The sequence below is a fragment of the Thamnophis elegans genome, chromosome Z, assembly GCF_009769535.1.
Source record: "Thamnophis elegans isolate rThaEle1 chromosome Z, rThaEle1.pri, whole genome shotgun sequence".
Taxonomy (NCBI): domain Eukaryota; kingdom Metazoa; phylum Chordata; class Lepidosauria; order Squamata; family Colubridae; genus Thamnophis; species Thamnophis elegans.
This window is the reverse complement of record NC_045558.1, coordinates 9,553,683-9,625,771: the sequence shown is the minus strand read 5'-3', so window position 1 is coordinate 9,625,771 and position 72,089 is coordinate 9,553,683. Positions and strand designations below refer to the sequence as shown.

General features: G+C 42.3%; 1 protein-coding gene across 3 annotated transcripts; it reads right to left on the bottom strand.

The window, feature by feature from the left end:
- Positions 1-19,393: 19,393 nt before the first annotated feature.
- On the bottom strand, positions 19,394-60,810 carry ACTR3B (actin related protein 3B). Of its 3 annotated transcripts, XM_032238110.1 has the most exons (12): positions 60,572-60,810; positions 49,587-49,642; positions 48,476-48,600; positions 43,849-43,959; positions 42,542-42,637; positions 41,317-41,424; positions 35,296-35,439; positions 33,307-33,480; positions 31,245-31,337; positions 23,948-24,073; positions 22,858-22,941; positions 19,394-19,830 (listed from the first exon to the last, which is right to left on the bottom strand). In XM_032238110.1, the coding sequence occupies exons 1-12, from the start codon at positions 60,613-60,615 to the stop codon at positions 19,735-19,737; spliced, it is 1,257 nt and encodes a 418-aa protein (XP_032094001.1). In that variant the 5' UTR covers positions 60,616-60,810; the 3' UTR covers positions 19,394-19,734. The 3 variants fall into 3 exon arrangements, with proteins under 3 accessions (XP_032094001.1, XP_032094003.1, XP_032094002.1); XM_032238112.1 differs by lacking the exons at positions 48,476-48,600; positions 60,572-60,810; XM_032238111.1 differs by lacking the exons at positions 49,587-49,642; positions 60,572-60,810 and having other exon boundaries at positions 43,849-44,018; positions 48,476-48,557.
- Positions 60,811-72,089: the final 11,279 nt, after the last annotated feature.

The following is a 72,089-nucleotide window of genomic DNA, read 5'->3' as shown; positions in this document are numbered from 1 at the left end:
TGGATCTGCTGCTTGGATAACACTCTATCCTCCATATTAATCTACCTAGGTCTCGTGCTCTCTGAAGAGGACACTCCAGCTTTGCAAACAGCCAGAGCATGATACCCTGTTTCCCCCAAAATAAGACCTCCCCGGATAATAAGCCCAATTGGGCTTTTGAGCGCATGCTCTAAAACAAACCCTCCCCCCAAAATAAGCCCTCCCCGAAAATACTGCAACACAGCAGCAGCCGTGAGATGACCACACTCGCTGGTACCTGCACCTCAAAAATAATAAGACCTCTCCGAAAATAAGGACAAGTGATTATTTGGGGGGGGGGCTCAAAAGAAAATAAGACCCTGTCTTATTTTGGGGGAAACACAGTACCATAGTCTTTTGAGACTGAAGGATGCCAGTGCATGTATGATGTGCTTATTATTGCTGTATATCAATAATTGCATGACCCCTGCAAATGCCATACTCTAAATAAAATAATCACCATGGTGGCTCATTAACTATCACAATTCATTTGACAATCATAGCAAAAAGAGTTTGGAAAATCAGGTGCAGCCACTGACCTAAACAATGATGTCATTGTTTAACAACAAATTTGTCATTCCCTGCTGTGATCATAAGTTGAGAGCTACCTTTCGTTTTATCATCAATAGATTAGGTATAATTTAATTGGAAATGATATTTCTGTTGCAATCAAACCTTGAAATGAACAGACACGGGACTCATACCCAGAGTTTATCCGTGATATTCGGTGAAGCTTTTACACAATGAAAGAGCGCCCTCTAGCTCCCTTTGAGGTATATTCTATTAAATAACCATCCATCCTAAACAGTCGTCAAATAATGTTGCAGAAAGCTAGCAGACCTCAAAGCTTGCTGCAATTTGAGATGTAATTCATTAAGGCTAATGTCTCTGAGCCTATGTAACAGGAAAAGCTTTGAAATTAGTAATCTGATGGCCTTCTTTCTTTTTCTGCTAGACTTCTTTTAGCAGCTTTAATAAATATTAAAAAAATAACTTTAATTTATGAATTTAAAATACACACATGTAAGCTGGAAATGTATATGCGGACAGATTTGGAATTGTACACTTCATCTATTTTTTTCACCTTGCATGGGCAATTGTACTCTCATTCACATCTAATTCTTCTTGCAATTGAATTCTATGACAATGCATAGAACAGTGTTTCTCAACCTTGGCAACTTGAAGACGTCCGGACTTCAACTCCCAGAATTCCCCAGCCAGCATTCGCTGGCTGGGGAATTCTGGGAGTTGAAGTCCAGACATCTTCAAGTTGCCAAGGTTGAGAAACACTGGCATAGAATATAGAATCATAGAGCTGGAAGGGAACTTGGAGGTCTTCCAGTCCTTATACCATCCTGGGCAAATGGCAGCCCAATCTTTTCTTGAAAACTTCCAATGATGGAGCATCCACAACTCCAAGAGGCAAGCATCTCCTATTTATTGATTGATTGTTCTGACTGACACACTTTGTCTTAAAGACTCCATCTGGATATGAGCCCTAGACCATCAACGATTTAATTTCAGCCACAGTATTTTATTTATAAACATTCCATATCCCCACAGCAGTATTTGTATTTGAGGAAAATCTATTTACAGCAGCCGAAGGTTGGATGTGGCTTATAACAGTGTAGCCCTTCCATAGGAACCATGAAAATCATCACTTGAAATGGGTTGCCACTAGCATCAGTTTTATCTGGATATGGCAGGGTTCCAACCGATGCCCTAATGAAAGCAGGAGCCTCAAGCAAAGTTTCAAGAAAAATCCAGTTTATTAGGAGCAGCATGTCGGCATGGACCTAGTGAAGCCAGTTCAGTTCACACCTTGCCTCTTGACCAAAGGTGAGTTCCTACTGGTTCATCTCGGTTCGGCCAAACCGGTAGTGGTATGACGGCGTGGATCATTGGAACTGGCAGAGATTCAGGCTTGCCAAGCCCCACAAACCAGTTTTTCCATCAGCACTATCGGCGACGCCACCTTGTTTTTAAGTTCTGTGCATGCGCAGAACAAGTTTAATTGAACTGCGCATGCATGTGCAGCATGCATGCATGCATGCACAGCACACATCCAGCGCACACACGAGCAAAGCACACACACACACATAAGCAAACTGGCAGTAAAGCCGGCCGGAACCCATCCTTGTACTTGACCTTGTTTCCTCCCCTAGGTGTGCCATCAGTCACATTCCGCGGGTTATAGAAGTCATTCCCTCTGGCCATACTGATTTCTGTGGAGATGGCCTTGACTTTGGCCAGCTAGGATGTGTGTTGTTTTGACTGAGGTGCAAATTCCTCGATGCAGCTGCAAGGGCTTGATTCCCCATCCCCTTGTCTATGGCAACTTGGGAGCAGGTTAGGGGAGCTTTGCAAATTGACACACTAAGTGAATGAAGTAAGGAATGACATTCCCGTTATTTACATGAAGATATCATGAAACACACAAGAGATCTTCCCAAGACACCAGGAGTGGGTTCCTGCCAGTTCTAACCTATTCTATAGAAGAGGTTCCACAAATCTACAGTGCAGTTTAGAACCGGTTCCAGCTCCCTCCCTCCCCCCGCCTGTCCGCATATCATCAAGATGAAGAGCGAAAGGAGGAATTCTGGGAGTTGAAGTCCACAAGTCTTAAAGCTGCCAAGTTTGAACACCCCTGGGGATTTTTTTCTAAAGGGTTAGGGGTGCAAGGGTCTTGTAACTTGACAGCTTTAAGACATGCGCGCTTCAAATGCCAGAGTTCCTGAGCCAACATTTTGGTTGCTAAGCAAGAGCGTTGTTAAGTGAGTTTCACCACATTTTAAAAGTTGGCCACGCCCACCCAGTCACATGACTGGGAAGTCACTCCCACCGGTCACATGGCTGGCAAGCCACTCCCACAAAGCAGGCCACACCTACAGAAGAGGTTATAAAAAATTTGAAACCCACCACTACAAGACACTATACACATTCGTCTATAGTGGTACTTGGAGATTGAAGATTTGCTTTGCCTTTTGAAATTAAGGAAAAACTTTTTAAAAAACTGCTATTTTAATTTGTAATTCAGTTTAGAAAATATTTTTCTGGAGAAGCACAAAAGCCTATCAAAAGGCACAGGATATATTTCTGGGTAGACTACTTTGCTGATGTGAACACAGGCAGGAATCTAATTTCTAACAACTCACTCAGTGCTTTTAACAATGGGCCTACGCCTATGCCTCAAAAGGCCAGCTGAAGTCTTCATTGCTATCAAAAACAGATCTTGAAAAATGTTGTATATCTCATTGCTATGGCAAGGTAGAGATTGATGTCACAGCCATTTCATCCCTCAGTGTTTCAGTTAAACGGCATTCTTATCAGATTTTAAGTGTTGTGCAGGAATAAAAGCATTTTTGAGTGTCTTATCCTTTCTGCTAGAGAAGATAAAAGTTTTACTTTCATATTAGGCTTCCTAATAGTTTCATCAGCTCCAACTAACTGGTTTTCTATGAAGGCCAAAAGGCAGCTATTAATACAAAGAACCTTCCACTATCGTACTTACCCTCCCTAGGAAGTAATGTATGGATCCAATAAGAAAGTTTGGTTTCCCGTGACTTTGGAAGCATCAACGCAACACAGGAAATTTCCCAATTTCTCTCCCTAATTAAAATTTCTGAGCAGGCTTATCATGGAAATGGCTCTCTGGGTTTTTAGGAGTGTTCTCAATCATTCTGCTGAAATACACCAGGATGCTCCATCTCTAATTCCACTACTTGCTGGGGGAGGTGGGGGAGGTTAAGGATCTCATTTCGCACTTCGGCAAACAGCTGACACAAACTCTGGACTAGATAAATGTGAGGATAGTTGGTTTGGGGCATTCCTTAAGAAACAATGGAAAAGGTAGTCCTCCGTAATTAGACATAGAGGGCTTACCGTATTTCTGGGGCTAGCAGGCCTCCCTGAAGCCTCCTGGGACCAAAACCAGCCACAGGGTGGGGGCTGCACCCCCATGCCCAATTTTGGGGCTAGCAGGCTCCCTGAAGTTTCCTGGGACCAAAATCAGGGTGCAGGGTTGCACTCCATACCTCCCACGCCTACGCGTGCATGCAAATCTCCTGCATGAATGGCAGAGACCTGAAAATCAGATGGCTGGTGGGAGCGCATGCACATGCACAGTGGAGCTGAGCTGCGCGATGGCTCACATGCCCCCCAAGAGAGGACTCCGCCTGCCACCTGTGGCATGCATGCCATAGGTTCACCATCACAGTTTTAAGAGCTGCAGTGGTTGCTAGCTGGCTATCAGATATGATTAGAGATGCTGATTGTCTCCCTTAAAACCTTACTTGGCTCTGGACTTTGTTATCTAAGCGACCATCTTTTACCATTTTCATCTGCCTGCCAATCAGATTGAAGAGGCCCAACATCAAATCTTGTCTACACGAGAACACCATCTCTCACTAGAAGAGGGACATGTTTTAGTCTATTCTTACATTCTGGAAACTCCTTCCTGGGAAGAACCCATGGACAAGAAAATTGAAAACTTGAGCCTTGCAAACTCACAAGGCAGTCATTCTGTGATTGAAGATTTGAATCATACAGAGGCATGTTTGGGTCCATTTTGGCTTTCTGTATAATTTTGATACTGCACTTGGTTTATTTTATGGGGCGGTTTATTCCGATATTACCCACAATAGTAAGTTCAACAACTCGCACCTTGAATCACCAATTGCAACAATTTAGTAATGATCAGATGCAAGTAATAAGGAGCATTCATTAGATTCAAAGCACAGAAGAGCTTATTGATATGATCTATACTGTACACAAGAATCTAGTTACCGAGTGCTAAATTGGTGCTAGATAAGGATGAATGGAATTAACAGGGAGTCGGATTTGGGTCTGTTGTGACAAAGCAATGATTCCAAACTTATAACACCTATAACTTCGCCTTCCATCTCTGCTTGCTTTTCTCCTACAGTATACTATCAATGCAGTTCTTGCAGTAGTTACACAGCATATTCCAGCAGCCCAATGGGTATACGGGCCACCACATATTTTTTTGGTAGCAGCTGAAGTTTTCACCCTGGTTTTCAGAGAAACCCTCAGCAAATTCTACAAACCAACAAGAGTGGACAACAAGAATCTGATCCTTAATCCTCCAAGGAAAGATTGAAAGCAAACCATGTTCTCCCGAACTGGATAGAACTGGCTGAATTGCACCACTGGAATATATTTGAGGCTTCAATGCTGGCTTCCTGAAGAAGGTGATCAGTCCGGTCATGTGTCTAACCCACCATAGTCATGTTATATAACAAACGTGGCAAACCCTTTCCACTGACTATTCCTTTCCCCTTTTCAGTATTAAACTGACAACAGGACACACAGTTTATGAATTGTAATTTTAGTATGGTTAGAGTGGATCTTATCATGGATTTTACTTGTTATTTATTTATTTTATACTGGAATTTTTAATTGTATATTTACTGAGTGTTTTGATTTATTCTGATCTGTGGTCTAGGACTTTAATAAATAGCTTACAGACAGGCAGGCAGACAGACAGGCAGACAGACAGACAGACAGACAGACAATCTTATTAGTAATATCCTTTAAGGATCTTTTGTATCAATTACCAACATTCCCAGCCAGCATGCTAAGGAATTTTAGGAATAGAAGTCCCATTATATTGGAAGGGTGCCAGGTTATGGAAGCTGCTTTAAAGTGAGAACCATGGAAAACTTTAATATCATCTTCATTGTCTCATATGTAGTGTAGGTGGACATCTTATTCAGTTGTGATGGCCACCAAGCCAAACAGCTTTGAAAGAGCAATAATTTTCTTGGGTTGTGTATCAAGAAGTAGCTTGGAAGTGCATAGTTCAGGACTAGTGATGTGACCATCACCATTAATCCTGGCTCATCAGGGCAAAAGCAGCATAATTACACAAGAGGAAGAAGAGGAATCACTGAAGAACTTCATTGTGCAGGAATGTAATTATACCTGCCTTTAATCTTTTAATTGCCACCAACATTTGATGTATTGTAGGCAAGACCGTAGCATGGGTTGATGGAGGAGGGTGAGGGAGAGCTTGTTTTCCATAAGAGAATAAAAGGAGAAAAGTCACACTTCCTGGCAAAAACAGCTGAGAGGCCAAGTAGACATGGCGCAAAATAGGTCCATGGCAGTGGTGGGTCCAGCTAGTATGCCCCGGTACGGGTGTACTGGTGGCAGCTGGGAGCAATAGTCACCGTACCAGAACAATGTTTTGGTGGGCCCACCCGCCCGCCCACGTTCCTTATCTGTTTTTAAGCCAATCGGGCCATTTGCGCATGCACACATAGCATAAGGTATGTGCGCGTCCTCCATCAAGAGCTGGAGCATGGCAGGGCATTGGGTGCTCATGCATGCACAGCGCACGTGCCTGAGGTGGACGCCCGGCCCTGTCGCAGCATACCGGTTGCGACGAGATCCGGAACCCACTACTGGTCCATGGGGCATTTTTTAATCAGGTTCCAGAAGTTGCTCTAGAACAGGGGTACCAACTTCGATTTCATTGAGAACTGTATCAGGGTTGTGTTTGATCTTGTAGGGAGTTATGGGCGTGGCCAGGGTGGGTGTGGCCATAGTGGGCGTTTGACACATAGACTCAAGATGCCCTTTTTTCCCCTTCTTTCTTTCCACAGTTCTTAACTATAAGCATTTTTGTATCTCTTCTACCAGATTTTACTGGCAAGCATTTATTATTTATACTTCATACTCCACTAAACTGTTTACTTTTAAATTTATACCCCGTTGTTTAATAGTAAATTGCTTTTCCGGCAGAAAAGCCGTTTATACTATTGAATTTATATTATTCAACTACTAATAAAAATACAATAGCATAAATAACATGATAATACAAGCTAATACAGCAGAGGTAAATTTCCAGGATAGTAAATAGAAATGGCTGTCAATTATAGATTGTTGATTGTATATTAAATGGATCTACTGTATATAAAATCTGGCATTAAACTATAGTATTCACCAGTGGTGGGATTCAGCCAGTTCGCACCTATTCGGGAGAACCGGTTCTTAACTTTCTAAGAGGTTCAGAGAACCAGTTGTTGAAAGAAATCTTCTGGTTTTTTCCCACTTTACAGGGCTAATCCTGTAAGGAACACAGGAAGGAAACATTCTGGTGTTGTTTCTAGCTTAATCTTTATTGCCCTGCTTACAGAAACTGCCCCTCCAGTTAACCCTTATTACATTGTAATAGCTAAGGCAAAGTGCCCATCGACCTGAGTAATGTTGAATTGGCCATGCCCACATGGCCACATGACCACTAAGTCCCGCTTACCCACCTGGTCATTAGGACAGAGAACCGGTTGTTAAATTATTTGAATCCCATCACTGGTATTAACATAGGATGTTGCACAGATCAGGCATTTACTTGAGGCCACATAATTGTAATCCAATTCAATCCAGTACTCCTGCAGCACTCCCAAAGACCCATTAGATCGCACATGGTCGGCCTCCTCCGGGTTCCATCCACCAGCCAATGCCATCTGGCTACGACCCGGGGGAGGGCCTTCTCTGTTGCAGCTCTGGCCCTTTGGAACGAACTCGCCGCGGAGATTCGGACCCTCACCTCTCTCCAGGCCTTCCGGAAAGCCGTTAAGACCTGGCTGTACCGGCAGGCCTGGGGTTGATGAGCTCCCTTCCCCTCTCGACAGGTGTGGTTGTTGGTTATTTTAAATGCCTGTTTTGTATTTGTATGTTCCCTTTCCCGTTTGAGTTGTTCGCCGCCCTGAGTCCCTATAGGGAATAGGGTGGCATATAAATAAAATAAAACTTCAAACTTCAAACTTCAAACTCTGCTGGCTGAAAACGGGCCGTGCACAGCAATGGTAGGTTTCTATTATTTTTATTACTGGTTTGCTCATGAACATACACAGAAGCATCCAGGTGGATAGGTGGAGCCTCCCACCGCTACTACAACCGATTCACCCAAACTGAACTGAAGTGCGAGCAACCCACCTCTGGTGCAGAGGTCTCATGGGGCCCTGGTGTGGCCTGTTTTTGGCAAGCAGAGTGCTTCTAGAGGCCGAGGAGGCTGAAAACTGGCTGGGGGGGCACATGTGGGGGAGGCGTGGTTTGTTTTGGCCAGCAGAGGCACTGCAGGCCAGTCCTTTGATATTTCCAGCCCCGCAGGTCAGATTTAGGTCGGATCCAGTCCACGGGCCTTGGGTTTGACAACCCTGCTCTAGAATCTACAACATCCCCAATGGAGTTACTGCAAGAAACAGTTCAAAGCATCCATGTCTATTGACAAAATGACATGGGAAATTAAAGATGGGAGGAAGGTGCTTTGAAGCACTTTTGTTAAGAGCAAATCCGGAGTGCTACAGAATATATGAAATGTGTGGGCCTTTCCCACAGGAATAATTATAATTGCTGGGGAAAGCAGATAATGGTCAGGACCAAGCAGATCCATTCCCTACGCAGTCCTTCACTTCGACTGCTACAACTTACAAGTGGTTCATTTAGTGACCATTCCAAGTTACAATGCAGCTGTCAGGCCTGCAATTATATTCCTTTTAGAATTTTGGCCTGCCACACTTTCTCTTATTTCATTATGCTGTTTCTTTAGTATAGTCGATAGGAGGGGGGAATAGAAGGAGTAGGATTGTGGAATGTATTGTTTTCATTCTTTACTAGAAGCCAAGGTCATCCTTTGTCTCCACACTTTCACACCTGACCGGAAGCAGCAGGGTAGAGACGCCAGCGTGGAAGAAGAAGATTGGACCATGTGATGGATTGTGGGGATTGTGGGGACAAGATCATTAACTTTTAACTGGGTGGAATTCTGATGTCATTTCCAGTATTGGGATTAACACAGATGTGCCTAAGATGTCTGCCTTATTAAATTGGAACAAAAAGGATCGTTTTGCCTTGGACTCTGATTTAATTCTGCATGATACTTGGAACGCTGATAGCAGCTACCTGGGCTATTTACAATGCACATTCCAAGTCCCAACAGTTGTCCCTCCACCAAAGGTTAAAGGATTAAATTAAAGAGCTTGGAAACCAGGCTGCGTTTATGGCCTTTTGAAGAATCCCGCAATTATGGGATTGTGCTTACAACAGTTTGTGGGAAACTAGCATTTCTTCCAGTATTTGGCAAAACTGCACCCATAGCAAACCATTAGTTTACTTAACAACCGGGATGGTCTCTTAATGAACATGGTGGCCACTTAACAACTGCCACATTCACTTGATGAGTGCCACAAAAAAGGTAATAAACTCAGGTTGGTCATGAGCCTGACCCACTTTATGACTGTCATGACATATACTTGTGAAGGGCAGGTTCCAGTGGTGGGATTCAGCCGGTTCACACCTATTCGGGAGAACCGGTTGTTAACTTTCTAAGAAGTTCGGAGAACCAGTTGTTGGAAGAAATCGCCTTTGGTTTTTCTCCAACTACAGGGCTAATCCTGTAAGGAAGGCAGGAAGGAAACAGTTTGGTGTTGTTTCTAGCCTAATCTTTATTGCCCTGCTTACAGAAACTGCCTCTCTGGTTAACCCTTATTACATTGTAACAGCTAAGACGAGGCACCCATCAATGTCAACGATGTTGAGTTGGTCTCTCCCACCCGGTCACATGACCACTGAGCCCCGCCTACCCAGCTGGTCCTTAGGGCAGAGAACCGGTTGTTAAATTATTTGAACCCCACCACTGGCAGGTTCCATTACAGTCAAAAGTCAAGGACTCCCTATGTATAGATTGAGAACAACAGCAAGGCACCCATTCTGTCTGCTCAGCTTCCACTGGAAGATCTAGAGTTCTCTGAGAAGTACGGGTAGTCCTCAACTTACATCCATTTTAGTAATCCTTTGAAGTTACGACGGAACTTTAAAAAGTGACTTATGGCCATTTTGCACACTTGCAACCATTGCAGCATCTCCCTGGTCACGTCATCAAAATTTGGATGCTTGGCTGAGAGCATGGACTGTATTTAAGCATGTATTTATGACAGTTGTACCTTCCCCAGGGTGATATGATTGCCTTTTGTGACCTTCTGACAAGCAACTATTTTGTTTAGCAACAGAAATATTGGGCTCAATTATGGATGTAAATCGAGGACTGCCTACCTCATGGTTGTAAGGTGAAGACTACTATCGTATCTATAGGACTAGCTATTGTCCCCCCCAAAAAATATTTAGAGTAGAGTAGAGTAGACTGGGGTAGAGTAGAATAGAATAGAATAGAATAGAATAGAATAGAATAGTTGGAAGGAACCTTGGAGGTCTTCTAGTCCGACTCCCTGCCTAGGCAGGACACCCTACACCATTTCAGATATTGGTTGTCCAATATCTTCTTAAAAGATATTTACACTCTCCCGGCCTTCCGTAAAGCCGTTGACCTGGTTGTTCTGGCAGGCCTGGGGCTATTGAGTGATATCCAGCCCCCGCTTAGATGTAATGGATGATGTGAATTTTTTAATATTGTATTTTTCTATTTTTTAAATTTAAACTGTTTCTGTCTTGCTGTGAGCCGCCCAGAGTCCCGATGGGAGTGGGAGGCATATAAATTTTATTAAACCTTAAACCTTAAAAACTTCCAGTGTTGAAGCATTCACAACTTCTGGAGGCAACCTCAAATAGTTGAGATAGTCTGGAGAAATCCTACGGGCAGAGGATCTGGTTATCTATGGGGTTATCTATCTAATGTTACTTCTGCTGATCTTTCCAATTTGGCAGAACAAGTATATTCCAGGTCTCTTCCATTCGATAATGGCATTTGGGAAGCGGGCCTCATCTCTTCTACCTATCAGGGCCCTCATCAGCACCAGAATCTGGGCCTGTTTTCACTGTTGCTTTCTACATGTAGTCATTTTTTAGATTGGATGCTTTGCTTTTACTGGACATTTGTGGTTGTTTTTTTTAATTTGTATTGTTTTTACCACTGATTTTCTTACACACACACCCCAAAATTATTAAGAAGTTGGGTGGACTTACAAATTTGTTTTTAAATTTTTGTTTGGAATTTGGATGCAGGATGCAAACCACCACTCTGCACGTTTTGCTTCTTCTAAACTAAAATCCATTTTTCTCTTCCCCTTCCTTCTGCTTCCTCATCATGTTTTTTTGGAGACTCAGTTACATCGTGCTATATTGCATTATTTTATTTTGCTAAATGCATTATTAGCCTCTTAAAGTCACTGGGTTGAGGTGAATGGCCTTAAAATTGTTTCAATGCATTTCTTTCATTTATCTAAAAACATAAAAACAACACTCATTCCACTAATGGTTTTATTATTAATACCTTTACACTTTGTAATAACTACTAGGGAAGGGAGCAAATGTTCGTCACAAATGCACGTCAGATTGGAGAGCAAACAACTGCAGGAATTTATCATTAATGTCACACAAGTGGCACAAATACTATAATTTACATTCTTTTCTTCATTCTTTTACAGAAATATCTTCTATATATAGCACCAACTGTTCACAAATACAGGCTGTTACTTGCAGGCTGCTACGTCAGGGACCACTAAAAGATTTCACTGTGTGATTAATTATTTCATTGAACTGCAGTCCTGTGACTGCAGAAGGATAGTATCAACGTTACGTGGTGTGAGTACTGCTTTATACTGTTTTGGTAAGATCATACTTGGAATAACGTGTCCAGTTTTGGTTACCACAAGACACAGAAAGATGTTGAGGCTTTAAAAATTGCATAGAAAAGCACAACAAAGATGATTAGGGGACTGGAGGCAAAAACATATGAAGAACAGCGGCAGGAATTGGTTATGTCTAGTTTAATGAAGAGAAGGACTAGCTAGATGAGGCATGGTAAAAGTAAATGTAAAGGTTTTCTTCGGACATATGTGCTAGTCGTTCCTGACTCTAGGGGGCGGTGCTCATCTCCGTTTCAAAGCCAAAGAGCTAGCGCTGTCCAAAGATGTCTCCGTCTCCGTCGGCATGACTAAACAGCGAAGTCACACAGAACACTGTTACCTTCCAACCAAAGGTGCTCCCTATTTTTCTACTTGCATTTTTGTATGATTTCAAGCTGCTAGGTTGGCAGCAGCTGGGACAAGTAACGGGAGCTCACTCCGTTACATGGCACTGGGGATTTCAACTGCCAAACTGCCAACTTTGAGCAAAGCCACTGAGCCACCATGTCCCTAGAGAGATATGATAGTAGTCTTCCAATCTCTGAGGGTTGTCACATCAAAGATGAGGTCAACTTATTCTCCAAAGCAAAAAAAGCACACCAAAAATGGGAGGGGTTGCGCTGGTCGTGCGCGCATGTGTGCTGGGGTCATGCGCATAGCATTATGGGTGTGGCATGCCTACACACAACCCCCCTGCATTCCCCCCACTTTTGGCACGCGAGCCACAAAAAGTCGCCATCACTGATATAGGGTCTCTTGCTTGCAGACTGCTCAACTCAAACTATGCCGGGGTGGACTTAAAAATGTTGTCAGCACTCCTTCATTGGATAATCAGGAAAGAAAACCACAAGACTCCATTGATAGAAATCAAGTGTACTTTTACTAATTATAAATGAACAGAAGCGTAGCAAAACGAAGATTGATTATTTAGACGCGAAAGCAAATGATATATAGAATAATCATAATTCTCCCAAGTGTCAGGTGCGAGATAACTTCGAAAGGCATCACCAAGATGGAATGTCGGTGCCGTTGGCCTTGGCGGGAAACCTCCTCCACATGCGCAGTAAGACAGGCAGCAGAAACTCCAGAATCTTCCTCCAGCACAATTAATAGTCCCCTCCCAAATACCATGCCCCCCCTCCCTGTTTCAATGGCAGCCTAGCAGAGGCTGACAAATGTTTAGCAAGCGGTTCTCGGCCTGGTTGCAGAGTGGGCGTGGCTATGGTGGGAGTGGCCTAGACAGCCACCTGCACCACAGCGGGGGGGGCTTTTGCCCTCTCCGGGCTTCGGGGGCTTTGCTCAAGCCTCCGAGAGGGTGAAAACGGTGTCCCAGAGTCTGGAGGCTCTCTGGAGGCCAGGCAGTTCCTGAACTTCCGGTAGGCCCGTTTTTCTCCCTCCTCAAGCCTCCATGTACACCCTGCATTTACCTGCATCCAAAACGGGCTGCATGGGGACTCCTGGGAGGGGGGTGGAATGGGATGGGCAGGGCCAGCCAGGAGTGGGATTTGGGGGTTCTCCGAATTGCACAGAATATTAGCTACAGGTTCCCACTCCTGGAATGACATGACCTTAAACAAAACAGGCCTTTCACAAGAGTCGGTAGCTTTGTTTCACACTCTCTGGTGTTATGCAACGCTTTCCGGTTGACAATTAAATTGCAGATTATTTATTCCTGTTTCCGCTGCTCTCCAGGGCGATTCTGAGCCAGCTTTTCGCTTTAGTGCCTTCAGACACTCGTTTGGCACCCCTGCGCTCATTTTCCCAGACAAGGGAGAACAGCGTGATCATAAAGAATGAATTATTTACAGTGGGATCAGCACTTCCCATCACGTCAAAGCTTTGCTAATTGAGTCCAATTGAAAATTTGATGGTGAGACATATGCACCACATTTTTCAAATTTATCACAAAGAACCCCAAGAGTCGTTAAACATTTACCAGCGAGGCAGCCTTGGGGGATAGGCTAGTATATGGGAAGCCAACCAGATATTTCTTTAAAATGTCAAATAGGGATGAACAAACAAAAGTTATTACGTGCACAGTTTTGGCTGACTCATCCAGTCCTTCCCCATTGCTGATTATTGCACAAGCTTTAGCCTAGAACTGGATAAGATCAAAATCCCTCCGTTGCTGTTTCTTTGACTCCAAATAATACACAGCTTATCTTCACTGCCCTCAGTTCATTTTCATCCAGCGATGGGATCTCACAGTAATAAATAATTGCAATTGCTTTTCAATGCTATGCTCAGCTTTAATTGTACAATTCAAGCAACCTTATATTTATTAACGTTTCAGAAATTATATGCAACACTGATATAATCTTTTTTTATATATCTCTAAATGTTTAACTTACCTAAACTATTGCAGTGTTAGCAATTTTTAGTTTATAAAGTATTAAAATCCTTAAGTCCGTGACTTTCACTGCGGAGAACAGCACGTCACACAGCAACTGTTTTTGGATCAAGTTTTCTGTAGCAGATGACCAGGATGAGCCAAAACCAGAGGTCAAACGCATCATCAGTCTTGCGTTGTCCACAAGAGGTTTAAGTTAGAGGTGGGTTCCTACCGGTTCGGCCCAGTTCGGCTGAGTAGGTAGTAACTCGGCCAGCCACACCTCCAAACTGATTCTATTGCAGAGGTGAGTTCCTACCAGTTCGCACCTATTCGGTAGAACCGGTTTGTCAAATCTACCGAACCGGTTAGAAGAGGTTCCATCAGTGGACCCGGAAAGCAGGCCACACCTACAGAAGAGGTTCCAAATTTTTTTGAAACCCACCACTGGTCCTTGGATATGATTATTCTACACTATCATGCTCATATTTATAAAATTCAGTGCCTCTGTGAAAGGTAAGGATGACTACTGCGTTTGTGGTGCAATCAGAACATTGCGTGTGTTGAAGTTGTTGTGTTTTTTTTCAAAACAAAGACAACACATAAAATCTTCCTTTTTTACATACTGTAGAAAGTGTATCAGTTGGTTTCAAAAGACTTTCGTGCATCTCTTCCACAGTCATCAAGCATAATTCATATTAACTGAAGTATTTTAACTCAGATATTTATACATATTACCATCATTATACCTCCATTTGACTACAATTGTTTAATTGTTATCCCTCCTTCCTTCCTTCCTTGAAGTTGTTTTAACGCAAACCAAAGATGCCTTTTAAAAAGCAAGCTTACATCATATTCTTATGCATGCCAGTGCTGTGTGTGAGGTAATTTAAGGTGGTTCTGACAAGTGTCGTCGGCAAGCCACTCCCACAAAGGAGGCCACACCCACAGAGTAGGTTCGAATAATTTTTGAAACCCACCACTGGGTTCCATCGGCAGCGCCATCTTGTTGTTTGCTTGTGTGCATGTCCAGGAGCTTTTTTTTCCTACTACGCATGTGCGCGTAGCACGCCCAAAGTGCATCCAGGAACTGGCAGTAGAAGAAGCTGGAACCCACCCCTTGAATTCCTTTGACACTCATCTGCTGCCCCTTTCTGTTGACCATTCGTAGTTCAGATTCTTGTAGAGAGCTGAAGCTTGAAATATATCTTTATACTTATCTGAACTGCCTGGATCTTTCCCTGGTGCATGACCAGGGGTGGGATACGGCAGTCACTACTGCCAGTTTGCTTGTGCGCCGTGTCCGTCCCCGCGCAGTGCAATTAAAATTGTTCTGCGCATGTGCAGAAGCAAAAAACAAGAACCGGCACATATAGCGCCACCCGGAGAACCAGTTAAGGGGCGTGGCAGGCGTGGGTCACTGCCGGTTTCAGTGACCCAGGCCGCCAAACCACTACCGGTTCGGCTGAACCAGGCTGAATCGGAACCCACCACTATGCATGACCTGATCTCAAATGCGCTAATTTACAGAATGCATCCTAAATCCAGGGCCTCTCACTTGTATAGGACTGAAACTTGGAAAAGCTGTGGGTTTCAGCTCAAGGACAGAGTGAGGTGTGCAGGGGTACAGGGTAAACAATAGGCAGGACATGCACGGGGCACTGAATATGGTGGGCAAAATGTGTAAGGGAGCAACAGTGTACACAAGAAGTGGGTGCAGGTATGGGAGTATGTGGGGGTGCCCAAGAGCCACCAAGTAGGTTGGGGAGGATACAAGGGAGGGAGGGAGGGGCACCATGTAATTTGCAGAGATGCATAAGGGTGTGAATGCAGGAGAGGTGCCAAGGGGGTTTGTGGGGGGGGGGAACCACAGAGGTGCAAGGGAGACATGACATGGCATAGGGAAGGCGTACAAGGATGTGAATGTGCAAGAAACACTGACAGCTTAGGGAGGAGTGTTCAAGGGTGCAAATAGAGGCAGCCCTTGACTTACAACAGTTGATTTAGTGACTGTTCAAAGTTAAAACAGAACTGAAAAAAGCAGCATGACCGTTTTTCACGCTTACGGCTGTGGTCATGTGGTTTACATGTAGATGATTGACAATTACTTCGCATTCAGTGTCCCAGTCATGTGAATCCCTCTTGTGACCTCCTGACAGGGTTGTCAATTAGAGAACTCCACTGGTTCACTTAAATATGGCGAGAAAAGTTGTAAAATGGAGCAATACTCAACAAATTTCTTACCTAGCAACATAAATTTTGGCCTCAGTTTGTGGTTGTAAGTTGAGGATTACTTGAATAGTACATGAGAGGCACCGCACAGGTCAATAGGATGTGTAGGAGTGCATGAGAGGTGCTATGTAGATCTGGAAGGATGCCCAACGATGGATAAGAAGCACATCACGGGTCACAAGAAGAGTTGCATAATTTGGCAAGGTTGCATGAATACAGCACATGTTTGGAAAGCAATAGCAATAGCAGTTAGACTTATATACCGCTTCATAGGGCTCTCAGCCCTCTCTAAGCAGTTTACAGAGTCAGCATATTTCCCCCAACAACAATCCGGGTCCTCATTTTACCCACCTCGGAAGGATGGAAGGCTGAGTCAACCCTGAGCCGGTGAGATTTGAACAGCCGAACTGCAGAACTGCAGTCAGCTGAAGTAGCCTGCAGTGCTGCATTTAACCACTGCGCCACCTCGGCTCTAGGTGAGGAGGGTGCACAAAGCTACAAGGGGTTTACATGGGTTCGGGTGATCCTCCAGCTAATATTCTGCCCAGTTCAGCAAACCCCAAATGCCACTCCTGGCTGGCCACACTCACCCACCCCACCCCTCCCAGGAGTCTCCACGCGGCCCGGTCATCATACCAGGTAAGTGCAGGGACCGCACAGAAGCATGCGGGGGGGTGGTGGAAATGGGCCTACCAGAAGTTCCGGAAGTCCAGAAATGGACCTGTTTCCAGCCTCTGAGTCGGCCTCCAGAGCCTGGGGGAAGCGGTTTTTGCCCTCCCAGAGGCTTGAGGAAAGTCTCCAGAGCCCCCCACCCCGCCATGGTGCAGGCCAACTAGGCCACACCATTGCTGCAATTTTTGAAGCCCACCCTGGTCAAGGAGTACAGGGATGCCCAAGTGTAGGTAAGGAAACATCTCTGAAACTATGATCCAATGGGGCTTACATAAATACCACTGTATCCAAATCATATCTGTATTTTATAATGAAATAGTCACATCTTATAATGAAATAATTCTGGGGACAGGGGGAAGTCTAAGAATTGACTAAAAGGGTTGGAAAGTGACTGTAGGCGACGAGTCCGAATATTCAGTGGAGTTTAGTATACCATATTTTTCGGAGTATAAGACGCACCAAGGTTTTGAAGAGGCAATTTTTTTAAAAAAAGTTTTTGCATTCCGCAAACCTCCCCAAAATGGTGCGTTTTTCTTTCAAAAAAAGGGCATGAATAGCCCTAAGGAGGCTTGTAGGGTGTTGGGGGGGGGGGTGAAAACAGGCCCATTTTTTTCAAAAAAAAAAAGGCATTAGGAAGCTTATAGAGTGTGCCTGGGGGTTGGGGGGGCAAAATTGAGCAAAAACAGCCCATTTTTTGCTCATTTCTGCCCTCCCAGCCCCCAGGAGCTCTCTGAAAACCTCCTAAAGACTATGCACGGCCATTTTGGTGAAGGGGGCGGGGTTTCAGGAGGCAAAAAAAAACGCTGTAGTCAGTGTATAAGACGCACCCAGATTTTCAGCCTCTTTTTTGAGGGAAAAGAGTGTGTCTTATACTCTGAAAAATATGGTAATTCAGCATTTTGGTATCCAGGTATTTTGTCCAACCAAATTCAATGAAAGCATGGATGTGTCAAACTACCCCGATTGCAAGAAATTGCAAATATATGTAATGATTGTCCTCTTGCAGCCTGATTTTAAAAAAAATGGATTCCACTACAGAATCCAGGGACAAACGATTCTGTCTGCTTTGAATTGCCCAAGACCAGAAATTGGCATAATGTTTTAGCAGAAATTGCTAAGCAGAGAGAAGGAACTGGGTCACTGAACCTGCTGTTTGTACAAATGTAGTGAACGAATGCTAGCAAATGTTCACTCACAGAAGGTGTGGGCAAAGCACAGTCCCCTTTTGCAACAGCCAGACTATCTCTGTAACACACTGCCAAAATTCATTGGCAAAATGGCTGCTTTCTAGCAATAATTTTAGATGCTAATTTTTTTTAAAAGTTAACATTGGGTTGACTCTTGACTCAACTGCATTAGGTTCTTCCTGAAATGAATCAAAAAAACCACAATGGTTATGGCTGGCATTAAAGCAACTGTATCTTCTACAGGGATATACTGAGAAATTAGCCCCATTCCATAGCAAAATGGGAACTATTTTAAACAGAAAATAAGGCCTCAAACAAGATAAAATATAACAAGTGCAGCTGTCTGTGAACACATTAACAGGTTTTATTTCACCAAGAGGAATCAATTCCCATTTTTAAAACAATAACCCCCCAAAATCAAATAAATAGCAATAATAAATCCAGAAACAAAGCATGTTCATTCCAATATAAACATTGCCATTTTAAAAACACACACGACATCCTCAAAGAATGCCCTTAGGTTGTGTACTACTGGCAAGGAAGACTTGTTTCATTATTTATTATATTTATATGCTGCTCATCTCGATCTCAAATAATGCTGGGTGGCTTGTGACAGGGTATTAAGGGCCTTACCTAGACACTCAGATCACTTCCACAAAATCTGTGGGTGTGATACTTGTACTCTTATGCAGAAAAACCAACCACAAACATAATCGTGAGCATAAAACTTTCAAAACCTTCGTATATTGCAAATGCAGGGTGTTTTCTTTTTTTTTCAATGAAACAAGACCGCAATTTTTCAATGCCTGAGCTTTCCCCTTGCCAAACTCACTATAACAGTGTTTATCCACCTTGGCAACTTTAAGCTGGGTGGACTTCAACAGAATTCTGGGAGTCGAAATCCAATTAGCTTAGGGATGGGAAGGTTGACACACACACTGCTCTGTAAGGTTAAAACCAATGTGAGAGTCGGGAGGAATAACATGATATTTTGGGTACTTATCTGAATCTCTGTTCATATAGGTTGGTGATGGCGAACCTTTTCGGCATTGAGTGCCCAAACTGGAACACCTCCCTCTCCCTCCCTCTCTCTCTCTCCCCCTCCCTCCCTTTCCCTCCCTCTCTCTCTGCGTGTGCGTGTGTGCATGTATGCACACACGTGTGCATGCCAGAGCCCTGGAAGCTGCAAGACCAGCTGGCCAGTGCACATGTGCATGCCAGAAGAGCAGCTGGGGATGGCGCACATGCCCACAGAGAGGGCTTTGCGTGCCACCTTTGGCACGTGTGCTATTGGTTCGCCATCACGGATATAGGTTATTGTTTCTCAACCTTTTAAGATGCCTGGACCACAACTCCCAGAATTCTCCAGCCAACCTGGGGTTGTTGTAGTCCACACATCTTAAAAATGCTAAGGTTGAGAAAAACTGACCTAAACAGTTCCTGCTTTCACCCTTTCTAGCAAAGCGAATGTTGTGTACTAAGAAGCTAACTTGCAGAAAGGAATTAATTTAAAAGTCGAGTCATTGAGCTCCAGACGGTCCATTGTTTTCAACTCCCTGATTCTAATGCACACACTAGGCAAGGGAGCAGCCGCACCACACTGAGGTTTGCTATTTGCACCAAGTCTCTCTCCTCCTTGTCAGCAGAGGTTTTGCCATCAGGCCCCGGAGCAGGCGATGCTGTGCCGTGAATCTTATGACATAATTCCAAAAACTGGATTGTGACGGCAAATTCCAGGACCGTATTCCTCGTAGGCTTTCTTAGTGTGACACACGTCAAAGAACTCTGGCTGAGAGGGGAAAAAATATGAAGGATAGATCAGAAACCGCTGCGTGCGAAAAAGTACGATTAAGAAAATGAGCCAGTCTAGAACAAAAATGGATGCTACATGGTCACCTTGACAATGCATTTATCTCCCTTGGAAATAGCAGGAATTCACTACACGGGGCAAAGATCGATTGGAAGTTTATTTTGAAAGAAAGAGACACATATTCCCAAGATATTTTTTGCCACGAGCCCTTTTGGATTAGAAACAGAAATATAAAGAAAGCAATATAGAAAAGATTTATTCCATTTCTAGCACACATTATGCTACTATGCAAAGCGATCACATGGATGAAAACTTGCTAAAGTCTGCTATTGGACCATGATTTGTCAGAATAGAATAGAATAGGTTCCCCCCCTGTGCTATCACTATGCTAAACAACTAATTCCCACAACACCATCTTATGCCTTGAGTTGTCAAACCACCTGGTAGAGCTGTATTACTATTATCCCTCCTCTTTCCTATTACCTATTTCTTTAGCATCTAATACAGTGTTTCTCAACCTTGGCAACTTGAAGATGTCTGGACTTCAACTCCGTTGGCTGGGGAATTCTGAGAGTTGAAGTCCAGACATCTTCAAGTTGCCAAGGTTGAGAAACACTGATCTAATAACTATGACTTCCTTGTTTCTTATCTTATGTTTTATATTGACTGCTTTTATTAGTATCCTGTTATGATTTATGTTGATTATTTAGTATGCTATGACTATCACTGTGTTGTATCTTATGATTTATGGTGATTGTATTTTTATGATTAGGATCATGATTTATCACTTGTTGCTTATTCGCTGTGTGTACATTGTACCCTGAGAGATTATCCTTGCATGTCCAATCATACTTGGCCAATAAAGAATTCTATTCTATTTGTCAAAAATCCTATCTGACCTTACTGTCTTTCCTTCCTTTCATTATTACCAGAAGGAGCAGTTCTGAACCTGGAGGCCTCTGAATTGGCTTGGGACTGTTCTAAATCAGACACTAAAAAGGCACCTTTTTGACTTTTCGTGAACTGAGCACAGAAAGTGTACCACGAGAGCAATTCAGTGCACTGAGGGGTTGGTCAAGGCTCAAGGCAGGAGAAGGAAGCAGAGATGCTGGTGAAAGAAGATGAATACACGTATCCCAAGATAATGTTGCGGTATCTAGTCTGGGTTGGTCAACGGGACTAGAGATTTACCCTTCCAAGTCTTCAGACTCACGCTGGAGCGCATCATCAGGGACCTTCTCTCTACCAGAATGTACCCTTTGGGCTATTCCTGTGATGGCAAACTTATAGCACACATTTCACAGGTGGCACACAGATCCCCCTCTGCGGGCAAGCAAGCCGTCACCCCACCTCAGCTACGCCGCGCATGCGCGCACGCCTCCCACCAGCCAGTAAATTTTCAGGTTTGGCCATGCATGCGCGGTGGGGCGCATGTGGGAGACGTGTGTGCATACATGGGAGGGGGAGCAACAGGCTATTTGGCACTGGCCCCCCACAGCCCATTATTGATCCCAGGAGGCTGCAGGGAGGCCTACCAAACTCAAAATGGGGCACGGGGGGGTGCAGAGTGGGCCCCTACAGCCTGTTTTCCTCCCAGGAGGCTGCAGGGAGGCAGCCAAAATGGGGTGTGATGGGGTTGCACTCACATGTGTAGGGGGGGCAGGGTACAGGGGGTTGCGCGCAAATTGCATTTTGGGTGCAGGTGCTTGTGTATGCTTTCGCTCACAATAACAAAAATGTTAGCCATCACTGAGCTATTTTGTGCTTCCTATTTATGTGGTGCTGGGCTTTGAAAGAAAAAGTTCCCAACTGCAAACATCTTCAGATGTTTCGGACTACTTCTTATTAAATGCAGATCATCTTAGTTTGTAACCTGCAGAAAGCCCTCCACTTATGACCAAAATTGAACCTGGAATTATGGTCATAAGATTGCGGTTGTTAAGTCAAGGCATCACTTGACTGGATTCAAAGTTATGGCCTTTCTTTTAAGTTAAAGCTGCAGTCATTAAGTAAATGCCATGATTGCTAAGCAAATCTGTTTTCCCAACAGACATTTTTTTGCTGAAAATTGGAAGCAAACACTAGAAACTGGCCAAAGAAAAAAGGCAAAAATCACAGTTATATGACGGTGAGACAATGCAAAAGGCTGTAAAGATGAGCAGGTTGCCAAGTGCCCAAAATGTACTCATGTGATGTGATCATTGCAACTCTGAAAATGAGTCGGAGGTAGCTCTGGGAAGGTCCACTGAATAGTAATTAAGCAACCTGTTATAAGTCGAGGATTACCTGTAGGGTCTTTGGAATTAGACAAATTTAATATTTGTCTAAATCATATGAGGAACGTTTGCAGGAACTAGGTATGTCTAGTTTAATGAAAAGAAGGACTAGGGGAGACATGATAGCAGTGTTCCAATATCTCAGGGGTTGCCACAAAGAAGAGGGAGTCAAACTATTATCCAAGGCACCTGCGGTCAGAACAAGAAGCAATGGGTGGAAACTAATCAAGGAGAGAAGCAACTTAGAACTGAGGAGGAATTTCCTGACAGTTAGAACAATTAATCAGTGGAACAACTTGCCTTTAGAAGTTCTGAATGTTCCAACACTGCAAGTTTTTAAGATGATGTTGGATAGCCATTTGTCTGAAGTGGTGTAGGGTTTCCTGCTTAGGCAGGGGGTTGGACTAGAAGACCTCCAAGGTCCCTGTTATTCTATTCTGTTCTATTCTGTTCCATTCCATTCCAATCAGATATCCTTAGAAGACATTAGCCTCTTTTTTTAACTGAGAAATGTAAAAAAAAAGGGGGGGGGTTGTTGGATTTTGCCTAACAAAATTTGTCCTCTCCACATTGATCTTATTAATGCAAAATGTAAGCCCAACGAGCAATGGGAAAACAATGAGTTCATTTGCTGGTGGGAACAATAAAAGAGAAGCCAGTTTCTGTGCCTAGGAATTGAACAGATGATGTGCGGATTTTCCTGGACCAGCTGATTTAATAAAAGACATACCGTTGACGCAAGCATGGATCCGCCAAACCAGACAGCATAACGCTGCATGTGATGACTGATTACTTGAACTTCCACAGGTTTGGGCTGCAAAACACAAACAAAAGCAGAATATTATCAGAACACAACACAGGCTGAGTTAACCAGGCCTACCAGTTGGAACAGCACGCTGTGTTTAATGAGTTATTATGGGAGAAGAAATTCTGAATAACCATCTGTGCGGAATTAATGAAGCTGGCTCAGACTCCAGCAATGCAAATCTCCATGGCTCACTACCCAAGATTTGAGCTCTCCATTCCTAATGCAAGAAATTGTACCATTCTGCTAGAAAGAATGTAATTATGCTTGCCGGATTCAAGCACCCACCCAAATATTGTGGGTTCCACTATTTTTTTTCACACTATGGCTAGAATCACAGCTTGGACATCTATGGTCCAGTAACAGAGAAAATATTGGTCTGTCTGTCTTTCTTTCTTTCTTTCTTTTTCTTTCTTTCTTTCTTTTCTTTTCTTTCTTTCTTTCTCTTTCATTCTTTCTTTCTTTCCCTTCCTGCCTTGACTCCTGGCAACTAGCTGGATAAAGTCCCTCCAGTTTTCTTGGCAAGATTTTCAGAAGTGATTTACCATTGCCTTGTCCCTAGGGCTGAGAAAGACTGACTGGCCCTAGGAGACCAATTGGCTTTGGGCCTAAGGCAGAATCACAACTTATAGCCTCCCGGTTTTTAGCCTTAACTGCTACACCAAACTAACTCTCATTCATCCTCTACTCCACTCATATTAACCAGAATGAAATCCTTTGAGCCTTTTGCAAACAGACCTCTGACACCAAACACCTCATTTTTGTTACAAGGAAGCATAACTCTGGGCTGAAAACGTTCTAACATTTTCTGGATGTTGGCCATTTCTTTAAACCTGGAGAATTGGCCATAATAATATAATGTTGTTCTTTGTGAATCATCTCAAAGCAGGATACTGGCCCCCCAAAAATGCAATTAGTATGCTTGTAAAAATATCATCTGATTTACAGGCCTTGCTAATCAGTTCAGGGTCCTCCCTTTGTTTGTTCGGGCGTTTAATGGGAAATTAAAATGTACCTTTAATCGACCTCCACTAAGTTCTTCGCTGATTTTTAGCCGAGCGTCTACTACTCGTTTCAAGTCTCTCTGTAAGCGACGACCAAAATCTCTGAACATCGTAGATCCTCCGGAAAGCACCACATTCTACATGACAAAGAGATATTTGGGGGGCTTTAGATAATAAAAACCAACCTTTTTTAAAAAACAGGTCTATGGATCTTCTCTCTAGGCTGTTCCTTGAGGAATAAGGTAAAGGTAAAATTTCCTCCGCACATGCGTGCTAGTCGTTCCCAACTCTAGGGGGCGCTTCTCATCCCCGTTTCTAAGCCGAAGAGCCAGCACTGTCTGAAGATGTCTCCGTGGTCATGTGGCCGGCATGGGTAAATGCCAAAGGCGCATGGAACGCTGTTACCTTCCCACCAAAGGCAATCCCTATTTTTCTATTTGCATTTTTACATGCTTTCGAACTGCTAGGTTGGCAGAAGCTGGGACAAGTAACAGGAGCTCCATTACACGGCACTGGGATTCGAACCGCCAAACTGCTGACCTTCTGGTCGACAAGCTCAGTGTCTTAGCCACGGAGCCACCGCGTCCCCATCCTTGAGGAATAGCAGGACACAAATGTGATAGGCCAGGTACAGCCCTACAGGTAATTCTCAACTTACGACCATTAGTGGAATTATGTTCGCCAGTAGTTGGAATCATTAAGTGGGTCGCTATATGATCAGGGATGACTTTTTTTGTCGTGGTTGTTAAGCAAATGACAGGGTCTTTAAGTGAATCCATTTTTCCCCAAGGGCAGTTTTTACTGAAAACTAAAAGAAACATCGGAAACCAGCAAAAAATAATAATAATTGAAAATGAGCCATGTGACCACAGACCATAGCAAACAGCTGTAAAAATGAGTCGGTCGCCCCAAGCCTCCAAAATGTGATCACGTGATCACACGAGGGGGGGGAGGATGTATATGCGTCCATTGTAATTTCAAAACCAAGTCTTAAGTGTCTTGGGAGGGGGGTGCCTTTAGTAGCTACAAATGATCACTAAGTGTCTTACTAGTAAGTAAAGGACTAGTATTAAATGACATGATAGATCCACTGAGGATTATTCTGCAGGAAGATTGAATAAATCAATGGCCACCTCTGCACAATCAAGTGCAATCAAATTTTTTACAAGCTTGGCACTTATAAATATTTATAAGGTGCCTTTTTTATAATATTATAATATTTATAATATTTATAAAAGGTGCCTTTTTTTTTTTGACGCACCCGCCCCATCTATTTTCACATTGAGCGTCTGGACTTTTGGCTTGCCTGGGCCTCATTGAGTGAAGAGGAATTTTCTTGGGCCGCATATAAAGTATATATAATTTACTGTACATAAATTGCATAATAATATTAAATTATGTGATTTATATACAGTAACTATATTTTAACTATAGTTTATAGTTATTATATTTTACTATACTATTCTATATACCAGGGGTAGTCAACCTTTTTATACCTACTGCCCACTTTTGTATCTCTGTTAGTAGTAACATTTTCTAACCGCCCACCGGTTCCACAGTAATGGTGATTTATAAAGTAGGGAAGTAACTTTACTTTATAAAATTTATAAAGCAGAGTTACAGCAAATCCCTACCACCCACCATGAAAGCTGGAACACCCACTAGTGGGCGGTAGAGACCAGATTGACTACCACTGCTATATACTATAAATATATAGTTACTATACAGTAACTACATTTTACTATAAATACATAACATTATTATGTGATTTATATACTGTATTATATTTGAATTTTAATTTTAATAAATTTATATGCCACTCAATCCCAAAGGACTCCAGGCGGCTTACATAAAAGACAATTTAAAAAGTACTAAAAAGTTTAAAAAATAAAAAGAACAAAGCAAGTTAAAACACAACATACTCAACCGTAGTGGGGCTGGACCTCATTCAAGAGGTCAACAGCCCCAGGCCTGCCGGAAAAGCCAGGTCTTAATAGACTTTTTGAAGGCCGCGAGAGTGGGGAGGGTCCGGATCTCCGGGGGTAGATCGTTCCACAGGGCCAGAGCAGCCACAGAGAAGGCTCTCCCCCGAGGGGCCGCCAAACGACATTGTCTAGTTGACGGTACCCGGAGAAGGCCCACCCTGTGAGATCTTATTGGTCGCTGGGAGGTATGTGGCAGAAGACGGTCCCGTAGATATCCAGACCCTAAGCCATGTAGGGCTTTAAAGGTAAAGGTAAAGGTATACTTTATATACAGCCCAAGACCATTCCTCTTCGGTATATATATCTTGAGCTATATTACCAGCTGTCTGTGGGCTACGCACTGCACAAAGCCTGATTTAAAACATTTTTATCGAATTATAATCTAAGATTAGAAGTAAATGAATACATATAAATGCCAACCATTAGGAGGCGAAGTTAATTCCTGTAAATCTCATCAAATACAGCCTTCTTACTGCAGCTGATCAACAGTTGCCCATTCCTAAAGGCTCTCAAAATTATTTTGATCACATTTTTTCAGCTATGTGTGAGGTAACTCTTCCAGTATTCAGGATGTAGCTTAACAATAAGCATCTCCTTTACAAAATGAATTGAAGCAAAACTGAAAGAAAACAGCAGCCAGGTTGGAGAAGGAATGAATTAATTAATGCATGGACCATTGTTTCTCAACCTTGGCTACTTTAAGATGGATGGACTTCAACTCCCAGAATTCCCCAGCCAGCTTGTGGGAGTTGAACCCCACACATCTTAAACTTGTCAAGTTTAGAAACAACACAGGATTAAAACTCGTAGCGTCACATTGCCGTCACATGACGTATCATGACATTTTTCCTCTTCACGGAACTGGGGGTGTGTGGCCTATGGGTGACGCATCCAGCCCTTGGGATGCCAGTTTGACCCCCTTGGTCTAAACCAACACACTGTAAAAGCTTAAATGAAAATTAATGAGATATTTCAGAACAAAGAATACCAAATTTTCCTTATTGAGAAGATCATAGTCATCTTACCTCACCTGATAATTTACTTTAGTCTATAGAGGAGTATACAGTTTTATTATGTTTAATAGACTTAAGGCCCAATCTTTTTCCCTCACATGGGTACTAATTAAATGGATGTGGATTTTGAGAAAATGGTTGCTTTCGTTCAAATGGCTAGCAACACTAATGAGAATTAAAAGTAAAGGAAAAGGTTCCCCTTGCACATATGTTGGAGTCGTTCCCAACTCTAGGGGGCGGTGCTCATCTCCGTTTTAAAGTTGAAGAGCCAACGCTGTCCGAAGACGTCTCCATGGTCATGTGGCCGGCATGACTAAACACCGAAAGCACAAGTAATGCTGTTACCTTCCCACCAATGGTGGTCCCTATTTTTCTACTTGCATTTTTACATGCTTTCAAACTGCTGGGTTGGCAGAAGCTGGGCCAAGTAACGGGAGCTCATTCCGTTACCCGGAGCTAGGGATTTGAACCGCCGAACTGCCAACTTTTCTGATCAACAGGCTCAGCGTCTTAGCCACTGAGCAACCGTGCCCCCATGAGAATTAGCTTTTATTAATTCCTTCATCTCAGCCACAGCAATACAGCAGTCCTCTGATCATGAACATAAGACCATGACCGAAAACACATTACTTACAACTGGTCCTCATATTTACGACTTTCGCAACATCCCCAGTCACATGAACAAATTCGAGTGCTTGTCCACTGGCATGTACTATATATATGAAGGTTGCAGCATCCAAGGGTTACGTGATCACCATTTGTGACTTTCCAAGCCAGCTTCCAACAAGCAAAGTCCATGGGGGAAGCCGTATTCATTTAACAACTGAGTGATTCGTTTCACCCTGGGGTTGTTCACTTATCAACCATGACAAAAAGGTCACAAAATTGGGCATGACTCACTTAACAGCAGTAATTCTGGTTCCAGTTGTGGTCATAAGTCAAGGAATGTAAAAAATGTCTGCTACCTAAGAGCAAATAAATCTGGAATCGTTGTTAAGATCTACCTAAACACTGGAGAAGAGAATCAGGGAATTTACTACAGCACATACAGTATAAATCCAGTTGAGGATGGATTATGGGAAACTGATGAATTTTGAAGCAGAAGATGGTCTCCATAATTTCTACATTTAACTGCAGCACCCAGGGTAAAATGATTTTAATAATAATATACTATAAAACTGAAGATCAGAAGACTAAGTGAAACTTTTGGTTGCTCCATCCATTATTCATGGAGAAAAGTTTAGCACTTAATAACAAAAGAGTAATAAAGTAGGTGTGAATGTTACCTAGAAATGCTTGTATGGTGAATGTGCAACAGAACTAATTAATCCACCCATGTTATAGCCAGAGGTGAGTTGCTGGCAGTTCAGTCCGGATGAGCTGAATCGGTAGTAGCGGTGGCAGGAGGCTCCACCCATACACCCGGACACTTCTGTGCATGCGCAAAAACTCCCAAAACACTAATAACAAATTAGGCAACTCAGCACTGGTTATAGCTAGAAAGCAGTACCAATTTAAGGTATACAAAAAAAAAATCATTTAGAATTCCTCCTATAAAGCTGTTTCAAGACAACTTCTACTGCGAAACGGTATTGCTTCATTCATGAAATCAAGAAGGGGTCTTCTTCAGTGGACAGTTTCCAGTTTCCCCTTTTCATTCTTGATGATAATTAAATGTCAAGATACACAATAGAAAAACTGGAGACTATCCAAAGAGGATGACCCCAGATCACTATTAACAAGGTCCTTGCTACTCTCTGAGCTTGGTTGTTTTCTTGCAGATGTTTCATTGCCCAACTAGGTAACATAATCAATGCAAGTACAGGAGCAAATCCCACACTCACTAGCACTGATGAGGTTAGTAAATTGACTTAGACTTATAATGAAACATCTGTAAGAAAACAACCAGAGCACCAAGGATGCCAAAGTTAAATCCAGAACTACAAATATTCTCTTCTCTTGGTAACACTATAAAGTCTTCAGAGTGATTTATAGCCTGCTTCAAATCTCATCTAAGGATTTTCAACAGATAGCGATGAATGAGAATCAGCAGAGCTGAACTCTCTTTAGTTAAGGAATATTTCACTCAATAATCTACTGTTTTGGTTGTTTTTCATTAGCTACCTAATGAAATTTTACAAATAATGATTTTACTAATCTGAGAACAATTTATTTTTATTGTGATTTTATTTATCTCGTTTTTATTTATTTTCCTGAAACAAGGTTATATTCCTAATATAAACAGTTTTGTTTCATCTACAATTATCTGGCCAAACTTTTAAACTTTCTTCTTTTCCTGAACTTTATGAAGGTTTTTTTTTAATAGCCACATGAGGGGGCTCCAAGATAAGGAATAACTATTTGGGGATTTTCCATTTTGGAAATTACATTTAAATTAAGATAGGCAGACAGAGTTTGGGTTTTAGTATAAACAACAATATTTAAAAAAAAAACTTTTTAAGAACTAGGCTGTAGCCTTCTTTTAAGGGCTTTCATTATATCTTTTTTCTTACACTATTATCTGGAATTTATATATTGTAAGGGACGTCGTGGCTCAGTGGCTAAGATACTGATCTTGTCAATCAGAAAGGTCAGCAGTTCGGCAGTTTGAATCCCTACCGCCGCATAACGGAGTGAGCTCCTGTTACTTGTCCCAGCTTCTACCAACTTAGCAATCCAAGGCACATAAAAATGCAAGTAGAAAAATAGGAACCACCTTTGATGGGAAGGTAACATTGTTCCCTGCACCTTAGGTATTTAAACATGCCAGCCACATGACCACAGAGACGTCTTTGGACAGCACTGGCTCTTCGGCTTTGAAACAGAGATGAGAACCGCCCCCTAGAGCCGGGAACGACTAGCACATATGCGCAAGAGGAACCTTTACCTTTAATCTATATCTTTTTTTAAACTTTGTTATGTTACGCTTAACTGGGAGCCAAAACTGAAAAGGCTCTTCTTTTGGGCCTCGCCAGTCGAAGATATGTGGCCAATGGGATCCAAAATAGCCCATTTCCGCTGGAATGAGTGAGGCGGTTAATACTACTGAGGTAAATTCCTCAGATACTCTGAACCCATGCCATAAAGGCCTTTGAAAATTACAGCTTTGTTTCTTGGGCAGAATCACTTCCTCCTTTTCCCCAAGATTATCCATGCATTCCATTAGAAAAAGGTTTTCTCTCCCCAGGACAGGAAAGAGACATCATAAAAAAACATATCGGAACTTTGTGGAACAGGATATAATACTAGAACCATGAAGACTGCCTAATATTTTTTTTCTCCTCTTTATGCTAAAGAGAATCAAGACAGGGCAATCAAGTGTTTTCCTCACCCGCTCCTGTCTACCTGGGCTAAGTAGATATTCACATAGAAGTCATGGATTGCCTTCTTCAAGACAACCTCTGTCCCCGGACAGCTTCTGTACACACCACCAATGATGCAAATAGAATACTTGAGCCATTAGAAGAAAAGATTGAAGACAAGGAACACAGAGAAGACAGACAGAACTACGCTCTCTTCATAAATGGACTTGATAATTAACATCATGTATCAAATTAAAAAGTTCTCAGCTGATCCTAATGGTTGAGCAGCCCATTTAAAAGGAAACAAACGAAGCTAATAAAAATTTAAAAATACAGTTATTACATGTCTTTAAGAGAGAGAGGTGAACACAGAGAATGTTAACCCGTTGGGATGTAAGTGATCAAGCGAAAGATAAACGCAATTCAATATAAGTAAGTGTAAAATGATCCACAATGGAGCTAATTTTTCTAGGTAAAGGTAAAAGTTCCCCTCGCACATATGTGTTAGTTGTTCCTGACTCTAGGGGGCGGTGCTCATCTCCGTTTCAAAGCCAAAGAGCCAGCGCTGTCCAAAGATGTCTCTGTGGTCATGTGGCCAGTACGACTCAACGCCAAAAGTACATGGAATGTTGTGTTACCTTCCCATCAAACGTGGTTCCTTTTAAATTACCATGCCAGTGAGATGAGCAGGCTCCAAATTTAATATAATAAGCAAATAAAAAGTAAATGTGTGATTTTTCCTACTTTTCCAAGGACTGATGAGCTGTAAAAGCATGAGAAAAGCTGAATCCATAGCTGGATACCTAACAATCTTCAGAAATGTTCAGTGTTCGAATAACACTGAAAATAAAACCAGCTTTGCCAAAAGTATGTTTTCAAGATCATAATCACAGTTTCTGTTTATCCCTCTATCTACAAGATACTGATCAAACCAGCAGGGAGACACACAAGGTGTGAGACTCCAAATTTCACCTGAATGTCATTTAATCATCCTTTCTCCCTGCGTACCTTATACAAAGGACGCCGAACATCAATGGGACAGTTTTGTATAACATCATCCACCACATTCGAAATAGAGTCCACAAAATCTGGATTGGCAAACTAAAAATAAATAAGAGAGGCAGATAATCAATTAATGCAGATATAGGAGGTCCTGTGATTATGACAATTGGTTTAAGCTTATAAAACAGCTGAAGTTATTAACATCTATAAAAAGTGTACAGGTAATTCTCGAATTAGAGCCATTGGTTTAATGACCACTGAAAGTTACACCGTAGCTGAAAAAAAATGACTTATGAATGGTACTTGCACTTATGACCGTCACAGCATCCCCCTAGTCATGTGATCATAATTCTGGTTTTTGGCAATGGACATGTATCTACAATGGCTGCAGCATCCTGCTGTCGTATGATTTTCATTTGGGACCTTGCCAGGGAGCCTCTGACAAGGAATGTGACTGGGGGGGGGGGGGGAGAGATTTCTTTATAACTGTGTGATTCATTTAAGAACCATGGCAAAAAGGTCGTAAAATAAGGCGCAACTCATTTAATAACCACATCACATAGTGGCAGATATTCCAGTCCCAATTTTGGTCATAAGTCTGCACTTAAATCCCTCCCTTGGGATGTGGAAAGATCCGTTGTAGATGAGCAAGGGAAGGAGGTGACATACAACCAGCAGTAACCACAAGGAACTGTCAAAAGATGTGGGGGGCATCCTATGGATTCCACACCGCAGGGCAGGGAAGCATAATTTATTTCTCCCCTTCTCTGCTGGGTTAGAAAATTGACAAGTTCATCCACTTTCTGATCTGGTTTATAAAGACTGACATCATCTGAGCTCCTGATAAACAAAGCTGAGTTTGTCAATAACAGCTCTTACATTTTAACAAAATAACAGAGTTGGAAGGGACCTTAGAGGTCTTCTAGTCCAACCCCCTGTTCAAGCAGGAAACCCTATACCATTTCAGGCAGATGTTTGTGCAGCAGAGGTGGGTTCCTACTGGTTTGGGCCGGTTCAGCCAAACTGGTAGTTGTTTGCTGGCCTGGGTCAATGCTGGTTCCAGCGACACCTCCAAACCGGTTCTCCAGTTGGCGCAGAATGCTTTTTTGTCCCCCTTTTTTAATGTTCTGTGCATGCACAGATCTATTTTCAGGCAACTGCGCATGCGCATGGAGCAAAATTATGGGCGCACCAAACCAGCAGTAATGCCGGCAGCAATCCACTTCCGTTGTGCAACCTCCTCTTAAAAAGAGTTTCTCACGGACAAGATGACCAACCATTCTGGTTTTCTTGGATCATCTCAGTTTCTGCTTGTTATCGTAGCATTTCCATCTACTTTTGTCCTGGATTTTTCATTTCTTAATGAAGTGGAATGGTCAATAACAGTTGTTGACTGGCAAAGCAAGGCCAGTAGTTTGTGAATGCAAACTCAGCCCCAGGCACCCCACTACTATTCTTCCCTTGCAAGGTTGCTGGGCAGATGCCACCTTCTTCCACCACAGCAGCTGACTTATGTGCCATGTCTGTTTTTCCCGTGATCTAGTTTTCCGCTTTTCCCAGCGCAACAGGCTTGGTTTGGACGATAAATGGTATGGTCATACTACTCGTGGATCTTAACTGTAGCCATTAGTTCTGCTTTTCCAAGAAGAGGGGGCCAAAAGATATGAACACCCTTCTGTCAAGAACAATCATCATGTCAAAAAACAAAAGAATTAATTTGATGCAGTTCTACAGTAACTAAAGCAGCATTTTTCAATTTTGGGAACTTTAGAATGTGTGGACTTCAACTCCCAGAATTCCCCAGCTAGCCTCCCTTCAATTCTAAGAGTTGAAGTCCATACATCTTAAAGTTATTAAGGTTGAGAATGACTAACCTACATCAAAGATATACATTTTCTAACACTATTAGAAAATAATTTGGCCACAAGATGGTGCCTTACTCTCATAAGTGTCATTGCCTTCTTTCCTTCCTGCCTGCCTCATTCCTGCCTTCCTGCTTTCTTACCACCACCCTTACAACAACTACTACTACTATTTATTACCGTGGTACAGCAGTATTGTCTCTTACCTCTGGATGAAAGAAGACCTCTGGCCCAAGGAATCTTTCATAACCAACGTCTATCGTAAATGTGTTTCTATTGATGGCATTGATTCCTGTGTACTGCTTAATCCATTTGTGGGGATCAACATCATACTTTGCAAATTCTTTTACTATGTCAGGACAAATATAACAGTACTTTTCCTGTCAATAGTGCAAAAAAAAAGAAGGAAAATGTTTCTTTCATTAGATGAAAAAAGGTGAGATTAAAAATGTAATTTCTTTAGAAGTGATTTTGCATTACAGCTGCTACAGGAGCTGGTTTGGAGATCCCACATTGTACAATGTTGTGAAAAACTGTTTATTATCAGGATCTGAAAGCCATGAGTGGAGGAGGAGGAGGAGGAGGAAGAGGAGGAGGAGGAGAGCAGGAGACGAGGATGAGAAGAGGAGGAGGGGGAGGAGGGGGAGGAGGGGGAGGAGGAGGAGGAGAGGAGGAGGAGGAGGAGGAGGAGGAGGAACTGGTGAGCAATGTTGATTTAATAGGGTTGGGCAATATTTTGCATTTCAAGGCAGCCCCTTCAAATTGCTGTTGTTGTTTTCCTAAAATCACATGGCTATTGTGTCATGCAGGATCTGCTGAATAGGCAAAAGAAGAAATAAAGCACTTTTTAAGTCCAAAACATCCACATTACATTTGGAAGGGGATCAGGAAAATTCTTCCCTCGTTCATTGAACTATAAAGATGGCGTACAGCTCAATCAGACTTGCAAGATTCTGTTATTATATCCAATCTCAATAAAAATAATTTTATTCCCTGTGGAGTTGATTTCCCAGTCAAGTCCATCTAGTGAGGCTGACACGTTCATTTCCCAATGTGCTGGGAGTTGACATCCAACCATTTTAAAAGTTTATTATTATTATTATATATACTTTATTCATAAAAGATGAACATTCAAAAATGCTGAACATTCAAAAATGCATTACAAATACCAGTGACCGTTGCTAATGGTTGATACGGTTATTATTATTATTTCCCCTTTACTATTTTTATAAATAATTCAAGGTGGCAAAGATACCTAATCAGTGGTGAAATTCAATTTTTTTACTACTGGTCCTGCGGGCGTAGCTTGGTGAGTGTGGCTTAGTGGGCGTGGCAGGGGAAGGATCCTGCAAAATCTCCATTCCCATCCCACTCTGGGGCCAGCCAGAGGTGGCATTTGCCGGTTCTCCAAACTACTCAAAATTTCCGCTACCAGTTCTGCTGGATTTCACACTGTACCTAATACTCTTTCCTCCTCTTATATTCCCCACAACAACCCTGTGAAGTGAGTTGGGCTGAGAGACTGACTGGCCCAAAGTAACTCAGTCAGCTTTCCATGGCTAAGGCAGGATGAGAACTCAGAGTCTTTGGTGATTGGCCCAAAGATACCCAGCCAGTTTTCATGTCTAAGGTTGAACTAGAACTCACACTCTCCTGGTGATTGGCTCAAAGATACCCAGCTAGTTTTCACGCCTAGCCCAGGACTCAGGGTCTCCAGGTTTTTAGCCTTAACTACTAGAAACGCTAAGCCAGGGATGTCAAATTGACAGCTCGCGGGCCGGATGCATCACACACAGGCCACGCCCACCCCCGCTCTGCAAAGGCAAAGAACGTCACAATCAATACAACAGGTGACATCATGTGACATGATCAAGTTTGATACCCACACACTAAGCACTTCCTTGTCTCCAAAGGTGGCCTTCACGAAAGATCCCAGTTCCTAAGCAGGCTACTCCAAGGATTTTGGAAGTGTTTGGAAGTAAGTGTTGGAGCACTTCCTGTGAAAAGCAATCTGTTTTGAGACTAGAGCAACCTATTCTGGGATTAAGGTATTCTGCGATAGAACATTTTACAACTCCCTTGTACCATCCTCTTAAAATGAATGCGCTATCCAGAGGCCACAGGAAGCACCCTTTACATTACCGATTCCCCCAAAATCTGTTCTGCAGAATTTAGTGAAATAGAAAAGTATTTACCTTTATAGCTTTTGCTGTCTCCAGGGATTGCTCCGGAGGAATTCCCATCTCCCTTTCCCTTAGGAGTTGCTGAATAAAATACGTGATGTCTCTTCCTGCAACGGGGATGTGCTTGATGCAGCTGCCAATCACGTAACCTTCTGCCTTCCAAAGGGGGGGGAAAGTTACTTAGCTTTAGACTTCCAACAGTAACCAGTTCAGAATTTGGGGCTGAATGCATTCTGCTTTTCAATCAATTATGGTAGTCCTTAACTTGCAACCACAGTTGGGACCAGAATTTCCACTATTAAGCAAGCATCGACTAACAATTCCCTTGTTGTTAAGTGAATTGCACTTCATTTTATGTCATTTTTGTCATTGTTTGTCAAGTCAATCACTGCAGTTGCTAAGTGATTCTAAATTACCACATTGACTTTGCTTGTTGGAAGCTAGCTGGGAAGGTTGCAAATGGTGATCATGTGAGCTCAGGACACAGCAACCATTGAAAATACAGGCCCATTGCCAAGCGCCCAAATTTTAATTAGTTGACCATGGGGATGCTATAACAGTTGTAAGGACGAGCACTGGTTGTAAGTCAGTTTTTTTTTAGTACTCTTGTTGCTTCAAATGATCCCTGAATGAGTACATCAAGGGTTATCTGTATTACCTAACAGAGTTTCAGATTTTAGCTTTTCAAAGTGCATCCTCTACCTGCAAAATGAGGAAGCTATGGAAACACAATAACTGAACTTATGATATAATTAGACATAATGGGTCTAAAAAACCCCTGCTCCTCAATAGATGACCATAAGGGAGCCTACTTGTTAAGGTCATATGTTGTGGCAGTGCAAATCAGGTTGGTTATGTGACCAGCCCGATTTTGCAAACTTTTTTGCAGCAGGGGTTAAGCAAGCATGGCAGCTATTAAATGAACAGCATGGCCATTAAGCGAACTCAAAGTTGGCTATGGAATGGCCAACTATCATAAAAGAGGGTCACATGGGCAATGCAAACAGCCAAAAATATGGCCATTTTGCTCAACACTCAAGGCACAGTCATGTGACAGGAGGAGTGGCCATTGAAACTTTGGAAACGGATCATAATATCCCCTAGAGCAGGGGTCGGCAAACTTAAACACTCAAAGAGCCATTTGGAACCGTTTCCCACAGAAAAGAAAACACCGGGAGCCATAAAGGTCCTTACCGGAAGCCCCCTGTTCAATTCTGGAGCTGACCGGAAGTTCAGTTCCCCACCACCACCACCATTGAGTCCCCTTCTAGCACAGCGTACTTTTTCCTCTACCTGTCATAACCGAAAGCCCTATCAATTGTGGAGACAACTGGAAAACCTTCCCCTTGCCATAGAGTCTTCTCCTGGCGCACTGTGTTTCTCTTCCCCCCCCCCCCCGGAAGCTCCTCTCAAAATTGTGGCGACGACCGGTGATGGAGCCGCAGCAGAGGGAGGAAAGAGCCACATGCGGCTCCAGAGCCGCAGTTTGTGACCCCTGCCCTAGAGAGGTTCATTGTAACATGAAACCTATCGGGGATGGGCTTCAAAAAGTTTAGCAAAGGGTTCTCTACCTAGTTTCTGGGTGGGTATGACCATGTGGGTGTGGCCTGGTTGGCCTCCTGCAACTAAGGGGAACATTTTTGCCCTCCCTGGGCTCCGGATACTTTTTTCGAGCCTTCGGGAGGACAAAAACAGCCTCTTCAGGCTATAGAGGCCCTCTGGAGGTGGGAAACCAGCCCGTTTCTGACCTTCTCGAACTTCTGGCAGGCCCATTTTTCCCTCCCCCCCCCCCCCGAGCCTTCATGCACACCCTGCACTTAGCTGTATCCAAAATGGGCGGCGTGGGGATTCCTGGGAGGGGAAGGAGCCAGCCAGGAGTGGGATTTGGGAGTTCTCCGAACTGCACAGAATCTTAGCTAGAGGTTCTCCCGAACCCCTGCGAACTCCCATCAGCCCACTCCGAAACTTACCAATTTTTTATGTGTCCAATGGATTATGGCAAGAGTGACCTCAGTGTGTGAAGCTCATGGCAATAGTCCATTGTACTGTTGCAGCTGCAATCTTGACATTTTTGATCTTACCCAATGAATATCCTTTGGTTTTGAAGACTATGTGGGGACTTTTGCCCTCTTTTTTTTCAAATAACAATGCCAAAGACATACTACGCCACCACATTCTGCAACCCGAAAAGCAAATGGAAAATATTGCAGTCAAAATAATCTCTGGAGATATTTTTGTGGAATACGGATGACTACATACAAAATCCTCTTTCCCTTGGGATAAGACCTTGAAATACTGCTCATTATATTCTCCATTTCCAACTTGGTCCAAATCCACCATATTGGCACTAGGGAGTGGGTAGGCATCTAAGATTAGATCTAAGATCTTTGCCACAGAGATCGATTATATCCACCTGGCCCATCAGAGCAGGAAAGCAAGACACTGATCAAGGTCCCATCTATCAAGGAAGTCTATCTGGTGGGACCTAGAAAAAGGGCCTTCTCTGTGGTGGCTCCCTTCTCTTGGAACATCATTCCCCCAGAGATAAGATTGGCCCCCACCTGATTATTTTGATACAAGTCCTTGAAGGCATAGTTTTGTCAGTGGGCTTTAAAAGCTGATCAAGTATTTTATCTGAATCTGTTGTTGACACCTCTAGATGATAAAGGTAAAGGTTCCCCTCGCACATATTTGCTAGTCGTTCCGGACTCTAGGGGGGCGGTGCTCAACTTCGTTTCAAAGCCGAAGAGCCAGCGCTGTCTGAAGAGGTCTCTGTGGTCATGTGGCCGGCATGACTGAACGCCAAAGGCACACAAAACACTGTTACCTTCCCTCCAAAGATGGCTCCTATTTTTCTACTTGCATTTTTTACATGCTTTCAAACTGCTAGGTTGGCAGAAGCTGGGACAAGTAATGGGAGCTGCCTCCGTTAGGGGGCGCTATGGATTCAAACCGCCGAACTGCCAACCTTTGTGATTGACAAGCTCAGCGTCTTAGCCACTGAGCCACCGCGTCCCTTGCCTTCTAGATGGAGGAGGGTGTTAAAATTATTAACAGTGGATTTTTATTGCTGTATGCCACCCGTAATCACAATGTGTGAGTTGAGGGCTATATAGATTTGTTTAATAAATAAATAGCTTTCTCAGGAAAAATTGGTCAATTCATTCAAAAGTTTTAGAGCCACAGAGGTCTTTTTAAATGTCTGTCAGCATTTTAAGTACTCTGTAGGCTGATTTTTCTTTTCCTGGTTATCTAAACAGGATTAATTGGGTGATTCCTAATTCAGTAACCCTTTTTTTTTTCCTCTCAAATGTTACTGCATTTTTAAAAAAAATTAAGTAGAGGCTGATTCTGGAGAGGTGAAAGGTACATACAAAACGCTGAACCTTTTTTAACAAGCAAATTAAAGAATGAAAGCAGTTTAAAAAAACCCAACTAGCATTTCAGGGATGGCTTGCAGCCAAAAATGTTTTTTATTAAATTTATATTATGGAAGTCACTTTTTAAAGAAATATTGATTTAAATACTGAATAGATATGAAACTGTGACATGTTTTGGATAGCTGAAAAATAAACTTTTGCCTGTTTTTAAAGAGCAAGCAAAATGTTCCAGGTTGGGCAAATTGAAGAGAAGTACAGAAAGTCCTCAACTTATAACAATTTGTTTATTGAACATTCAAAGTTACAACAGCACTGAGAGAGTGACTTATGACTCTTTTTCACACTTATGACCATTGCTGCATCCCCATGGTCACATGACCAAAATTTGGATGCTTGGCAACTGACTCATATTTATGACAGTTGCAGTATTCCCAGGGTCATGTGATCCCTTTTGTGACTTTTTGAAAAGCAAAGTTAATTGAGATTCACTTAACAACCGTGGTACTTTTAAAAACTGCAGTGATTCACTTAATAACCACAGCGACAGCGATTGCCAAATTCACTTAACAAATGCCTTGCTTAGCAACAAATAGCTAAAAAAAAGATGCATCGTTTGCAAAGCTCACATAACTGCTCGAGAAGTGAGTCTCGGTCATTTTTTAGTACATGTGCAAAATTGTTCCTTGAATAACTCAGTTTTACATATTGACTCCTGCGTGTTGCAAAACAGTCCTCTGAAATGCAGTAATCAGTTCACATTCATTAGTATAGTGCAGCTGAAGATATTTGATTTTGTTATAAATGTCTATTTCCTATTTTGAAGAGAGAATGCTGATGCAGGAGGGTGTGTTTGTGTCAAAAAAAAAAAAAAAAGTAAAGGTGGCACACAACCGTGCAGTTTTTTGACACTCCTGCAAACCACCCTGGCGGAGAGTGTCCAGAACATAAATTCTATGATTTCAGATACGATGCAGAAGGTTCTGAAAGCAGATGTGTTTGCTTTAAAGATACATCCACAGATACAGAAGTAGTATTCAGCTGGTTCAGACCGGTTCGGGCGAACTGGTAGCTCACTAATTCTGATGGCCACACCCGCCCTATCCTGTTAGTTATTTCCTGCTTTCTAGCTCATCACAATCGTGCAGCATAGCTGATTCCCCCCCACCCCCACCTTTTCGCTGTTCTACTTACCATTGCTGACTTGGAAAGTAAGCAGCTGAGCTTCTAAATGCTCCATTTTCAGTGCTGCACGCAAGCGCACGTGCGCACGCAATGCACACACTTAGCAAACTGGTTGTTAAACCACTGCACAGATAAGTGTTGTCTTCACATTCCTATGTCTTCCCAAGTACATCTTCCAAAGCAATTGCACTGCTTTAACACATTTCTATAATTTACTTTCTGGTGCAATTAGCAGGACCCCAAAACAACAGCAACAACAATAAAAAACATGGGTGCTTCCTTAACTTATGACCACAACTGAGAGTGGAATTTCTATCATAAATCATTGCAGTCTTGTCAGTTTGGACCAGTGGTGGGTTTCAATTTATTTTAGAACCTCTTCTGTAGGTATGACCTGCTTTGTGGGAGTGGCTGGCTGACCATGTGACTGAGTGGGAGTGGCTTGCCAGCCATGTGACTGGGTGGACGTGGCCAACTTGTAAAATGTGGTGAAACTCACTTAACAACACTCTTGCTTAGCAACCCAAATGTTGGCTCAGAAACTCTGGAATTTGAAGCACGCAAGTCTTAAAGCTATCAAGTTACAAGACCCTTGCACCCCTAACCCTTTAGAAAAAAAAACCCCAGGGGTGTTCAAACTTGACAGCTTTAAGACTTGTGGACTTCAATTCCCAGAATTCCTCCTCCAGTCATGTTGGCTCAGGAACTCTGGCATTGAAGTGTGCAAGTCTTAAAGCTGTCAAGTTACAAGACCCTTGCACCCTTAACCCTTTAGAAAAAAAACTCCAGGGGTGTTCAAACTTGACAGCTTTAATACTTGTGGCCTTCAACACCCAGAATTCCTCCTCTGTCTCTTCATCTTGATGATGTGCTGACGGGCGGGGGGAGGGAGCTGGAACCGGTTCTAAACGGCACTGTAGATTTGTGGAACCTCTTCTATAGAAGAGGTTAGAACTGGCAGGAACCCACCCCTGGTTTGGACCCAAATTTACAACAATTTATGCAGCAAACATTAAGTACATTCACTGCAGTTGTTAAACAAATCACGTTAACCGAATCCAGCTTTCCCAATGGGCTATTTTTTTTTTTGCCAAAAATCAACATAAAAGATTGCAAACTGTGATTGTGTGACTGTAGAATGACACTATAATCACTCATAAATGAGAGCTGCCAAATACCCAAATTGGGATCCCATAAGCAATCATGTGACTGTCAAAGTGTTGCACAGTTTGAGAGAACAGTACAATCATTTTTTTCAAGACCATTTGTAATTTTGAGCCATCATTACGTGAATGCTTAGTCCAGTGTTTCTCAACCTTGGCAACTTGAAGTCCTGTGGATTTCAACTCCCAGAATCCCCCAGCCAGCATAGCTGGCTGGGGAATTCTGGGAGTTGAAGTCCACAGGACTTCAAGTTGTCAAGGTTGAGAAACACTGGCTTAGTCAAGGGTTACTTGTATATCGTACTTACCACTGGAATGACATGAGTCACCCCATCACCGCTGTCGATCACTGTGCCAGTTAAGGTACGGTTCCCAACTTGTCGTGAAGTCCAGGATGCAGCTAAGGCTAACACGGCCTGTGAAAGTTAATTTGAAAAATAAAACAGTAATATAGAATTTCTTACCAATTTCCCAAATAGTTGGTAAATTCCCAACCCAAGTGAGACTCTATACATAAAATAAATTAAAAAATAAAAGACTAAATGTATTTATTTATTTATTAGACTTATATACCGCTTCATAGGGCTTTCAGCCCTCTCTAATGTCAGTTTTCCTCTTTATTTTTAGGGAAAAAAACAAAGAAAAGAAAATGTAAAAGACATTTTAATAAAAATAAAAATAATTAAAAATAAAAACAAAAGCACTTTCTACATCTTCTGCACCCATGGGGCAGAATAGTCTTCCTAAACTAACATTTCCTAGACCAATTTGGAGAGCTGTGGACTTCAATTCCCAGAATTCTTGGTGTTTAAATCCACGGTCTTGCTAACATTGAGAAACACTGCCATAGAATAATGCTTTCCACTTTTATAGATGTTATCTCTGGTCCCCATGCTAGTTAGTCTACAAACCAATATAATCATGAGATTATGGTAGGTTCCTGGAGCAGGGTATGGATAGGGAAGAAACAGGGCTGTCTTAAAGGCTAAAATTATGCAATGATGCAAAACAGAAAAAATTGGAAAATAGTTAAATAAAATAATCTTTGCTACAGAGATGAAATACAGAGTGAGATCACAGCAAAAGCCTTCCTTCCTTCCTTCCTTCCTTCCTTCCTTCCTTCCTTCCTTCCTTCCTTCGTCCCTCCCTCCCTCCCTCCCTCCCTTCCTTGAAACAAATTGACTTTGTAAGAATGACACAATTTCCTCTTTCTATTTATATGCAATCAGGTCTTCAGCAGTAACTCTTAACATTTCTACATTAGCCAAATGAAAATACTTTCCCTACATCAATCACACAGACATTTGCTGAGAGGGTTAAAAAAAATGTAAGATGGGACCTACAGCTGCATGATTCAAACTCTGTTCTTTTTTTAGGTGTTGCAACTGCCATCTTCATCTTTTGGACACCCTACTTAATCATATCAACTTCTCTTCCAGAATATACTGGGAGGGGGAGAGAGGGAGAGAACTAAATACACTGTTTCCAATGCCAAAAGCAGCATTGTTCCAGGAAGAATTTGTTTGATTTTACCTGCACAGCAATATAAAGTCCAGGTATGTTAAATGATTCAAACATGATCTCTGCAAGATATTCTCGGTTTTCAGGGGTGTTCAACGGCGGTTCAGTCTATTTTCAAAAGACAGAGTTAAACAAAAAGGATATCAATCATATATTTTATCAAGGTTAATAAGACAGCATTTGTGTTTATTGTAATTCTCTCTCCTGACAGCTAAATGTTTGACAGGTGCTATCAAATCAAGAATACAGCTAGTGAACTGATGGCTAAATTATTTTTAATACATTGACAACAATTAAACTGGTATTAAATATTTACTGTCTCCTTGTTTTCTTTAGTGCTTAACATAATATTCTACCATATTTATTCTCCCACTTTGGCTCTCCAGACTCTAAGAAACATGTTATTTATAGAGATTCTTAGGATAATATTTTTTTAAAAAGGGACACTGTGTGTGTATCCTTTGGATAAAATCAGGATTGTGTATCTATTTGTCAAATAAATCCTGCTCCAAGTTCCAACCATTTGTGATGTGGACTTTCCCAAGTCACTTTTTTTCTATTAAGCATGTATGGTGTGTGTGTGTCTGTGTGTCTCTGTGTGTGTGTGTGTGTCTGTGTGTGTGTCTGTGTGTGTGTTTTCTGACCTAGGCTTCCCAAGATCATGAAGCAGACTCCTCTTCCAGATAAAACCTCTTTTATTTAGGTTGAAGGGAATTCCTCTCCTGCAAAGTCCCGGAAAACAGTCTTTCATGAGATTCCACAACTACAGGCCTTATCAAGCTTGGAGTGTTGCCAGGCCGATATCTTCCAAAGGCCATGCTATAGCAGCAATTACTTGGCAAGAAGTCAAGAACAGATCTTCACCCTAATGAATTGAACTAATTGTCTCCTGCAAACTCCCCTTTCGCTCCTCTTTATTCCTATGGGAGGGGCCATTCTCCGTCTACCTGTGCCTTTACTCCCGAGTCAGCCCTTGTTCCTTAGCTGTTCCCTTCTCCTGGCAGATCTGCGCATGCGCACATCAGGAACAGACTCCAGCTGTCCTTCCGCCCCACTGATATCTGACTCCAAAGGCAGCTGATGACTGTCAGACAACTCTGGCCCCCTCTCTGCCTCTGACAAAGAGCCCTCATCAGAGCCTTCCCCAGACTCCAGGACTGGCCCATCTTCCTCCCCAACCTCCTCACTGTCCGAATCTGCCACCAACTCTGCTGGCCACTAGCAGGCCATAACAGTATGTACTTATATTACTAATGTCAAAATGTATTACCAACAATACTTAAGCGTGATGTATGGTACCATTTGCCTGTTGGTCTTACCATTAAAAAATAGTGATCTTCTGGTTCAGCCCGGAGATACTTAAAAATAATGTGTTCCATGAACCTTTCCATCAGATCCCAGTCTTCCACCATGCCATGCCGGATAGGCCACTGAAGTGAAGGAGAAAGGAACCACAGCATCATTCCATGAATGAATGTGTCATCTTTACCTTGAAGAAACAAAGGTCTGTTCTATCATTAAGATTCAGCAGGATCTTGACAGTTTTGAATATTGGGCACTATCTAACAAAATGAAGTTCAATGATGCAAAAAGTAAGGTTCTACATTTAGGCAAGAAAAACAAAATGCACAGGTACAGCATAGGTGGTACCTTGCTCAATAGTAGTAACTGTGAGAGGGATCTTGGACTCCTAGTGGACAACTATTTAAATAGGAGCCAGCCATGTGCAGCAGCTGCCAAAAAAGCCAACACAGTTCCAGGGTGCATCAACAGAGGGATAAAATCAGATCCCGTGAAATGTTGATACTACTTTATAATGCCTTGGTGAGCCACACTTGGAATACTGCATCCCATTTTGGTCACCGTGATGTAAAAAAGATGTGGAGACTCTAGAAAGAGTGCAGAGAAGAGCAACAAGATGGTTAGGGGACTGGAGACTAAAACATATGAAGAACGGTTGCAGGAACTGGGTATGTCTAGTTTGATGAAAAGAAGGACTAGGGGTGACATGATAGCAGTCTTCCAATATCTCTGGGGCTGCCCCAAAGAAGAGGGAGTCAAACTATTTTCCAAGGCACCTGAGGGTAGAACAAGAAGCAATGGGTGGAAACTAATCAAGGAGAGAAGCAACTTAGAACTAAGGAGGAATTTCCTGACAGTGAGAACAATTAATCAGTGGAAGAACTTGCCTCCAGAAGTTGTGAATGCTCCAACACTGGAAGTTTTAAAGAAGAGATTGGACAACCATTTGTCTGAAGTGGTGCAGGGTTTCCTGTCTAAGCAGAGGGTTGGACTAGAAGACCTCCAAGGTCCCTTCCAACTCTGCAATTCTATATTCTAAGGACAGGTGCCTACGTACAAGTTAGATAGGGAGCCATCTGCTGAGACAAAAGGCACCAGATCAAACCAAATAAGATATAGGGGCCTCTCAAGAAATTGTCAAGGTGACCCTTTGGAGTATGGATGACTTACGACCACAAGTGAACCCAAAAATTCTGTTGCTAAGTGTGTTTGCCTCATTTTATGACTAGTTTGATGAAAAGAAGGACTAGGGGAGACATGATAGCAGTGTTCCAATATCTCAGGGGTTGCCCCAAAGAAGAGGGAGTCAAACTATTCTCCAAGGCACCTGTGAGTAGAACAAGAAGCAATGGGTGGAAACTAATCAAGAAGAGAAGCAACTTAGAACTGAGGAGGAATTTCCTGACAGAACAATTAATCTCCATTTTAAGTCCCATTTTACAGCCTTTTTTGCCCATTACTGCAGTTCTTAATGAATCGTGTGGTCCTTAAGCGAATCCTGCTTCCCCCATTGGCTTTGCTTATCAGAAGCCATCTGGGAAGGTTATAAACGGTGGTCACATGACCCTGGAACAGTGCAACCATCATAAGTAAGTTCCAGTTACTAAGCGCTCGAATTTTGATCACATGACCAGGAGGATGCTGCAATGGTCATAAGCGTCAAAAAAGGTGATTGGTCCATTTTTTTCAGCGCTCTGGTAACTTCCAATAGTTTTGTAAATTTCTAACTCAACTGTCTGCCAAATTTGTTCTTACTTTGGTTTCCTCAAAGGTCTCTTCTGCTGGATCTTCCTTTCAATAAATGCATCTTTTTTGTAAGCTTTAGAGCAGAGGTCTTCAAACTTGACAACTTTAAGACTTGTGGATTTCAACTCCCAGAATTCTCCAGCCAGCATAGCTGGCTGGAGTATTCTGGGAGTTGAAGTCCACAAGTCTTAAAGTTGCCAAGTTTGAAGACCTCTGCTTTAGAGAAAGCAAGAGGTAACAAAATGCACTATTCTCAAAGGTGCTATTTTAAAAGGAACTTGGAATTTGTTTTTTTTTCCCCTTTGAGGAAAATGTTTCACTTCTCACCCAAGATGCTTGTTCAGTTCTTCAGTTCTGTCAGAAACTTCTTGGATGAGAAGCAAAATGGCTTCATCAAGGAAAAAATTGTTGCCTTTTGAAAAAGCAAAAAAGCACCTTTGAGGCAATTATGACCTAGATGGCTGATAATCAGCACAGATACAAAAATGCAGTAGCAAAATAGAAGGGCCTACATTAGACTTCAGAAGAGGAGAACGAAGGAAAAGGTTCAGGGAATTGGGATCAACTAGATGTAATAATTCTTACTCGGAAGGAAAAATTGACTTCAAAATTGGTTGGGACTTCAACTCCCTGATGACCAGGCTGAGTGGGAATTCTAGAGTTGTTTAGTTAAGTTTAAAGCAGCGGGTTTTCACCTGAGATTTTAGCAGTCTATGAGCTCACATGGAAAATAAATAATAACTTTATTTTCAACACCCTCCAACTTTCCATCCAATAATGAAACTAGATAACAAAGTCAACTGACAGCCTATGGACTCCAAAAAGGTTTGACTATATTTAATGCTGCATTATTTTATCGGCGGCAAGACTGGTTTTTGCACAGAAATGGAAAAATAAGGAGATTCCCTAGGAACAAGAAATAATAAATAAGATACTGAGGTGTGCAGAGATGGACAGAATGAGACGGAATATCACGAAATCTGGGACAAATGGTACGGATGGTTAGAAATGAGGGGAAAAGGCCGAGACAGAAAAACATATAGACAAGTTAAGAATTGGAAAATATGGGTATTAAGAATGTGTGATATGTAGAAATTGGATATGTATTTGTATGATTAGTAATTATATAAAAGAAAGGATGAACAGACAGGTAATATAACTGACTACAGACACCTATGGAATGGATATAAATGCAATTGTTGTACGATCTAATCACTATATGGAAATGTTTAGGCCAGAAATGTCGTACTATGTCCAATGTTTTTAATGTTTATTTAATAAAAAACTTTTTAAAAAACAAAAAAGTTTGTTAACATCAATATTGCTCTCTAAAATGAGCTGAATTATTCTTCAATATTTGGATAATTGTATTTGAGCATCAATGCTTTCCTCTCTAATGTAATCTACATCTATATATTTCATGGCAAGCCTTGAAATACACTTTTCTGAGAAGCAATACGTAGCTTTCAACAGTCTAAAAGGGTTCTGTGGCATAGAAAGATTAAGGACCCAGAATGTGCCAAAGACTTTAGGGGTAAAAGGAACATATGCAGAGGAAGACCGAAACAATCAACATAGAGGGCACTTCAATATGATTTGGAGGGCTTACTTGCAGGTACTACCTTACAACTGTAATTAAGCCTGCGATTCAGTCCTAAGTCTGACAATCGTTAAGCCGTGACCCGTCAAAACCGCAGTCCACAAAAGCGCGCTCGACGAAAGCGCGCATTTGACGTCATCACAGCGCGACGAAAAAAATTAAAAATTGAAATAAAAATAAAATTAAAGCAAGCCGATTCACATAAAGGTAAGGGTTAGGTTAAGGGTTAGGGGTAGGTTTAGGTTAAGGGTTAGGGTTAGGTTTAGAGCGTTAGGGTTACGTTTAGCGTTAGGTTAAGGGTTAGTGTTAGGTTTAGCGTTAGGTTAAGGGTTAGGTTTAGGGTTAGATTTAGGGTTAGGTTAAGGGTTAGGTTTAGGGTTAGGTTTAGGGTTAGGTTTTGGGGGGTTAGGGTAAGGTTTTCGCTTTATTTTTACATTTATCGATCACAGCGTGATGTTTTCATCGCGCTGTGATGATGTCACATACGCGCTTTCGTCGAGCGTGATTTTGTCGTCCGCGGTTTTGTGGTGGAACCTCGTTAAGCAGGTCATCATGTGACCAGACCCAATTTTACAATCCTTTTTACAGTGGGTCATTAAGAGAGTAACAGAGGTTGTAAAAAAACACTGCAGTCGTTAAGTGAACCCATTTTTTGCTATGATTTTTATTTTTATTTTTTACTGGCAAAAGTGTCATAAATTAAGGTCATGAGACTATGTAACTCTGCAATCAGCCCTAAGTGCAGGCAGGCTGATAAGTATCCAAAAAATGCAGTTACATGATCCTGGGAAGGGGATTGTACATTGGCACTGCAAATGCAGGTTGCAAGTACCCTTTTTTCAGGCAAGTCAAATGGTCACTGACTGGTTATAAGTCGTGGACTTCCTGCAAAAAGGAACAGGGCTACAATCACGCGAGGGATGTCTGCCATCTTGATTTATTTGAATCCTTTCTGTGGATGCCTGAAATGAAAAGAAACCGCCTGCTGATCCAATCCTTTGAGAGCTCAATATATGAGAAAAGCAGACAGAAGTGGGGTGGAGTTGGGAGTTGAAGTCCACAGGACTTAGTCGCCAAGGTTGAGAAACACTGGCTTAGAGCCATTACATTCCCGGAAACAGTCTTAAGCCCAACCCTTCTTGAATTCTGTGGACTTTTAACTGGTGGCAATTTAGTACTGAACTTTAATTGGCGAGATTCTTGTGTATAGTTTTGAGCAATACATCTTCCGAAGCGAAAGTCGATGTATGGTCCCGATTCTTTGTGCCCGACACTCCCATTATTCGCTCCACCTTTACCTTTGTAGCATAGGTGGGTTTGACGAGAGCTTCATCTCCAATGAAAAAGTCTAGATCATCCACGCCTTGGACCAGTCTCCGCTGCGCCTGGTCACCTACTTTGGCCGATTCTCTTATTGCAATGCCTAAATGTGAAAGAGTTGGAAAGCAAATACACATTTGGTGCGCTCGCTTTGGGAGAACAATTACTGTATTTTTCGGAGTATAAGACGCACCTTTTTCCCTCAAAAAAGAGGCTGAAAATCTTAGTGCGTCTTATACATCGAATACAGCATTTTTGGCCTCCTGAAACCCGGCCCCCTCACCAAATTGCTGTGCAGAGCCTGTAGGAGGCTTTCAGAGTGCTCCTGGGGGCTGGGAAGGGCAGAAATGAGTGAAAACCAGGCTGGTTTTTTGCTCAATTCCCCCCCTCCTAGCCCCCAGGAGCATTCTATAAGCCTCCTAAAGGCTATGCATGCAATTTTTTTGACAGAAAATGGGCCATTTGCTCTTTTGGGGGGGATCACCCCCCAGGAACACTCTACAAGCCTCCTAAAGGCTATTCATGCCTTAAAAAAAAAAAGGCCATTTTCGCGAAAAACGGGGCCGTTTTTGGGAGGACTGCAGAATGCAAAAACATGTTTTTTTTTAATTTGCCTCTTCAAAACCTTGGTGCATCTTATACTCCAGTGCATCTTATACTCCGAAAAATACGGTAAATATTTGCCGTTAGAGAGGTGCTTAGTCCCACATGCAGATGGCATCTTCAATTCAGAATACAAGCTGCTCAAAGGGTACCCCAAGTGAAAAGCTGTATCCATGGTGTCAGAAGGAAGTCACTTGTTCGTCAAGGCAGATCTGTGGCAGCGCACATAATAGAGATAGGAAGGAAAGAGGATTTGCCATAGCAACCGGAAAGTGGCTTAATGAGGGCCAGTCTTGGCAAGGAGACCTTTGTCTCTCCATCTACATACTAGCCAAGGACACTAATGTAGTAAATACTACTTCACAGAAGAAAGAGCCCACACATCCCACCCTCAACCCCCAAGAAAAACTCACTAAACAGTGGAGAAGGCAAATGCCTGTCTCTCTCCACTGATGAGCACGTATTATGAAAATACCCTCTACTTACATGATGGGATAATAAATTGTGGTTCAGTATTTCCAGCGTAGCCCAGTTTTGTGTACCTAGAATAAGAAGAAAGCAGATAATTAGAGACTCAGCGTGGTTTAGCCACGCCAGGTTTAGCCAAAATGGCTTGCAAATAAATGCATCATGTTCGGCCAGCTTTTTCTGAATCAAATAAAGGTTTATTGTGACCAAGGATTTCACGCAGGTAAATGCATCATGTTTTGTAAAGCACAAATATATCTCTTCATCCAAATTGCTGGGTTTCTATGCCTGCCCTGGAGAAAGGCAGCATAAACAGTAGAAGACTTAGAACAAATGCAAATGTATACAATAATCCATTTTCAAAATTAGTCTGCCAAAGTGATGGCCATAAAGAAATCTTATTTCGCTATCACCATTGCTGAAACCTTGAAAGCAGGGGTATCCAACCTGGGAAAACTTTAAGGTATGTGGACTTCAACTCCCAGAAGTTCCCAGCCAGTATGGAAGTTGAAGCTTAAAGCTTCCAAGGTTGGACACCTATGCTTTAAAGTGTGTTTGTAAGAAATTTGGTAATGATAAATGGAATGTCATCCAGTGTCTGGAAGTATGGTACCAGAATACTAATCAGCATCTTCTGAGGATGGATTTCAGTTCAGTTCAGAGGTAAGCAATCTCTTGGCCTTCCCCCCATAGAAATTTGAAAACTCCTTTATTCCTGGCCTCAGTAATTCTGCGTAAGAAATGATACTAAATTATATTTGGGTTTGCAGAAATACCATCCTAAGAAAACAAACTGAGATTTGAAAGAGACACCTATAACAACAGAAAAAGAAAGGGAGAGAGGAAGAGAGAATGAGAGGAAATGGGGGGGGGAGAAAGCGGTAAGGAGAGGAGGGTGGAAGGGAATGAAGGAGAACGAGAGAAAGTAGGAAGGGGAAGAGGAAGAGTAGGAGTAAGGGAGAGGTAAGGGGAAAAGAAAGGGGAAGGAGAGGAAGAAGGAAGGAGATAGAAAAGGGAGGGAGGGAGAAAAGAAAGGGAAAATAATGTGGTGTTACAACTGGCAGAAGGGATGGTAAACAAAGCAACCCAAACTGTATATTATAACCTATTAAACAACAAATGTATAAGAATGACAAATGTAAAGAAGAATAACAATTATGTGAATGTATACTTAAAATGGTATGTAAGAGAATAGAATTTTTTTTAAAAAATGGCAAAAAAAAGTAGGTCTTCATATAAATGATGATTGATGTGGTGATTAAGGTGCTGGCCTAGAAATCAGGAGACTTGAGTTCTAGTCCTTGCTTGGACACGAAAGTTGGTTGGGTAACTTTGCACAGTCCCTCCCCCAGCCCAGCTCACTTCACAGGCTGGTCCTTGTGGGGAACATAAGAGAAGGTGTGCTGGATATTTTTGCAACCTTAAGTTAGTGATAATGTAATAAAAATCAGATAAAAATCCAAAACTGTAGATCAAAACATGCTAGAATGCTGTAATAGACCCTAAGAATAACCTGGAAACTAAACTGCTTCAACGACTGAAGTTGAAGGGAAGCATGAGTTCAAAAGAAGAAGAAACACATATGATGCATTCCATGTGTTTTACTGATTATCAACTTTTCTAGGCCTTGCTTTAATGCTGAGCAATCAGCTTTCCACACACTTATTGATTGCACCATCCTCTAAGCTCAGGGCTGAAGATCGCAACTGCATGTCCAGTTTTTCCATTGCTTATATTTGCAGAGATTTCTCATGGTCAGTGAGCTCCAAAATGATAGGACTTCGAGAAAGCCCAAACAGTAATTATTAGGTAATATTTAATTCTAGATGATGATGGTGGTGGTGGTGGTGGTGGTGTTATCTACGTAGTGGTGTCCAACCCTTGGTGAATATATATATATGTATGTATGTATGTATGTATGTATGTATGTATGTATGTATGTATGTATGTATGTGTATATATATATATAATTTAGTGTCACAACCCCTGGTATGCCCCAATTATGGGAGGAAGCTAACTGCTTCCATTATCTGTCAATCGGCTCGTCACAAGAGAGTCCATCATGACAGAAACCCAATATTTTTACTGTTGCCTTTGTTATATTTGTGTTATATTTGTGCTGATTTGTGCCCTTTATTTATTTATCAACACAAATATAACACAAATATTTTTTATTGTTTCCTTTCAAGTACAGTCACAAGTATAGCAATAGCAATAGCAATAGGAGTTAGACTTATATACCGCTTCATAGGGCTTTCAGCCCTCTCTAAGCGGTTTACAGAGTCAGCATATCGCCCCCACAGTCTGGGTCCTCATTTCACCCACCTCGGAAGGATGGAAGGCTGAGTCAACTTTGAACCGGTGAGATTTCAACCGCTGAACTGCAGATAACAGTCAGCTGAAGTGGCCTGCAGTACTGCACCCTAACCACTGCGCCACCTCAGCGCAGTGTATACATTCTTATAAATACTCCTCTCCTTCCTCTTTTCTTCTTCCCCTCTCTCCCCCACTCCTCTCTTCTTCTCCTTCTTACCCTCTCTTCTACTCTTGCTTCCCCTCCCTTACTTCCTCTGCCTTGCCCTTTCTTCCTTTCCCTCCTCATCCTCCCTCCTTTCTCTTGTTGCCCTTGCTTGTTACTTTCTCTGATGGGTTCTCGGGGTGGCATTCCAGTGATCCCGACTTAATATTTACATAAAAATAATTTTCTGTTCAATGTTTTACTTCCCAATAATGAATACACTTGTACCATTTTTTAACCTTTATACTTGTATTTTCCTACAACCCTGAATTGAGAATTGCCCTGTTTCTTTGAGTTGTTCTATGTTCTGGCTGGTGTCAGATTTGATGGTATCTAGCCATTGTAAGCTGGAGGTGGCGCAATGGTTAGAGTGCAGCACTGCAGGCTATTTCAGCTGACTGCAGTTCAGCAGTTCGGCTGTTCAAATCTCACCAGCTCAGGGTTGACTCAGCCTTCCATCCTTCTGAGGTGGGTAAAATGAGGACCCGGATTGTTGGGGGCGATATGTTGACTCTGTAAACCACTTAAAGAGGGCTGAAACTGCTATTGCTATTGCTATTGTGTTCCTGGTCCTTCTTTTATCTTATGATTAATAATTGCTATATACTGATTTTAACAGATTAATGCTTTGGCTTCACTCAAAGCTATGGAAGTAATTAGTCTTGAGTCACTTAAGAACTGTGGACTTAACAAGATGGGTCCTCTCCCATGCTTTTGAGAACTGGCATGCCTGGGAGGTTCTTAAGAAGATCATATTGGAAGAGGGAAGTAGAGGAGAGCGGTAAGGGAAGAAGAGAAGGATAGGAGAGAGGGTAAGGGGGGGAAGAGGAGGAGAGAAAGGAGGAATGGAAAGGGGAGAGAGGAGGAGAGAGGAAGGGGAAATAGAGAAAGGAAAGATGACAGAGGGAAGAAAGGAGGTAGCGAGGGGGAGGAGAGAGGGAGAAGAAAGTGATGGATAAGGTACGAATATGGTGTATGGAGAGCAGAAAAGCCAATAATTGTTTTTGGGAGCTGATGGTAAGATGAATTGATGTAAACATTTAATAATACAATATGATATTGGCTATGTAATAGTATACATGTGATTATATGTTATGAAAATGAAAAAATAAAAGAAAATTTTAAAAAGAAAATCATATGAAACAGCCCTCCATATTTCCATCTATGTCTAGTTTAGGGTCGAAGTTCTCAATCGCAGAACTGTAGTTCTTTTCTCAAAAATAATCAACGCTATTTAGTTATGCTTTGATTTACTAGTACTCTGGGTTTTTTTTTCCCCATTTTGAGTCCCAGCAGAGAATTTGCCCTTGCAACTGAACAGGATGTACTGTATAGGATTCAGTCTTCCCCACGAGGTAGTATTAATCCAGGCTTACAATTAAATAAACATGGTTAAAATAAATAATAATAATAATTCAGGCTGGCAAAACCAGGGCATCAATTCGTAAGCCTTCACACAAATACTTGTTCTTCAATAGGCAATGAAAGAGATAGCGGAGCAGGTGTCTGGCTCAGGAAAGCAAACAGGGCTAGAAATCTCTGGGGCATCTCATCTGTTGACTAGACTGTGAAATCAAAGAAAAAAGCAACAACAGAAACATTTCCATATTGTTGTTAAGAAATCCGCATGAATGGTTGCAGCCATAAGGCGATCAGAATTAAAACTCAACTGAAAAAGGGGACTTCACTTATAAGAAAAATGCCAGTTTGGTTAGGGTTGAAATCAAGATACTGTGAGTTCTAGTCCCACTTTTGGCATGAAAGCTGGTTGGGTGACTTTGGGCCAATTACCAGGAGGTGGTGAGTTCAAGTCCTGCCTTAGACATGAAAACCAACTGGGTGATTTTGAGTTAGCCCCTTTCCCTGAGATCCAAGCCACTTCACAACGTTGTTGTTGTGGGGTAAAATGGGAAAAGGAAAGAGTATTAAGTAAATTCACTTCCTAGAGTTACTTATGAAGTAATAAAGATGACATTAAAATCAAATTAAGAAATTAAGTAAGTAAAAATATTATGACTCTCACATTTCCCCATCAAAATGGTAGATCTTAAATCACTCTATTATACAATAATAATAGATAAATATTATTAATAATATTATTAATATTAATAATAAAGGGACATGGTCGCAATCAGAAAGGTAGGCAGTTTGGCGGTTCAAATCCCTAACGCCGCGTAAGGGAGTGAGCTCCCGTTACTTGTCCCAGCTTCTGCCAACTTAGCAGTTCGAAAGCATGTAAAAATGCAAGTAGAAAAATAGGGACCACCTTTGGTGGGAAGGTAACAGCGTTCCTTGCTCCTTCGGCATTTGGTCATGGCAGCCACATGACCATGGAGACATCTTCGGACAGCGCTGGCTCTTCAGCTTTGAAACGGAGATGAGCACCGCCCCCTAGAGTCGGGAACGACTAGGATATATGTGCAAGGGGAACCTTTACTTTTACCTTTCATTATGCAATCCTCACCAACCTATTACCTTGCAAATGTTTATAGTTTACAACGCAGATTCACAGCCTCACCATTTGTCTTAACCAAGGGAAGCATGCCAAAAATAGAAGAGAATGCCTAAAAATGGACCTTTTCGAGCCTGGTGCAAATCTTTCTTTAAATCTCTCTCCTCAGGTTCTACTCTACACATCTTGGTTACGGCTGCTTTGCCTGCAATGTTGAGAGATGTTTTGGCACGTGAAATGAAATCAATCTCTAATGTGTCACTACCTCTCTAGAATTAATGTCATTATCTGACATGGTATACAGGGCTTTGATCCTGCGCTCGAAATAATTTCTGAGAGGCTGTATCGATTTACAGGACAATCCTCAGCAGGTTTCTCAGAAGTCCTAGCAAGTTCATAGAGACCTTCTTCTGAAATATAGATGTATATTTAGCAGTATTGATTCAATTGCAAACTCTACACCAAAAGTGAAAAAGCCTGGAAGATGATCAGATTGCTCATGTAACTGTAATTAAATATGGGATTTTTAGATCAGGCCTTAGTTAATATATGCAATGCCACCTTAGACAGACAGAATAATATCAGAGGAATGCCCTCTAGGAAGTTTTAAATAGATCACTATGCCTCCTGACTTTAGGGTGAATGTGTAAGCTGATCTGTAGAACTGCAGGAAAGGATTGGTAGAAACTAACAGGAGAATTGAAACGGCTAGCAGCTAGCGTTGTGTTATGTAGCTATTAATAAGTCTACCTAAAATGCAATAAGAAGAGAGCCAGTTTGGTCTAATACTGTGATGGTGAACTTACAGCACGGGCACCACAGGCGGCAAGCGGAGCCCTCTCTGTGCGCACGCGAGCTGTCGCCCCCAGCTCAGCTTTACTGCACATGAGCGCATGCTTCCCGCCAGCGAGCTGATTTTCAGGTCTCTGCTGCATCTGTGTGGGGGCAGGGCACATGAGGGCAACATGTGCGCCTGTGCAGGGGGAGTGCACGTGCACATGGAGCGGGAGGGTGCAGTGTACACACCCCTGCGGTCCATTTTTATAGAGCCGAGGTGGCGCAGTGGTTAAATGCAGCACTGCAGGCTACTTCAGCTGACTGCAGTTCTGCAGTTCGGCTGTTCAAATCTCACCGGCTCAGGGTTGACTCAGCCTTCCATCCTTCCGAGGTGGGTAAAATGAGGACCCGGATTGTTGTTGGGGGCGATATGCTGACTCTGTAAACCGCTTAGAGAGGGCTGAAAGCCCTATGAAGCGGTATATAAGTCTAACTGCTATTGCTAACTGCTATTTTTGGTCCCACGAGCTTCGGGGAGGCGTGCTAGGCCCAAAACGGGGTGCAGGCGGAGGTCACATACGCATGCACAGGGGTGTGGGGGGGTCGTGCATGCAATGCATTATGGGTATGGACATGCACATGTGCGCTGTCGTGTGCGTGCTCACACTTTCAGCACGCGACAAAAAGATTAACCATCACTGGTCTAGTTGTTAAACCATCAGGCCTGAAACCAGGAGTCTAAGAATTCTAGTCCTCCTGGGTGATTTCACCAGGTGACTGTGGGTTTTAGTACCACCTTAGATATGAAAGCCAGCTGGGTGACTTTGAGCCAATTATCAGGAAATTGTGAGTTTTAATACTGCCGTAGGCATGAATGCTGGCTAGGTGACTTTGGGCCAATTCTCAGGAGACTGGGAGTTCTAGTTCCACTTTAGTCACAAAAACCGGATGGCTTTCAACCAGCCTACCTTACAGGGTTGCTGTTGTGGGGGGAAATAGAAGGAGTATTAAGTATGTCAATGCCTTGAGTTATTTATAAAAAATAAAGGCAGAGTAAAAAAAAATGAAAATGAAAAAAATTCAAAATAAAACTATACCAGTCATGCTATGGAGTTTAGGAGGAGGACAAGCACTTAATGAACAAAGGATCTATAAATTACCAAAACAATGTTGGATTGCATAATACAGACACACAAGATTTATTAGCATCGTTTAACATCCCTACAACACATCAGGGACACAGAATGACGCAACCATTGTTATTTGGTTAACTGATTATTAGATACAGCCTTTTTCTATTTCGCTAAAGGACCCAGTAGCTCAGTGGCTAACACGCTGAGCTTGTCAATCAGAAAGGTCGGCAGTTTGGCAGTTCGAATCCCTACGGCTGCATAACGGAGGGAGCTCCTGTTACTTTTCCCAGCTTCTGCCAACCTAGCAGTTCAAAAAAAACCGTAAGAATGCAAGTAGAAAAATAGGAACCACCTTTGGTGGGAAGGTAACAGCATTCCATGCGCCTTCGGTGTTTGGTCATGTTGGCCGCATGACCATGGAGACGTCTTCGGACAGCACTGGCTCTTCAGCTTTGAAAAGGAGATGAGCACCGCCCCCAAGAGTCAGGAACGACTAGCACAGATGTGCGAAGTGAACCTTTACCTGTACTTTATTTCATTTCCATATTAACAAAGAAAAGATCGTTCATATACAAGGTTATATATCTGTTTGGCTTGTAGGGAGTCCTCCATTTACAACCACAAATGAGCTGAAAATTTCCATTACTAAGCAAAGCGGTTGTTAAGTGAGTTGTGCCCCATTTTATGAAGTTTTGCCATAGTTTCGAGCAAATCACCACAGTTGTTTAAGTGAATCAGGCAGTCATTAAGCAAATCTGTGTTCCTCAACTGACGTTGCTTATCAGAAGTTCCCTAGGACGGTTGCAAATGACAGCCCCAGGATCCTAGGACTTGCAACTGTTACAAATTCATGCAGATTGTGAAGCACACACATTTTGATTGTGGGACTGCTGCAATGGTCATAAGTGTGAGAACTGGTCATGAGTCATTCAAAATTATTCAGTGACTCTGAATGGTCTCTAAAGGAATGGTGCACAGCCATCCTTATGTCCGTGACTCTTAATTTGGTTGTTATGACTTCCCTTGTTTTCTTGCAGACGTTTCATTACCCTAACTAGATAATATCATCAGTGCTAGTAAGGAGTGTTGTTTGACGTCAAGTAAAGGTAATTAAGAAAATATTGGGTTGTGCAGAAATGAATAGATTAACATTGGAAATTAAAGGGAAGGAAGAATCGGAGTATTATAATATATCAGGGAGGTTCTACTACTGGATAGAAAATGAATATAGGCAAAAAGAGATACAAAATTAAATAAATTGGGAAGGAAAACAGATTTATAGGGGAGAAGTTGAATTGAAATGTAATTGAAATGAAAAGGTAAATGGAAAGTTTAAAAATATATTTAAAATGATAGTAAATGTTAAATATGATGACACAAACATTGTACTCAGATGACACGCTGTTTGATTAATGGTGTAAGATTTGTTCAATAAAGAGAAAACTTTGATCTAAAAAAAAAGGTCAAGTAAAGTGATTTACCACTGATTCTCACACTTATAGTGATTTGCTTAACAATCATGACAAAAAGGTCCTAAATTCAGAAACGACTTAACAATTTACTTAGCAATAGAAATTCTGATCCCGATTACAGCTGTAAGTTGAGGACAGCCAATTTGGTCCAGTCGTTAAGGCACCCAGGCTAGAAAGAGGAGTGTGTGTCTGTGTGTGAGTGTTCCATCATAACTCTGGAACGCATGGGCTGCTGAAATAAAAAGGAATGAATTATATCTATAATGTCAAATCACAGTACTTTTGACAGTGATTGTGTGCATTTTGGATTCATGTGTGCGTGTGTGTGTGTGTGTTCCAGCATTACTTTGACCTGAAACTATAGATATAATTCATTCTTTTTCCTGTCTAATACAGGATTGGCATAAATAAATACCAGGGACATACCAGGTTATTAGCTAGTGGAGTTATAAAATAAAAGCTGATTTTTTTGTGTGTGTGAACACTTCCAAGAAAGTGTGGCAGAAAGCTGAGAAACAAGAGAGAAGTCCAGTGTGTATATTTAGAGACAATAACAAAACTGGCAAAGGATGGGAGAAACAGAGCAAGAAATTAAGATGCGTAGCTGTTTTTTTCTATAATTTCTATAATCAAGGATGGATGGCTGATGCTACCCTGGGCAGACTTCTGATAGTTTGAAATTTGTTTGCTTTTTTTTAGAAGAGGAAGACGCGCAGCTATTTGCCTCTTGGGGTCCTTGCAAGGAGGTGTAAAGGAGAGGCAATTATTGGGTCTCAGGCTGGAAGGCAGGGAGAAGTGACTCAAGAGGGGTGCAATCCTCACTAATCTCTGGGGCCTACAGCTAATTATTCCTAAAGTTTTTAAAAAAACAACACAAGTGAGACTGCTGGGGAGGGGGTGGATCCAGCACTAGGGGAATGCAAAAGTACCAGAAAAAGGTTCTCCTTAGAGGAGGCATGAAAAGACAGGAATGTGAGGGCAGAGAATAGAATAACAGAATTGGAAGGGACCTTGGAGGTCTTCTAGTCCAACCCTCTGCTTAGGCAGGAAACCCTACACCACTTCAGACAAATGGTTATCCAGCATCTTCTTAAAATTTTCTAGTGTTAGGGCATTCAGAACTTCTAAAGGCAAGTTGTTCCACTGATTAATTGTTCTAACTGTCAGGAAATTGCTTCTTAGTTCTAGGTTCTCTCCTTGATTAGTTTCCACCCATTGCTTCTTGTCCTGCCCTCAGGTGCTTTGGATAATAGTTTGACTCCCTCTTCTTTGTGGCAACCCCTAAGATATTAGAACACTGCTATCATGTCTCCCCTAGTCCTTCTTTTCATTAAACTAGACGTACCCAGTTCCTGCAACCGTTCTTTGTATGCTTTACTCTCAAGTCCCCTAATCATCTTTGTTGCTCTTCTCTGCACTCTTTCTAGAGTCTCCACATCTTTTCTACATCAGGTTCAATTGCGGCCAAAACTGAATGCAGTATTCCAAGTGTGGCCTCACCAAGGCATTAAAAAGTGGTATTAACACTTCACGTGATCTTGATTCTATCCCTCTGTTGATGCAGCCTAGAACTGTGTTGGCTTTTTTGGCAGCTTGACTCCCTCTTCTTTGTGGCAATCCCTGAGATCGCATCGATTAGGCCTCCTCCAAATTCCATCTTCCAGCCAGTGCAAACTGGCAACTACCCGGAGGAGAACCTTCTCGGTGGCTGCTCCGTCCCTTTGGAACGAACTCCCCGTGGAGATTCGGACCCTCACCACCCTCCAGTCCTTCCGCGCTGCTGTAAAGATCTGGCTGTCCCGGCTGGCCTGGGGTTAAGATTGTAGCCCCACTCGAATTGTGTGATTGTTGTGTTTTCTTTTTTTTAACATGCTGTATTGTCTATTGTTTGTCTTTTCCCCCCTCCCTTTTGAATTGTGAGCTGCCCTGAGTCCCCTTAGGGAAAAGGGCGGCATACAAATAAAGGCAAAAGTAAAAGTAAAAAAAAAGCTGCTGCACACGGCTGGCTCCAATGGTTGTCCGCTAGGACTCCAAGATCCCTCTCACAGTTACTACTGTTGAGCAAGTTACCACCTATACTGTACCTGTGCATTTCGTTTTTCTTGCCTAAATGTAGAACCTTAATTTTTGCACCATGGAATTGTTCGAAGCAGGAGGGAGCCCCACAACTAGTTTAGGGTTGAAAGGGAAAGCCAGCTCAGTAGAAGCAAAGCACGCACTGCAGACCTCCGTGTAAAGAGGGGGCTGCTCCGTTTGGCACAACGCCCCCCACCCCTCTTAGCACAGCGTCAGGATGAGACGGTGAGGGTGGTGGCATAGTTTGGGTCCAGAGAAGAGCTGGGAGCAGCAGAAAGGGCGTCCCTCCCTGCCTTCAGACCAAGAAGAGAGCCGCCACGTCTCTCCTTCAAGCAGCAGCGCAGAGCCAAGGCGCTAGTACTGGCGGAGGAAAAAGGGGGCGGAGATGGTGTGTAGCAGGGAGAGGGCCGAACCGGCACCTGCTCCGACGCTGAGATGGGAGGAGACGCTGAGACTCGCCCGACCCTACCAGGGCAGCCCTGCCTAGCCAAGCCGCTAGTTCTGCGCGAGGAGGAGGAGGAGACGCAGCCCGCGGCTTCATCGGCTTTGCCCTCGATTCCGCAGTGCTCACTCACCCGGTGCCGCTGTCTACGACGCAGGGCGGCAGGCGGCTCGCCATGCTCGGCGCTGGGATCTGGCAGGAGGGGAAGCCCGTCCCCGAACCGATTCCCGGGGATCCCCGCCGCCGCCGCAGCTACGAGCAACCGGGCAGCGCCGCGCGCTTGCGCCCAACCCCGGTGCCCACGTGTGCGGCGTGCCAAGGCTGCCCCGGCGGCCATCTTGGGAGGTGGCACCGCTGGGTGGTGGTTACCCAGCCGCTTCCCAGGGTGAGAAAGCCCGAGTTGGGGGGGGGGGGAAACAGCTGGGCGCCTCTAAAAGCAAGAAATCGTCTGCTGAAAGCCCTTGGCGGCTCGTCTTACAGCTTGCCAAGAAGGACGCGACTCCTGCTGATTTCAAGATTGTCAAATATATCTTATAATATTGCCCTAACCTTAGCAATGTGCTGTATGGAATAGAATAGAACAGACTAGAACAGAAGAATAGAACAGAATAGAACAGAAGAATGGAATGGAAGAGAAGAATAAAACAACAGAATAGAAGAATTGAAGAGAACAGAGAAATGGAATGGAAGAGAAGAACAGAATAGAAGAATAGAATAGATCAGAAGAATGAAATGGAAGAGAAGAATAGAATAGAACAAAACAGAAGAATTGAATAGAACAGAAGAATGGAATGGAAGAGAAGAATAAAACAACAGAATAGAAGAATAGAATAGAACAGAAGAATGGAAGAGAAGAATGGAATGAAAGAGAAGAGGAGAGAATTCTTCATTGGCCAAGTGTGAGGAATTTGTCTCAGTGTACATAAAAAGAAAAAAATACATTCATCAAGAATCCTTGGTGCATTTTATTATTGGAAAAGGTCAGTTTGGTGTGCCGTTAAAGGCATCAGGCAGAAACCAGGAGACTCTAAATTCACCATGTTGTCAAGTGAGTCACTTTCTCTTTGTCCTAGGCAAAAGACAAGGGAAAACAATCCCCCAAAAATTGTGGCCAAAAAATCGCAGGGACTTATTTCTGAGGTTACCAAAAAGGAACTTAATGGCTTATTGTTGTTGCATTGCTTTTATATATTGTTTAGCATTTCCTTGAGTGAAGTGTTTAATAAATTAATACTGATAAAATGAAATCGCAATGCAAGCTGTTAAATGCAGTTAATCCTCAACTTACAACCACAGTTGAGCCCAAAATTTCTGTCCTTAAATGAGGTATTTGTTAAATGAGTTTTGCCCCATTTTTATGACCTTTCCTCCCACAAGTGTTAAGTGAACCATATGGGTCATAAATATGAATCAGTTTTGTCAAGCATCTCAATTTTCATCACATGGTCAGTGGTTCAAATTGCGAAGGTCATAACTGAAAAACGGTCATAAGTCACATTTTTCAATGCCATTGTAATTTTGAACCGTCACTAAATGAACTGTTGTAAGTTGAGGACTACCTATATAGTAGTTCAGAATCCAAAATACTTTCAGAACCACATTAGGAATTTAATGTCATGGGTCAGTGATGGCTAACCTTTTCCCGACCGAGTACCCAAAGCGCATGGCCAAACTTCCAAAATGCAATGCACATGCAGCTTTCCCCTCGCATGTTCCACCCTACGTGTGTCCCGCCCCTGTGCATGCGTGCATGCCCCCACCCTTCCGCATCCTCTTCCCCCTGGTGCATGCGAGCACGCTCTTCCCCCCCCTCCCACACTGGCCCTGCCTCCTGCACATACATGGCATAGACCCAAAGACCAGCTGACTGGTGGGAGGTGCGTGCGCATGCGCAGCAGAACTGAACTGGGGCCAACTCTGGCACGCATGCCGTAGGTTTGCCATCATGGTCATAGGTGTTCTCTTTGGAAGTGGAAAATCAGCATAGAAATCTGGAGGCCTGCTAAGTTGGAAATGAATCACTTTGCTGAGAGGTGGGAGTTTCCCACACAGAGATGAACATGTCATAGAAATGGAATTTCATTGGATCTAGTCTTCCCATATTGCAAAAGACGGGGAATACCAAAGAGTGGCTATATAAGAAGATTTATGGAGAAAATACTATATAGATGCAGAGCTAAGATGAAATACTGAAACGAGACCCAGTTTTTCTTTTGAAACAGCCCTTACTGGTAAAACAAAGAACAGCTAATCCAGTACCCCAACCTTGCTTTTATCTGCTCCATACTTTGCAGGCTGAGCTTTTTAAGATACAGGAAAACAGCTGGATCATATACATATCATTGAAATTATATCTTGGCAATGACAAAAGGCCAGATTGTTGTGGAAAAGGCAGGGCCCTTTTCTGAGGGGTGAATAAAGTCTAGATCCCATCATACACTTTGTGACTTCAGTCATGCAATAATTTGTGGCCATTTTGGATCCACCCAATTCTTATTTTCATAATATCGGGGCTAAGATCTGAATTTGAGAAGAGCCCTGTGTGTGTGTGTGTGTGTGTGTGTGTGTGTGTGTGTGTGTGTGATAGATCTTTGTGTCAATATGTCAAAACCTCCCAACCGATCCCTCTGAAAATGAGTAATATCTCTGTTGATTTATGCCTCCATTTGATAAATGTTAAAACGCGAGAAGATGAGAGAGAAATATGTGGTCCACTGAAGAAGTTTACAGAAAGAATATTTACCACAATCAGCATCTGTAAATTCTATGATTAAAATTGAAAAAACAGGCCAGAGGAAATGGAAAATTACGTGTTTCCATGTTGCCTCAGAGAAAACTGGAAGGGCACACTCATGACGTCACTAACAACAGAGGTTTTAAGTAGTTCTGCTCCATCGTTTGCAGAATATTGGACTTCTCTGGATGAAATGAAACCGATTCCTCCTTTATCAAACAGATATGATGTCATCTTAGAGAAGCCACAGGCCTGTGCTCATCTTTTTCTATAAGTCCAGGTTAAGGGTTAGGATTAGGATTAGGGGGGTTAGGTTTAGGTTTAGGGGTTAATTTTAGGTTTAGCGTTTACAGCGTGCTTCTGTCTCCGCGCTGTTGTCGCCCTGTGATGATGTCAGCTACGCGGTTTGGTCGAGCGCGCTTTAGTCGAACACGGTTTTGTGGTGGAACCATAGATAGTTAGTCCTCAGTTCACAACCATTTATTTTATGACCCTTTGAGATTACCATAGGGCTGAAAAAGTCCAGTCCTCACATTTAACGGCTTGTCTTTGCACTTAAGGCAATTGCCACCACCCCCGTTGTCATGCGATTCCAATTTGACTTTTATTGCAATGGCTGCTAAGGCGGTTATCGCTATCATTAAGCAAATGACCTCAGGATACAGCCACTGGTTGTCAATGACAGCCAGTTGTCAATTACCAACTGGCTTGCATTTGCAACTGGTCACAGTGTCCTTAATGAAAGCTGGGGTTCCCTTAACGGCCATGGCAATAATAGTCATAAAAAGGGTATGAATGCAATTTATAACAACTTACAATGGAAATTCTGGTATCACTTGTCATAAGTCAAGGACTTCCTATATGCCCTACTTCTTCGCTTTCAGGTTAACTACTGAGAAATCTGCCAAATGGATAAACTGGGCCACAAGTTGAATGACGATAGATAGTTGATAGATGATCTTTAAAAAGAGCATTTGCCATAATTAATATAGCGGCTAAATATGATTTGTTGTAAGAGGACAAGCAGAACTAGAGTAACTGATTACACGTCAATTTATCTTCTCAGACCTATCCTTTAAAGCAAGCTAGGTTCAGAGAGTCCTCGACTTACAACCTTTCATTTAGTGACCAAAGTTATAACAATATTAAAAAAGTGATTTACAACTGGTATTCGTATTTACATCTGTTACATCCCATGGCCACATGATCATAATTCCTATGCTTCCCAACCCACATGTGTTTTATTTACGAAGGTTGCACGCGGGGTCATGTGATCAACATTTGTGACCTTCCCAGCTGACTTTCAACAAGCAAAGCCAATGGGGGGAGGCCGATTCGCTTAGCGACTGCATGATTCAATTAACAACTGCAGTGATTTGCGTAACAATTTTAAAAAGATCTAAAATTGGACGCAACTTAACTGATTAGTCTTGTTTAGTAATGGAATTGTGGTCCCAATTGTTGTCATAAGTCAAGGACTATCCATAGAGGGATGTTTGATTCCTGGACATATCCTTGTAGTTTTCTTGGCTGTAATTTATGTAGAACTTTTCAAAATAGAAAGTTAGTATTTGATCCCAGCAATTCATATGCTACAATCAGGAATGTGTGCAGCGTGTGGATAAAAAAACGCGCATAAAAACCAAACAGAACTTTGATTAAACCATTGCAACTTCCATCTTCACTTTTTGACCAGGTCCTGCTGAAATCTTTGGCCACGATGTCTCTCTGTTTCTCACCCTCCCTCCCTTGTTTTGCATTAATATTCATAAGGCTTAAATAATTGATTGCAAAAAGAATTCTGGAGTAGCATTCGTTTTACATCAAGCACAAAACCATTTGCAAATGGACTCAGGCCACAGTCCAAAACAACCATCAAAAAGTCTGTTGAATATTGGAGAGAACATTTTACCATGTGATACGTTGGAAAATATAAATTACAAGTAAGGCAAAGGTTTCCCTTGCACATAAGTGCTAGTCATTCCCAACTCCAGGGGGCGGTGCTTATTTCCGTTTCAAAGCCAAAGAGCCAGCGCTATCCGAAGCCGACTCTGTGGTCGTGTGGTGGCATGATTAAACGCTGAAGGCGCACGGAATGCTGTTACCTTCCCACCAAAGGTAGTTCCTATTTTGCTACTTGCATTTTAACATGCTTTTGAACTGCTAGGTTGGCAGAAGCTGGGACAAGTAATGGGAGCTCACTCTGTTACGCGTCGCTGGGGATTCGAACCGCCGAACTGCCGACCTTTCTGATCGACAAGCTCAGCGTTATAAGTAGAAAGACAATATTTTTAGCTGGAAATCAAAACATTCTTCTTCTGTACATATCTGTTTGATTCAATACAAGAAGTGCTTGAATGATTATCACAAATGGGCCCAAAATTTCTGTTGCTAAGTAAGGCACTTGTTAACTGAGTTTTTCCCCATTTTACAATCTTTCTGGCTACAATTGTTAAGCGAATCACTGCAGTTGTTAAGTGAAATGTGCAGTCATTAAGAAAATCTGGCTTTTGCCATTGACTTTGTTCATTGGAAGCTAGCTGGGAAGGTTTACCAATAGTGGTCACATGACGCCAGAACACTGCAACCCACATAAAACCCTTGCCAGTGGTCAAGCGTCCAAATTTTCAGCAGGTAGCCATTGGAAAGTTGCAGCAATTGTAAGTGTGAGAACCGGTCTTAAGCCACTTTTTTCAGTGCTCTTGTAACTTCAAAATGTTCTCTAAACTAATACTTGTAAGTTGAGGATTACGTATAATGTGAGTTTGGGTCATCCATATTTGAGAGTGGAAAGTCTGAACCTAAACCCATCAAATTTGCAGATGACACTAAACTGGCAGGAATAGCCAACACCGCTGAAGACAAGGCTCAGGATCCAAAAAGATCTTGACAAACTTTAACAATGGGCCCTATCTAACAAAATGAATGTTAATGTAGAGAAAAGCAAAGTTTTACCTTTAGGCAGGAAAAAAATGAAAGATATAAGTACAGATTTGGGAGACTTGGCTCAAAAACAGTAACTGTGATAGGGACCTTGAAATCCTAGTGGATGATCACTTGAATATGAGCTAGCAGTGTGCAGCAGCAGCCAAAAAATCTAACACAATCCTGGGTTGTATAAATAGAGGCATAAAATTAATATCACGTGAAGAATTAGTACAGCTTTATAAAACCCTAGTAAGGATTTACTTATTTACTTAATTTACCCTGGTAAGTAAGCATTCTACACCCGTAATACTGAGGGGGGAGGGGTGTCAGACTAGATCACATGATTGCATTTCGGGTGCTTAGCCACCAGCCTGCATTTGGCATGGTTGTATAGTTACTCATTTAACAACCAGCACGACATACAACAGTAATTCCAGGCATAATTCAAGGACCACCTGCGTTCCTATGATTTATTCATATTGTTTACTCAATTAGTTCAATTTTCCAGATTGTAATGGCGCACCAAGTCATAAACCAGCTAATCAGTTGGCTTAAAAGGGGTGTTTGTGATCCAAACTATGTTGTCTAAATACAGCCGGTGTCAACTTCAAAGTGTGGTTTAATGTCAAGTTTCAACTGGCGAAGAGGTCGATGGATCGAAACTGTCCTCTGCTACCAACTGGGTTTATGACTTTTGTAACAGGGAAAGGCCCCACGTACTTCAGACCCAGTGGAAAGGTTACCCTGTGTCTGAAGCAGATGATGGCGTTTTCTAATGGCAGAAAATGGAGAGGAACTAAAGAGCCTCTTGATGCGGGTGAAGAAGGAGAGTGCAAAAGTTGGCTTGAAACTCAACATTAAGAAAACTAAGGTCTTGGCATCCGGCCTGGCAAATTCCTGGCAAATAGATGGGGAAGAAATGGAGGTAGTGACAGATTTTATTTCCCTGGGCTCCAAGATAACTGCAGATGGGGACTGAAGCCAAGAAATTAAAAGACGCTTGCTCCTGGGGAGGAAAGTTATGGCAAATCTAGACAGCATGCTAAAAAGCAGAGACATCACCCTGCCAATCAAAGTGCATACAGTCAAGGCGATGGTTTTCCCACTTGCAATGGATGACTGTGAAGGTTGGACCATAAGGAAGGCTGAGCGCCGAAGAATGGAGGCCTTTGATCTCGGGTGCTGGAGAAGACTCCTGCATTGAGTCCCTTGGACTGCAAGGAGATCCAACCGGTCAGTCCTAGAGGAGATCAACCCTGACTGCTCTTTAGAAGGCCAGATCCTGAAGAGGAAACTCAAATACTTTGGCCACCTAATGAGAAGGAAGGACTCACTGGAGAAGAGCCTCATGCTGGGAATGATTGAGAGCAAAAAAAAAAGGGATGACAGAGAATGAAGTGGCTGGATGGAGTCACTTAAGCACTAGAACATGAGTTTCAATGGACTCCAGAGGATGGTAGAGGACAAGAAGGCCTGGAGGAACATTATCCATGGGGGTTGCGATGGGTCAGACACAACTTTGCAACTAACAACAACAACAATGTCTGAAGTGCAGTGTGTTAAAGCTCAGAACATGTTGGCATCTAACCAGATGGTAAGGATACTCCAGGCCTCCAGATCAAGATGGCGCTTGCCATCATGCGGATCAGATGTTGCAACCCAACGAAAACTAGGCTAGTGGGGGGTTTCCTCTCCCCACCTCAGCTTTTAAGCATATAACACCTCTGTATTTTCTGTGTTGTTGTTGGGTTTTTTTTTAATCGAGAGCAACTCGGGTGAATCAGTTTGCCGAAGCAGCATATTTCTCAAGCACTGTAGTTGGTAGCACTTATTACAAAAACACATATTTGGCAGGGGAGGCCCTGAGAGGCCGAGACAAAAGACTCTTTGACCTGGCGCAATTGATTTTCCGTCCCATACAGCAGATAATAAATGTGAGGCTGGCTCTATTTTGACAGAGGGAAAGGTATTGATCTGGCGCACATCTTCTTTTTTAACTACCACAGTCCACTAAGAGCTTGTTTTCGAAGACAGAGAGGTGCTGAAAGTAACTAACATCACCTTTTGTTTCTTCCCCTGCAATACTCTAATGGAGTGTTTCTTAACCTTGGCGACTTTAAGTCCTGTGGACTTCAACTCCCAGAATCCCCCAGCCAGCATAGCTGGCTGGGGGATTCTGGGAGTTGAAGTCCACAGGACTTAAAGTCGCCAAGGTTAAGAAACACTGCTCTAATGAATTTTGGATCACAGAATACGGGTAATCCTCAATTGGACAGCCACAACTGAGCCGCAACTTTCCACTGCTAATCAAGGCAGTTATTTAAGTGAGCTTTCCCCTATTTTATGATCTTTTTGTCCTAATGGTTAAGCAAATCATTGTGGTTGTTAAGTGAATTATGTGGTGATTAAGTGAATTTGGCTTCCCCCCCCCCCCCATTGAGTTTACTTATTGAAAGTTGGATCGGAAAGTTATCAACAGAGAAAGCAGGACACCAATGTCGCCGTAACCATCCTAAATATATTCCAGTTTCCAAGGGCTAAAATCCTTGATCGTGTGGCCATAGGGATGCCACAATGATTCTAAGGGTAATAAAGGGTCATAAGCTACTTTTTTTTTCCCCCAGTGCCGTTGTAACTGTCACTAAACAAACAGTTTAAGTCTGTTGGGAGAAACGTCCTCCTGGGTTCAGTTTCCAAATGGGGAAAAAGACACTGGGAACATGGAGGCTGCTTGGAATGATGGTTTTAATGGTGGACAGGATCACGTGGCTTGAGCTCCTGAACAGAAAAGGGGGGAATCACATGCTTGCAGATGTTGGGTGAAGAAGAGAAAGAAAAAAGAAAGGGCTTGTTGAGAGTTCCTGAGTTTTTTATACGCTCTATTCGGCCCCACCTCTCTGTTTCCTGTTCCTGTATAAGAAACGTATTCTGATTGGTTGTGAGACTCCCAGGGGGTGTGGGTGGGGGTCTTAGCTAACTTTGTAGGTTGTGTGTCTTTTGAGTCCCAAGCTTGGTTGAGTTCCCAGATGCCATGTGATGAGTTTCTGTTGCAGGCTAATCCTACTTTTGGTATGTAGAAAAGGCTGGCCCATTGACAAAGGTGAGGGCTATTAAGTGTGAGTCTGTTTCCTGCCTCAAAACATGTTTCTCCATTTTTGATCCAGGGGAATATAATATTCTGCCTTTTCGATATTTCCCAGGATATTTTATTTTTCTAGGAGAGGGGTGGGTTTTAACTTCCTACAAGTCAAATTTTACCTGCACATTTTAATGCCTATTAGCCATAGCCAGGCTAAAGCATTCTGCTTTAAGTGATACCATGCCAGGCTTACAGGGTAGAGCAGACAAGAAACATGTCCAGATGTGCTAGATAGTTGTAATTTATTGTGAAGCTAAATGAATAGAACCTTGCAAGTTTTAAAGTACTTCTGTCCACTTTACAGCTCCCAAGCCAAGAAAGGTTTATTCTGAGTCTCTTGATCAGCCCTCTATGGAGTACTACCTCTGAATTATTCTGAAGAACTGCAATGCTATATATAGGGTTCTACTGATTATTGACATACTGTATGTACTGTACAGTATAGATAGAAAGAGAGAGGGAGGGAGAAAAGAAAGAAAGGGGAAAAAGAAAGAAAGCAGAAAAAGAAAGAAAAAAGAGAAAGAAGAAAAAAAGAAAAAGAAGAAAGGAAGGAAAGAAAAAGAAAGAAAAGGAAGGAAGGACGGAAAGACAGAGAAAGAAGAAAGGAAAGGGAGGAAGAAGGAAAGAAAAAGGAAAGAAAGAAAGCAGAAAAAGAAAGAAGGAAGAGAAAAAAGGAAGGAAAGAAAGAAAGCAAAAAGAAAGAAAAGTAAGGAAGTAAAGAAATAAAGAGAAACAAGAAAGAAGGAAAGAGAAAGAAGGAAGGAAAGAAAAAGAAAGGAAGAAGGAAAAAAAGCAGAAAAAAGAAAGGAAAGAAAGAAGGAAAGAAAGAAAAAGAAGGAAAGAAAAGAAAGAAGAAAAAAGAAAGAAAGAAAGAAAGAAAGAAAGAAAGAAAGAAAGAAAGAAAGAAAGAAAGAAAGAAAGAAAATGTTTATTGTAACATCACAAGGCAAACATCACAAAACCTTTTGGATTTGCAGCCCATCTTCAGAGGTATCTGGAGAAGGTTTCAAAATGACATCCACAATTGTGCAATCAAAGCACTATCTTTTTATGCACATAATGCATGTTTAAAAAGACAGAGCTTTGACCTCATAGTTATAACCATTATTTCGACTTTTTTTAACAGCCTTGCTGATGTCAGACACAAATATATAAATTATAGGGTTGGTCGTATTGACATGTATCTCAATGCACGTTTCATCATTGACCCCTTCCTTGCCCTTCAGCCCTGTAGCTGCTTCTGCTGACAATTGATCTGTTGTCATATCTTTGTCTTTTATTGCCTCTGCCTGATATATGAACCACTCAGTTGACAAACAAAGGGTTTTGGTTAAGATTTTTAACCTGACAGTTGCGTCTGGGTTTACACAAATAAGAAGGGTTACTTAATGGATCACTGCGCCAGGCAAACCCAGACATGTGATTAGATGCTGTTGCAAAGGGTCAGGCAAACACCGAAAATAAAGCCTAATTGGGAAATCATGCTTAATTAAACCTAGGAGTCAGCTTCACATATAAATACAGCTCATTGCTGGCTCCTAAAATACATGGTTGCTTCTGACTCTGAAAGCAGAAATGTGACACGAGATAAATTATCAGCTCTTGGCACAATTGCAGTGATCTTTTTCAAATTTTGCAAAACATGGTGGTATATTACACTATGGTGATGGTGGTATAGATTGGCAGTATTTTAGAACAGCGATCACCAGCCAGTGGTCCCCGGACCACTGGTGGTCTGCAAGAAAGTTCTGGTGGTCCCCAGAAAAATTATTTGCATTTTTATATTGCACTAAATACTATTAACTTTTTGAAAAATTCATATTAGTGGTCCGCAGGATTTAAAATTATGAATTTAGTTGTCCCTGAGGTCCGAAAGGTTGATGACCCCTGTTTTAGAATAGATTAGAATAGAATTCTTTATTGGCCAAGTGTGATTGGACACACAAGGAATTTGTCTTTGGGGCAATATGCTCTGTGTGTGCATAAAAAGACAAAGATACATTCATCAAGAATCATAAGGTGCAGCACTTAATGATAGTCATAGGGTACAAATAAGCAATCAGGAAACAATCCATATCAATATAAATTGTAAGGATGCAAGCAACAGTTACAGTTCTACAGCCATAAGTGGGAGGAGATGGGTGATAGGAAGGATTAGAGAGGACTAATATGGACCACTGAAGTTTAGAGTTTGCAGGGAAGGGATGGAAAAGTCAAGATGTCAGCTGTGACTGCATGTTCAAGGCCCCGCCCCTTTTCTACACGTGTTGTAGGCCTATACTAGAAAGTTTACTGGTAACCACTACAGCTGGCCCAACAGAGATATTGCATGAACACAACTGGATACATCCTCAACACTTCCTGTTGGAAGAAATGTCCTGAAATGGGTTCAGTTCGAGGTGGGGGGAAAAACACTGGAAACATGGAAGCTGCTTGGAAAGACGGTTTTAATGGTGGACAGGACCATGGGATTTTAGGTCCTGGGGGAAAAGGTGATCACATGCTTCCAGATTTTGAGTGAAGAAGAATGAGAGAAAGAAGGGCTGGATGTTCCTGGCTTTATACTCTCTGTTTGGCCCCACCTCTCTGTTTCCTGTTCCTGTGTAAGAAATGTATTCTGATTGGTTCATGCAAGGGCAACTCTCTAGGCTGTGTTTTGAGTCCCAAGTTTGATTGAGTTTCCAGATGCCGTGTGGTGAGTTTATGTGGAAGGCTGACCCTAACTTTATTATGTAAAGTAGACTAGCTCAGGCTTTAATGGCTCATTGAGAAAAGGGTAGGCAGGAAACTGCAGGGAGCTACTCTGTCTTAAAAAAAAACATGTTTCTCCCTTTTCACAACCAGGGAAAT

What these genes read in the sequence shown, in the direction of transcription:
- ACTR3B (XM_032238110.1), bottom strand. Translation starts at nt 60,615, where the DNA reads ATGGCGAGCCGCCTGCCGCCCTGCGTCGTAGACAGCGGCACCGG. An exon ending in AAGATCACTATTTTTTAATG is followed by an intron (nt 42,638 to 43,848) that starts GTAAGACCAACA and finishes TTTTGAAAATAG; the next exon opens with ACTGAACCGCCGTTGAACAC. An exon ending in AGACAGCAAAAGCTATAAAG is followed by an intron (nt 33,481 to 35,295) that starts GTAAATACTTTT and finishes CACTATTGACAG; the next exon opens with GAAAAGTACTGTTATATTTG.